Source organism: Dendrobates tinctorius, unplaced genomic scaffold (genome assembly GCF_039654945.1).
Source record: "Dendrobates tinctorius isolate UK_male_01 unplaced genomic scaffold, ASM3965494v1 ptg000138l, whole genome shotgun sequence".
NCBI classification, from domain to species: Eukaryota; Metazoa; Chordata; class Amphibia; order Anura; family Dendrobatidae; genus Dendrobates; species Dendrobates tinctorius.
In genome coordinates this window covers 24603875-24675963 of record NW_027361806.1, presented here as the reverse complement: position 1 = coordinate 24675963, position 72089 = coordinate 24603875, and the positions used below count along the sequence as shown (strand labels likewise).

Genomic DNA, 72089 nt, shown 5'->3' with positions numbered 1-72089 from the left:
CTGTCTCCAACGCCACTTCTGCAGTGTGCACCATGAACACCTCTGCCAAGCTGCCCCTAGCCCGTACGGCTCGTGTGAGAACCATCACCGCTGCTGTGTGCTGGGAATGCATCAAGCAACCGATTTACCAGAGTTGCTTGTTTATTAGCCAATATTAGGTCAAGGTTCTCCTGTGGCACAATGTTTTGTAATTTGCCTTTATAGCGTGGATCCAGGATGCTGGCCAACCAGTAGTCGTCATCGTTCATCATTTTGGCAATGCGGGGGTCCCTTTTTAGGATCTGCAAGGCATAATCTGACATGTGGGCCAATGTTCCTGGTGTCAATGATGCACTGCGAGTGCTGGTTGGAGGAGCACTTTCTGGCAAATCCACATCCCTCCAGTCACGCACAAACCCTGTACCAGACCTTGCCACGCCAACATTTTCACTTGCCCCACGAGATGCATCCTCCTCCCCTAAGTAATCATCCCCATCATCCTCCTCCTCCTCCTCCTCTTCTTCCTCCACCTCGTCCAGGAGAGGTCCCTGAGCAGACAATGGCTGAATGTCATCAAGGATTCCCTCCTCGTCAACATTGGCTGTAGAAGCCTGCTCCTTAAGGTGCGTCAAAGTTTGCATGAGCAGACGCATAAGTGGGATGCTCATGCTTAGGATGGCGTCGTCTGCGCTTACCAGCCGTGTGCATTCCTCAAAAAACACTGAAGGACTTTACAGAGGTCTTTCAGCTTCGACCACTGCACACCTGTCAACTCCATGTCTGCTCTCAAAGTGCCTGGCTGTGTATCCTCCCACAAATGCATTATGGCCTGCCTCTGCTCGCACAGCCGCTCCACCATGTGCAGGGTGGAGTTCCACCTTGTTGCAATGTCGATAATGAGGCGGTGGTTGGGAAGGTGGAGCAATCGCTGCAGCTTCTGCATACGAACGGAGTGTACAGGCGACCGGCGGATGTGCGCGCACAGTCTTCGCACCTTCTGGAGCAGGGCTGTTAACTCCGGATAATTTTTGAGGAAGCACTGCACCACCAGGTTCAAGGTGTGAGCCAAGCAAGGTATGTGGCTGCCACAAAATTACGGCCGTTATCACTAACTACCTTGCCTGCCTCAAGATGTACACTGCCCAGCCATGACTCAGTTTGTCGCTTCAAGTACTCGGCCAGCACCTCGGCGGTGTGTCTGTCGCCCAAACACATCATCTGCAACACAGCCTGCTGACTCTTTCCACTAGCTGCTCGATAGGGGGACACCTCGTGTGCAACAGTGGCAGCTGCAGATGGAGTGCTCGTACGACTGCGCTCTGTGGACGAGCTTTCGCTTCTGGAGGAGGAGGAGGGTCGAACGCCTACAGCCAACTGTTTCCTATACCGTGGGCTAGGCAGCACTGTCCCACCACCGCTGTCCCCTGTGGACCCTGCATCCACCACATTAACCCAGTGCGCAGTGATGGACACGTAATGGCCCTGGCCATGCCGACTGGACCATGCATCAGTTGTGAGGTGCACCTTTCCACTCACTGACTGCTTGAGTGCATGGACAATGCGGTCTTTCACATGATGGTGGAGGGCTGGGATGGCTTTGCGAGAGAAGAAGTGGCGACTGGGTAGGTCATAGCGTGGTACTGCATAGGCCATGAGTTCGCGGAAAGCTGCGCTTTCCACCAACCGATAGGGCATCATCTCAAACGAGATTAGTTTGGCAATGTGGGCGTTCAAACCCAGTGTACGCGGATGAGAGACTGAGTACTTTCTTGACCTACTCATAGTGTCTGGGAGGGTGAGCTGGACTTGAGAGCTGCATATGGTGGAAGTAGCGGTGGACAGGGCGGACTGAGAGAGGGTTGATGATGGTGATGGAGTTGGTGTTCTTTCTGATGGCCTAGATTCAGTATTTCGTTGATATAACAGTGGGATTCCCTGACTGCTTTGGCCTTGCAACGACACCTCAACATTTGCTGCTGTGCTAACCGGTGGGCTTACAGTGGGGGAAACAATGTAGCGTTGCTGACTACCTTCTTTGTGATCAGTTGCACATGTGGCACTTGAGGTTTGGTGTTGTGTCCACGCTTGCAAGTGCATGGTGGTTAAATGTCTAAGCATGCAACTGGTATTCAAATTTTTCAGATTTTTCCCTCGGCTAAAGGTCTTTGCGCACTTCTTACAGATAACCTTGGCCTGATCATGAGGATTTTGTTCAAAAAAGTGCCACACTGCACTCTTCCTACTTTGGCAGACATTTTGCGGCCTAGCACGCTGTGATCTTTTGACCTTCTGGACAAGCTGTCCAGCAACTCTTTTGATTTTTGGAACCTGTCTTTGGAGTGCTCCGGGCCTGCCAGATAACAGCTGTTGCGATGTCGATGTCTGCTGTGGATGCTCCTCATCTGAGCTATTGGAAGCAGCACCCTCTTCCCCCAATGGATGCCAATCTGGGTCAACAACTGGGTCATCCATCACCTCCTCTTCAATGTCATGTGCACCTTCCTCTGTGTCACCGTGTATGGTGGTATAGTGTGCGGGAAGGGGCACCTGAGTCTCATCAGGGTCAGAATCTGGCTCTGTACACTGCGAGGACAATGTAGTGCTCTGAGTGAATCTACCAGCAGAATCATCTATCAGCGGCTGTGCATCAGTGCACTCCATGTCAGATTCATCTTGGCCTGGGTAATTCACCATTTGACTTGATAATCCAGGCATGGTATGTGAAAACAGCTCCATGGAGTAATCAGTAGTATGGCCTGCGTCATCCTTCAATCTTGGTTGGGATGAAGGACACAAGGAAAGGTGTGGTTCATGAACATGAGCCTCCAATGACGACTCAGTGCTTTTACTTTTTACAACTGAAGAAGAGGAGGCGATAAAGCTGGAGGCTGAGTCAGCAATGTAAGACAAAACTTTTTCCTGATGCTCTGGCTTTAAAAGCGGTTTGCCAACTCCTAGAAAACTAAGCCTTCGAAGCCTTATGGAGCCAGACGATGACGCAGGCTCAACACCTCCTGCATTCGGTCCTATTTTGCTCTTGCCACTACCATCAGATCCACCACCAACACCATCATTACCAGCTGCCAACCCCCGCCCAATTCCACGGCCTCTTCCACCAGCCTTCCTCATTTTTTGTAGAAATGTAGACAAAATCCAACAAACTATATAGTAATGTAAAACAAGGTACAAGGTGTCTATAGGACAGGGGAGATTTTGAATTTCTGCACACACTTGTGGACACTGGACACTTATGGATTGTGTGAGGCCCACTGAATATCAGAGCGCTACGTCACAGCCTCGATGGCACAGGTGTGAAAAAAGTGACTACAGGATAAGGGAGATTTTGAATTTCTGCACACACTTGTGGACACTGGACACTTTTGGATTGTGTGAGGCCCACTGAATATCACAGCGCTATGTCACAGGCTCGATGGCACAGGTGTGAAAAAAGTGACTACAGGATCACAGAGCTTTTGAATTTCTGCACACACTTGTGGACACTGGACACTTATGGATTGTGTGAGGCCCATTGAATATCAGAGCGCTATGTCACAGGCTCGATGGCACAGGTGTGAAAAAAGTGACTACAGGATCACAGAGATCTTGAATTTCTGCACACACTTGTGGACACTGCACTTATGGATTGTGTGAGGCCCACTGAATATCACAGCGCTATGTCACAGGCTCGATGGCACAGGTGTGAAAAAAGTGACTACAGGATAAGGGAGATTTTGAATTTCTGCACACACTAGTGGACACTGGACACTTTTGGATTGTGTGAGGCCCACTGAATATCAGAGCGCTATGTCACAGGCAGAAATTGGCTAGTGTATCACAAACTACAAGGTGTATGTAGAATTGGGCAGAATAGGAATCTCCCTAGAGTGCAGGTCTGTAAGAACGGAACAAGTCCTCCACTTATCCTTCCACAGTGACACACAGATAGCTTCACTGTGGCCGTGATAACAGCCGTTACACGGTACTGAGAGGAGCGTGCACGTACACGGCTGTCCGGTGTACGTAAAATTGTCAAGCTCCGTGTTTTTTAAGTATACGGACTGACACACGCTGTCTCTCTATAGTTTTGAATGTGATCAAACAGCAAATATATTTAACTGTTTGGAAGCTAGACAAAACTAGTAGGTGCAGGTCTGTAAGAACGGAACATGTCCTCGACTTATTCTCACAGAGTCACACACAGATAGCTTCACTGTGGCCGTGATAACAGCCGTTACACGGTACTGTGTGAGGAGTGTGCACCGCTGTATGGTGTGAAAAAATGCATGCTCAGTACCTCAGCAGGACAAAAAAAAAATTGGGATTGCTTTTAAAAAAGCAGTTTGCAGAGCAGTGGGTAAACAGCAATGCAGCTGTCAGGAAGCCTTAGAAGGCAGCCTAACAACCAACACCGCTGATACACCACTATATAGCCTCCCCTTGCACTGCACACACAGTGACTGGTGTGTTGTACAGGCAAAATCGCTAGCAGCAGAAGCAGTTTTTTTTTCTTCTTCCCTGCCTAACGCTCTCCCTACAGAATCAGCAGCAGCAACCTCTCCCTATGCTAAGATCGGCAGAAGTAAGATGGCGGTCGGCGTGCACGCCCTTTTATACCCCCTGTGACGCCCACCAAAGCAAGCCAATCACTTGCATGCCCTTCTGAAAGATGGTGGTGACCCCTGCCTATGTCATCACGTTGCCCACAGTATCTGTGGATCCTGATTGGCTGAAAAAGATCGCAAAACAAACTTTTGAAACGCGACTTTGGCGCGTAAGTCGCCGACCTCGTGGCCGACCTCATCCTAGGGTCGGGTTTCGTTTCATGAAACCCGACATTGCCAAAAGTCGGCGACTTCTGAAATTTTTCGACCCGTTTCGCTCAACTCTAGTCACAAGCACTGGGTGACCACACAAATTTACAGCTTCAAATTAATGCACCCATGTGCATATGGCTCTATAATACTTAGCAGCAAGGACCGTCTGTGCCTCCATACATGCCTATGACTCCACTGTTTGTATAGCTACAAGCACTGCATATGCCTCCATACCGGTTCCACGCCTATGACCCGACCATTTGTATAGCTACAAGGACCGCATATGCCTCCATAGAGGCTCCATACCTATGATGCCACGGTATGCACAGCTGCAAGCACCCCTGTGTGCTTCCATACCGGCTCCATGCCTATGACGCACCATTTGCATAACTGTATCCTTACATATGCCTCCATACCGGCTCCATACCTATGACACCACCGTTTGCATCCTGCAGCACATCGCAAGCTGTTTCCTGTTAGGCTGTAATTTGCTTATAGTAAAGACCACAGTAACATCAGCACAGCACCCCAATGTTTCCCTCGGAAGGGTGACTTGTAGCAATTGTCACACCACTTTACAGTTAAGGAAACAATTATGGTTGGAAGCAGGTTGCGATAAAGTAATTCCACATTTTGCCACGATTGAATGTTGCCATGCAGCCCCGGAGTTACATAGCGATGACTGACATATTTATAAGACTATGATGTCTGTTTTTTTCTTTCTTTCTTTCCGCTATTACATTAGTTTACTGCAACAACATAACTGAAGTTTTTGTGTACAGGGCACAGACCCCACAATCATGTCTCCCTACATCCAGCCAGTGCACACATATAGTTTAAGCTGAAGAAAGTTTATAAAATAATATTAAATAGAATTAGATAATGGCGAGCCACAAAACATCCACAAATTGACTCAAAACTCGCACAATTTTGCTGTGAAAAATATCCAAGTTCAGCCGCAATTGCCGGTGTATTGATACACCCAGACAGCAGCGGCGTCTGAACACAAGCTCTCCATCTCCAGCCATGCTCCCACGCTCTACTCTGAGGCTAGCCAGGATTGCCGTAGTGTTTGGCTCCCGATGTCGGCCAGCTTCAGGCCCAACGCACTTCTAAAGAGGCAAATCTGCTTCATTATTCAACATTGAACAACGCTGGTCTGAAGAGCCCCTCGATCCGGGGAAACTGCCCTCATCAATTAGGAAGTCGGGAGGAACGGGAGCGGACCGCGACTGATCACTGAGAACGGGACAAACCACTTGGCTGTAACTAGAGCTGAGGGTAGGTTGGTCGGCACTCTGGTCACTACCTCATAGTGATGCCTCCCCTTCATTATGGTGTAGGATATAGTGGCCCAAAATTGCCTAAATATCGCAATCATCTAGTTCCTAAAAAGACAATGTCCATTAAAAAACTGGGTAAAATACATCCCTTGCCAAACATTTGGGTATTAATCATAGGATCAGTATTATAAGCTACAGTTACCCTGCCGCCAGTGCATCTACTTTAGTAGTTATGGTCGTGGCCACTGAGTCTAAGATCGCTCTTTTTACCTATTGGTCACCGATTGATACATTAAGGCTGTGTTCACACTATGCTTAGGCTTTGTTTCATCAGGTTTCTGCCCTAGTGGCTTATTCCTTCGTGCTATTTAGTCCTGTAGATAGTTACGTATTAAATTAAATATTAATTAAATAACAGATCTGCTGCGTCACGTGGTTGAAGCAATAACGTATAAATGGGGTCTTCTGTACAGAGGCTTACATCTTCCCCGAGACTCAGATATGCTAACAATTCTTTGACTGTACAACATGGTAGGATACGTCAGCGCCTTGATTATAAATCACATTTATCGCCATGGCCTCCTAAAAAATAGCTCTTGAGCGTTCCTATCATGACATCATCTATAATTGTGTCAATGTCATTAAGAATTGATGCCAATGTAAATTGCACATAGGAGGATTAGCCGAGCTCCCGCTGCTTCTTCTCTCCGAGCCCGTAATGGAGATATGAGAAAGATAGATAAAAAGAGTCGCAATTTGACACACACACGCGCCCTTACAGTGAGAGATAAATAATTGTAACACGAAATCCAAACTCATAAAATAACAAATATGTGCACAGAGCCTGGACGTAGCGAAAATTACAGCTGTATGACTATTGACTGATTGATGCAGTGCGCCTTCATCTTCGCCAAGTCAATAACTCATTCGAAAAACACCATCAAAGACAATCGCGATTTCAATGAGCATCACATAAAGTGTGAAATAGAATCAGACATTAAGCAGCTATTCAACTTTAACTCATTATTTAACTACGGGCAGAGGTAATGATGTATTCATAGTGGGAACATGCTACATATTCATTCCTGCTCCCCACTGAGTCACTGTGATCTGTTATATGACAGCCAGAACCCCTGGCGGTCAACCGTAGGTCCTGCATTAATCTAGAAGGACAGGTTTTCACGGCAAGAAGAAATGGGTTGAAGGATGAAAAGTTGTTTTTGAAGTTGAGTACATGCAGGTCTCACCCTTCCAGGATCAGGAATAAAGTTATTGTAACTTCCTTGAAGGGAGACTTGAATGTCTTACAAGACTTAACACAAAGGGGAAGACCAACAATGGGAAAGCCAACGGTGGCCAGAAGATGAGGCATTGAGAGAGGACAAAAGCAAAACACAAGGAAGAAATCAATGAGATCGAAAGCCAGGATAGAGAAGGCTATTTTTTTTATGTTTAATTATATTAATCTATTATTAAACCCTCCAATGGACCCAAAGCTCGAAGAGGCGCAAGACCAAGCGCCAACTTTGTCCACGCAACACAAGTTTGAGTTGCATTTGCAAAGCTAAATGTATTGTTATTTTGTTTCTTTTTCTTATCATCAACTACAAAAAACGTCTGACTGCTGAGCTTGCCAACAAGGGTTTTGCCACCAAGTATTAAGTCTTGTTTGCCAGAGGGATCAAATACTTATTTCTCACTACAAAATGCAAATAAATTTATATAATTTATACAATGTGATTTTCTGGATTGTATTTTTATTATTCTATCTCTCAATGTTAAAATGAACCGACCCTTAAAATTATAGACTGTTCATGTCTTTGTCAGTGGGTAAACCTACAAAATCAGCAAGGGATCAAATACTTATTTCCCCCCCCCCCCACTGTAAGTGAAAAAAATCATGTGAGGCTTCTTTACTGATAATTCAATAATTTTAGTAAAATTGAGGTAAATTTTATTGAATTTATTTGAAAACCCAAAAGTCAGATAACAGGTTTTGATGTCTATAATATCACATTGAAAGAAGGAAAACTCCTTCCAGACATTTCTAATATATGGTGCAGTTACTCACCATAATTTGAAAATTCTTTAAAGTAGCTCTCCTCCTCCTCCTCCCAACAAAGCTTTTATCCTCTTAAATATTGCAATCATCATATTATATAATACCGTGCACTTACAATTGCTCATTTTTCCTTTTTGCTCAGTTAATTTTTCTGTTTTTCATTAAGTCTATGACATCATGTCACGTGAATAATAACTGACAAGCTGAATTTTCCCTGTATAAGTCATGTCTCACTGCAAAAGTCAATGGCAGCGATTGGGGGCAGCTGGGTCAGGAGGTGAAGAGGGGAATGATTTCTGCAGGGATATGAGACTTCAGGCTTCTACATAGAGCAGAGAAAAGAGAAGAATTAGCTGGGTAGAAAGGCAAAATGAGCAATCGTAAGTACACAGTGCTGTACAATATGATGACTTCAATATATTAAGATAATAAAGACTTTTACGGGAGGAGGAGGAAGAGGAAGAAGAGAAGGAGGGGGAAGAGAAAGAAGTTGAAGAGGAGGAGGAAGATGAGGAGGAGGAAGAGGAAAAGGAGGAGGAGGAAGAGGAGGAGGAGGAGGAGAAAGAGGAAGAGAAGGAGGAAGATGAGGAGGAGGAGGAAGAGGAAGAGGTTGAAGAGGAGGAGTGCTTCTTTAAGTAAATTCTACAATTTCCAAACAATTTGTCAATAAGACACTTTCATACGCCTCCCATCTGGCGGGGAGGTGATGGGTTAGACTGACCACCACATTACACTTTTCAAACTCCAATTGTTTTCTGAAATTCTGTATTAAGCCCATTAACCCCATGACTAAACACACATATCCTGCTGATCAAGCATTGCCCAACAATTCTGAAGAAATTTACATAGTTTTCCCTTATTTGATTTGTAGTCCAAAAATTAAGCCAATTTAAAAACATCTACACAAAATGTAAAACGTTCTTGCTTTATATATATACAGTTAGGTCCATATATATTTGGACAGAGACAGCATTTTTCTCATTTTGGTTCTAGACATTACCACAATGAATTTTAAACAAAACAATTCAGATGCAGTTGAAGTTCAGACTTTCAGCTTTCATTTGAGGGTATCCACATTAACATTGGATGGATGGTTTAGGAGTTTCAGCTCCTTAACATGTGCCACCCTGTTTTTAAAGGGACCAAAAGTAATTGGACAATTGACTCCAAGGCTATTTCATGGACAGCTGTGGGCAATCCCTTCGTTATGTCATTCTCAATTAAGCAGATAAAAGGCCTGGAGTTGATTTGAGGTGTGGTGCTCGCATTTGGAAGGTTTTGCTGTGAAGGAAACAAGCGGTCAAAGGAGCTCTCCATGCAGGTGAAACAAGCCATCCTTAAACTGCAAAAACAGAAAAAACCCATCCGAGAAATTGCTACAACATTAGGAGTGGCAAAATCTACAGTTTGGTACATCCTGAGAAAGAAAGAAAGCACTGGTGAACTCATCAATGCAAAAAGACCTGAGCGCCCACGGAAGACAACAGTGGTGGATGATCGCAGAATAATCTCCATGGTGAAGAGAAACCCCTTCACAACAGCCAACCAAGTGACCAACACTCTCCAGGAGGTAGGCGTATCAATATCCAAATCTACCATAAAGAGAAGACTGCATGAAAGTAAATACAGAGGGTTCACTGCACGGTGCAAGCCACTCATAAGCATCAAGAATCAAAAGGCTAGACTGGACTCTGCTAAAAAACATCTAAAAAAGCCAGCACAGTTCTGGAAGAACATTCTTTGGACAGATGAAACCAAGATCAACCTCTACCAGAACAATGGAAAGAGAAAAGTATGGCGAAGGCGTGGTACAGCTCATGATCCAAAGCATACCACATCATCTGTAAAACACGGCGGAGGCAGTGTGATGGCTTGGGCGTGCATGGCTGCCAGTGGCACTGGGTCACTAGTGTTTATTGATGATGTGACACAGGACAGAAGCAGCCGAATGAATTCTGAGCTATTCAGAGCCATACTGTGTGCTCAGATCCAGCCAAATGCAGCCAAACTGATGGGTCGTCGTTTCCTACTACAGATGGACAATGACCCAAAACATAAAGCCAAAGCAACCCAGGAGTTTATTAAAGCAAAGAAGTGGAATATTCTTGAATGGCCAAGTCAGTCACCTGATCTCAACCCAATTGAGCATGCATTTCACTTGTTAAAGACTAAACTTCAGACTGAAAGGCCCACAAACAAACAGCAACTGAAAACCACGGCAGTGAAGGCCTGGCAGAGCATCAAAAAGGAGGAAACACAGCGTCTGGTGATGTCCATGAGTTCAAGACTTCAGGCAGTCATTGCCAACAAAGGGTTTTCTACCAAGTACTAGAAATGAACATTTTATTTACAATTATTTAATCTGTCCAATTACTTTTGGTCCCTTTGAAAACAGGGTGGCACATGGAGCTGAAACTCCTAAACCCTTCATCCAATTTTAATGTGGATACCCTCAAATGAAAGCTGAAAGTCTGAACTTCAACTGTATCTGAATTGTTTTGTTTAAAATTCATTGTGGTAATGTCTAGAACCAAAATTAGAAAAATGTTGTCTCTGTTCTGTCGCCTCAAAAAGACCTTTTTGAATCAGGGTTACCATCCAAGAACAATTGAAAACCAAATTACAAGAGCCACCAGATTGTCAAGGAATCACCTGCTACATTACAAAGCTAAAGAAGAAAATAACCGAGTGCCTCTAGTAGTCACCTACAACCCAAATCTGGAGGTGCTAAGGGGAGCTGCACGGAAATTACAACCTTTACTACAAAAAGATGCCCGATTAAAATCCATTTTTCCAGACCCCCCACTACTGTGTTTTAGGCAGCCCCCAAATTTAAGAAGCATCATTGTCAGAAGTTCCCTGTCCTCTCCAACAGCTGCAGGAACCTTTCCTTGCAACCAGAAAAAATGTAAAACCTGTCCATTTATAATGACCACGGACAAGATAAAGATCCCCAACTCACATCAGGACTACAAGATCCCAGGTACTTTCACCTGCATTACATCTAATGTGGTGTACTTAATTATTTGTACTAAATGTCCAACTGGGGGTCTGTATGTGGGGGAGACAGGGCAAAAGCTTAGAACAAGGATGAATGCTCATCGTCACACTATAAGAGAAAAAAGAATGGATCTACCTGTGGCAAAACATTTCTGTATCCCTGATCACAGCAGCATGGATATGAAATTACTGGTATTGAAAGGTAACTTCACATCTCAGAGAGAGAGACGAGTTTGGGAGTACAAATTTATGACGAACTTTGACACTCTCAGTGCTGGAATGAATGTGTCGCATGGATTTATGTCTTTTTACATCAATTAAGGAATTTCCTTTTAAAACCTTGCGGGGCAACACAGAACTAGACCCCAATCAGAGGACCATAAAACATCCAGACTCCTTATCTATGAACTGGTCCAATGTTTATATTTATGTTTCTCCCTCTCCCATATTGATAGTTCTGCTTCACGTCACTTGTCTTATCTATTGCATTTTTTCTAGGCTGTATTGTGCATAAATATGTGACTTCAGATTTTGTATTAGTCTAGCCTGATGAAGAGACCTGAGTAGTCTCGAAAGCTTGCAATGTATTACCATCTTTTCAGTTAGCCATTAAAAGGTATCAACTACTGAGGACTCTCAATCCTGAATATTTGTCTCTGTTCAAATATATATGGACCTAACTGTGTATATATATATATATATATATATATATATTCTCAATTCCACTTGTCCCCGACAATATATTCCCTGTCCAATTGTTCTAAAATCTAATTGACCCCGGCTATTAAGTGGACAGATTGTTCTCTTTTCGGGAGTTTTGTGAATCTCTCAGTGATATCACAGGAATGTGTCACAGAACGTGCTGTGAGCCGCGATGTACCGACTCTGCAGAGTTGCTGAAGATATGATTTGCTAGAAACTAAGTTACATTTAATGGTGCAACTGGGTCAAAAGGTGCCTGCTGCTCTGTAATTCCTTGTCCGAAACAATTAAACTCAGAAACTGCCTGTTTCAAAAAAAGTCCGACAGATCCTAATATTATCTGCAGAAGCCCAGCAGGATGTGCGGAATATATTAAAGTCTCATTCTCGCCTTTTCAGCTGTCCTTTTTATCCTACTTTTTAATCAGTTGATTTCTTTTTATATATGGCTGTTAATAAAATATAGACATGGCTTTTTAATCACGGTGATACTAATGTAGCCGGCTATTTAAGCACAACCCATGGAGTGGTAGGTGTTAATTAAGTAATCTGCCCTCTGTCAATCTCTCATACACTTAGGAGATACTCAGTAAATCTGAAATAAAAATCGCCTGATGACAACGAGAAATGATGAATTATTTCCAATAAAAGTAATATATTCTGGAGATTATTTAAAGCTTAGATTACAAGTGGCTTTTACCAAGTGGACACATGATGCATCGATCCAACCAGTGGGACCTCCTGATTGCTATGTCGATAGTTCACCACTGTAGGATGAATGGGGGTACAAGCCCCAAGACCCCCATCAATCAGCTGGCTATAAGGGCTGGGGAGTTCAACACGCACAGGGCATTAGTAGTTTCTCCTAAAAAAAGGGCCAGAAATAACAAGATAGGTAAATATCTATTATGCCAATGTGCAGAAAAAAAAATCAGAGCGAGTTCCTGCAATTTGCTAACACTGCAGCTCTATTACTTCAGATCTGTTGACCCTAAGAATCAGCACAAATTAGTCACAGGCTATTACTCAGAATACACATAGACATGAAAGTGAAGGCTCCTCATAGGGTACCAGATCATCGGTCACGAATGCCGGGGAAGGAGGAATGGGCCGCACAGGATCCGTGCTTACAGGGTTGTTCTAGTATGTGCAGAAACCATGTGTGCAGAGATTATGCGTGCGGAGATTATGTGTACGGAGATTATGCGTGCGGAGATTATGCGTGCGGAGATTATGCGTGCGGAGACCATGGGTGCATAGATTATGTGTACGGAGATTATGTGTACGGAGATTATGTGTGTGGAGATTATGCGTGCAGAGATTATGTGTATGGAGATTATGTGTACAGAGATTATGCGTGCAGAGATTATGTGTGCGGAGATTATGCGTACGGAGATTATGCGTGCGGAGATTATGTGTGCGGAAATTATGTGTGCGGAGATTATGTGTGCGGAGATTATGTGTACGGAGATTATGTGTACGGAGATTATGTGTGCGGAGATTATGTGTGCGGAGATTATGTGTGCGGAGATTATGTGTACGGAGATTATGTGTGCGGAGATTATGTGTGCGGAGATTATGTGTGCGGAGATTATGTGTGCGGAGATTATGTGTACGGAGATTATGTGTGCGGAGATTATGTGTGCGGAGATTATGTGTACGGAGATTATGTGTGCGGAGATTATGTGTACGGAGATTATGTGTACGGAGATTATGTGTACGGAGATTATGTGTGCGGAGATTATGTGTGCGGAGATTATGTGTACGGAGATTATGTGTGCGGAGATTAGGTGTACGGAGATTATGTGTACGGAGATTATGTGTACGGAGATTATGTGTGCGGAGATTATGTGTACGGAGATTATGTGTACGGAGATTATGTATGCGGAGATTATGTGTGCGGAGATTAGGTGTACGGAGATTATGTGTACGGAGATTATGTGTACGGAGATTATGTGTACGGAGATTATGTGTACGGAGATTATGTGTGCGGAGATTATGTGTACGGAGATTATGTGTACGGAGATTATGTATGCGGAGATTATGTGTGCGGAGATTATGTGTACGGAGATTATGTGTGCGGGGCCATGTGTGCGGAGACCATGTGCGCATAGATTATGTGTGCGGAGACCATTTATGCACTGATGATGTGTACAGACATTATGTGTGTACAAAATTCATGTATGTAGTGATTATGTGAACAGATGTTTTGTGGGAAATCATGAGTGCGGTGATTATGGGTACGGAGATTGTGTGCATAGATCTTGTATGCATTGATTATGTGTATGGAGATTTTGCTTGCAGAGATCATGAGTGCGGTGATTATATGCACAGAGATTAAATGTGCAGAGATCATGTATGCCATTATAATGAAGACTGTGTGAGTGGAGATGATGTATGTGAGAATCATGTAGGCGAGGATCATGTGTGCTGCGATTATGTATATGGACATTGTGTGTGCAGAGATCATGTGTGCGGTGATCATAAGAGTTGAGGAGAGTCAGTTCACCCACTTGGAGGATCCAGAGGTACGGAACAGTAGGTGGTACAACAGAGGCCAAAGTTTAAGAAAGGTAAATCCAGCTTCCAGGAATGTTCATTTTTAAAATCCAAAATAATTTCATTTATAAAAAATAAATTTAAAATATTGCAGCTACATAACTCAATCTAAAAGCAAACGAGCTTCAGACGCAACCGACTATAGTCATGGCAGTTGCGCTGTATGTTGTCATTGATGTGCGGTGGTCTCCACATTACTGCGAGGGACCCTGTGATAGGAAGAATCTGCTTGAATTAGACGAAGGACCAGAACAAGTGAGAAGATACTCAGAGGAACTGAGGAGACCCAAGGAGAAGGGAGTATACTAGTTTATAACTCATTACTGCAAAATGGTGAGACCCCCAAAAATTCATTAGGGCACCTCAAAGTGGTTCCCTAATCTGTGCTCATTACATCTGCCACCTTCTCCAGACATAGGGTTACTTTTTTTTCTTATTAAGACTTCTTCATGCTTTTTTCTGTAACATGATTGTATTTTAGCATGCACACCGCGCCACAAATGCCGGACCCCCACAGAGTCAACAGATGGCATTATTTCACGTTTTGGGGTTTTACCATCTCAGCATCAATGATAAAACGTGGCCCTAATATGAACCAGCCTGACATTACACCTCCCCGCCTACCAGAAAGTCAGCAACGTGATCGATGACAAGAGACCGAATCCAACAACCTGATGTCACTTTGTATCATAGCAGGATCGCGATACAAAAGCCACAAAGCGTTATCTAGATCTCACGGCGTCACCGCGCCTACTGCGCGCTCTGTACTGGGAGTTAGTGATTACATTAAAAATGAAACAGTGTTTTCTTTAAATGTGCTTAACTTAAATTATTGTAAATTTGGACAATTATTTTGATGAAATAATCATGCACGCGGCTTATTCCGGTTCCATTAAAGGCAAAAAAAGAAGACATTAAAAAACTATTAAAGACACAACGTTAAAACAACATAAAGCAGGAAAACAACAATATGATTTGAGAGCGTTAATAATGGGAATGTGATGTACTTACACATTGCATTATGTTCTATACTATGCCGCTTCTTAGAGAAATTTCTGCTGGCGCTGAGCACAAAGCTGCCTGCATGTAACATATTGGACACTTTTCTGTCTCCTGTTTTTATTTATGGATTTATTCCTTCATAACTTAGTCATAAGACCATTGACTTTGATGAAGATTTCACAGGCTGTAAAGAAGGTCTAACTTTAGGGAGAACCTATGGTTCACGAGACAGATGTGGCTCTTTTGTTGGCTGCATCTGGCTCTCAAACAAATCTTCAATAGAGATGGGCGAACCCGAACAGTAAAGTTCGGCGTCCGTACCAAACACCCACTGTTTGGACACAGACTTCACCAGTAAGTCTGTGTTACTGTTCGGATTCGGCTGTCCAAACATTGGGTGTTTGTCACGCTGTCATGTGCATGACAGCGCGGCAAGCAACGCTTCTGATCAGCGGTGAACTCATCCCCGCCGGTCAGAGAGCCGCAGTTCCCACGCTGTCAGAAGACAGCGTGAGCGCTCAGCTGCGATCGGAGGTACAAAGTTTACTTCCGGTCACTGGTGTCAGCTGATAGGACTACGACTCCCATCATCTGACATCTGCAACCACTAATAACAGCAAGGAATTTGGTGGAATTAGGCATTTGGTGAGTATAACTGTGTTTGTTATTTTTAAATAAAAATGGAAAACTGTGTTTAGTCTTATTTCTAATAAAGGGCTTTATTCTGGCTGTGTCTTTATTTACAATACAGCTATAGGATTAGTAATGGAGAGGTATCTTATAGAAGCCTCTCCATTGCTAATTGATGGGCTTGATTTCACCTGACAATACAAAGGTGACATCAACCCCACAAATATTATTAACCCCACTTGCCACCCCTACAGGGCAAGTGGGAAGAGCCAGGCAAAGCACCAGAATTGGCACATCAATTTTTAGGGCTGCTATTTTTAAGCTGTGGAGCCAATATCCATGACCCCTTACCAGCCTGAGAATACCAACCCCTAGCTGTCTGCTTTAGCAAGGCTGGTTGTCAAAAATGGGGGGGACCCCACACCTTTCTGATTATTTATTTAAATAATTTTAAAAAAATAGCATGGGGACCCCTCTATTCTTGATAACCAGTCTTGTTGAAGCTGACAGCTGAGGGTTGCAGCCCCCAGCTGTGAGTTTTGCCTAACTGGTTCTCAAAAATAGAGGGGGACAGGGGGACCCACACTGGCTTTTTAAAAAAAACTATTTATTTACAGTGCAGGATCGGCTACTCCCATCAGACACTCATGCTCTCACTGTTATTAGTGGCTGCAGGTGTCAGATGATGGGATCAGTAGTCCCATCAGCTGACACCAGGGACCGGAGGTAAACTTTATGCCTCCGATCACAGATGATCACTCATGCTGTCGTTTGACAGGGTGGGAACCACGGCTCTCTGATCGGCAGGGATGATTTCACTGTCGATCAGAAGCGGTGTTTGACGCGCTGTCATGCACATGGCAAACACTGGATGTTCAGGACCCTCATTCAAGTGAATAGGGTCCAGGTTTGAGTCCGGGTACTGTTCTGGTACCCAAACCCGAACTTTTTGTAATTGTTTGGCCGAACCCGCCGGACACGAACATCCAGGTGTCCCCTCATCTGTAATCTTTAACAAAAAAATAATGAAGGAAAGTAGAGGGCTATCCGTCACCATTTATATGGTACCATTACTGCCTCTAAGGGCAGGAAACGTTTGTATTTTCTTATTTTTCCTCCCTTTTGATATGAGGATAGGGTTGTGATTTCATATTCTTGCTATTTTCTGCCTCCGGATTATGTCGGGGATATTTACACATTTGAGCTGTTACATCCTATTTCTTTACATTTTAATAAATCTTATTATGACACAATTTCTTTTCATCTTATTTTATTTTTGTTTTCAAGTTCCGAAGAAGAAGCGATGAAAGAGCAAGAAAAGTCAACAGGCGAGCTCTTCAGATGTGCGGCCGGTGGAGTGTGTTCTGTATGGAGCTGCTTCGCTATCAGCGGGACTTGTCATGTTTCACCACCTAATGATCTTCTCACAGGCCAACCCCACAATTCTCAAAACAGAGGCACAAGACGAAAGGACATTGGCTCCCAATAGTAGAACCACGGGGCCCCTCGCTTCTTGATAAGTTGGTTGTGACTGCTGCTCGTCAGCAGGGGGCGCCTCGCTGTATAATGCGGTTTGGTGTGTCAAATATTGAAATGATCCATTGTGATCCACACGTGCTAAATATTAATGGGGCATTGTGTGAGCCGGCTCATCAGCCTTACAGACAGTAATTCCATGTTTTACTTCTGGATCTTTCAGAAAACTTTCAAGAACTTTCTAACTAATTTAGCAAATGAGGATCACAGGAGACTTCTCTATCCTTGTATACAGCCCTAGAGACCAAGTCTGCGCTCTGATACAATTATTATTAATCAGCGCTGACACAGATTTCTGCTCCACAAACTGCAAATTTACATTCTAACCACTTTATGTTTTGGACCATAAACTGTCACTGTCTTTTATGTAAATCAATGTTTTACATACCTCTAATGTTTGCTAGTAGGTGTTTTATCTCATCCCAGTGCTGGAATTCATAGATACACTTCCCAGTACTGCTGTATAGTGTTCTACATACCTCTATTGCGTTCTATTAAATGTTTTAGCTCACTCTAGTGCAGGATTCATAGATACATTTCTCAGTACTGATGTATAGTGTTCTCCATGCTTCTACTGCTTTCTAGTAAATATTTTTTATCTTATTCCAGTGCCGGATTCATAGATACACTTCTCAGTACTGCTGTATAGTGTTCTTCATACCTCTATTGCTTTCAAGTAAGTGTTTTATCTCACTTTAGTGCTGGATTCACAGCTAAACTGCTCAGTACAACTGTAAAATGTCCTCAGTGCAGCTTCTTCTTCTGTACATGTGCTTCATAGAGACAGCAGGAATCCCTAATGTCTGCATACTGTGTAAGGAGACATTGAATCAGCTCGTTTCTACCCACTAGGTCAGAGGCAACTGAAAAATAGAGTCTGCAGAAGGGAAATGTGGTGAAAAGGGCAGAATTCAAGTCATATCATGAGAATGACAGTGTTATTCCTTATGCACACACACAGATACGGCAATTGATTCTTGGAAGGCACTTGAAAAGGCGGAAATGTTTAAGGTCCAATCTATTTTTTTAGTTTACTCTTTCCAGTGTCTTATTTCAAGAGCCATACATTTCTTCCATCAATACATCCGTATAAGGCTAGTTTCACACTTGCTTTTTTTTGCAGCGCGTTTTTCCCGCAAAAAAACGCATTGAAAAAACGCATACATAAGCATACAACTGCTGCGTTTTTTTCAAGCATTTTTATGAGCATGCATGAAAAAAACGCAGCGTTTTTATGCGTTTGTATGCGTTTTTAGTGCGTTTTTACCGCGTTTGCGTTTTTTTCCAACATTTTTAGGTGGCCCCTCACACTACCCAAACCATGACTTTACTAACCCTAACCCTGACCCTAACCCTAACCCTAACCCTGACCCTAACCCTAACCCTAACCCTGACCCTAACCCTTAACCAAATCATACTTAACCCTAACCCAAACCCTAAACCCTAACTAACCCTAACCCTAACCCTGACCCTAACCCTAACCCTGACCCTAACCCTAACCCTAACCCTGACCCTAACCCTAACCCTAACCCTGACCCTAACCCTTAACAAAACCATACTTAACCCTGACCCTGACCCTAACCCTAACCCTAACCCTAACCCTGACCCTAACCCTAACCCTAACCCTGACCCTAACCCTAACCCTAACCCTAACCCTGACCCTAAACCTTAACAAAACCATACTTAACCCTAATCCTGACCCTAACCCTGACCCTAATCCTTAACAAAACCATACTTAACCCTAACCCTGACCCTAACCCTAACCCTGACCCTAACCCTAACCCTAACCCTGACCCTAACCCTAACCCTAACTCTAACCCTGACCCTAACCCTTAACAAAACCATACTTAACCCTAATCCTGACCCTAACCCTGACCCTAACCCTTAACAAAACCATACTTAACCCTAACCCTGACCCTAACCCTAACCCTGACCCCAACCCTAACCCTAACCCTGACCCTAACCCTAACCCTAACCCTAACCCTGACCCTAACCCTTAACAAAACCATACTTAACCCTAATCCTGACCCTAACCCTGACCCTAACCCTTAACCAAACCATACTTAACCCTAACCCTGACCCAAACCCCAACCCTAACCCTGACCCTGACCCTAACCCTAACCCTAAACCCCCTTAACTAACCCTAACTCTAACCCAAACCCCTAAATTCCATGGTTTAAAAAAAAAAACGCATATGCAAAAAAACGCATACATGAGCATGCCAGTGCGCACATATGCGCATCCATAGGCTATAATGGCCATTTTTAGCGCAAAACGTGCGCATATGTGCGCATGCGCTTTTTTGCAGGGCCAAAAAATGCAACATGCTGCATCTGGAAAATACCAACGCACACCCCAAAAAAACGCAGCGCATGAAAATCGCATACATGCGCTAACCAGCACGCAGGTATGCGCACCCATGTTAAATATAGGGGAAAAAACGCATGCGCAGGTATGCGTTTTTTTCCAGCGCTAAAAAACACAAATGTGAAACCAGCCTAAGCGCACCATTTTGGGGTACATAAATTATATCAATGAACCTTTATGACTTTTTGAATATTTTATCTTTTTTTTTATACTTTTCTTATCTACTCCTTGTCATGAAGTAATAACAACATGTTCATTTAATTCATAAGTTACTTTGTTACTTGACATCCCAACGAAGTACAGTGACTTTCATTTTTAAGTCCTTTTGCACATTAAAAACATATTTGATGGAAAAAAAAGTGACTTGTATGTTCTTACATTCTGAAGGCCATAACGTTAGTTTTTTTTCCGTAAAAGTAGCTGTTTTTTTGGTTGTGATTATTTTTAATAATAATTTATTAAACTCGATCAACACATATTTCTCTGGAGGGAACTTAAATCAGTGATCATTTGATCGCTTCTCCAATGCTTTGAAATGCAGCCTGACTTCATTCTCTGCCCACCCAGGCTGACTGACAAGTGCAGCTTGTACTGAGCAGAATGAGATCTCAGCAGAGATGAGGAGAATCAACACACCCCTGAGGAAGGGATCCTGCTCCATGCAATGCATTCTGCTCTGCCTCATCGTCAACACCGGGCCTGCAGGATCTCAACGTTGGAATATCCCCTCCTCCCACCCAGGGCGCACAGCGTTGCTCCACTTCTGCCGCCAACGGTTTCCATGCCTCCTGTGACCCCTTTTCCCGGCTTCCGACCCTAGGTAAGATATCTTAAATTCGGACTATAAAAATCTTTTTTCCAATTTTCCACCCAAAAATTTGTGGTGCGTCTTATTGTCCAAAAGATATGGTGGCTCAAATATGGAAACTCTAGACTTGATTTTGGTACAAATTTGTGGTCAATCCTCAGCAAAACTTGCACCAATTGGGTTTTGTTACGGATTTGGAATATGGGAGAAATATGGATCAAATCCACAGCCAACCTGCAACAAGAATCTGAAGGCACAAGCATTTATTAAAATTCATGCACATTGCTGCTAAAATTGGAAATTTGAAAGGAGACTCTACAGCTAGGATTGGAGAAATAAATTCCCAGTACCCTGCAACGATGACGATGTGTTTGGCATAATAATTAGAAGGGACATCAGTGATGCTGGGAGGAGTTTAGACACCGGCTTGGCTGGTGGACCGGGGTCTTCAGAAACTTTTTTTCAGTTCTCTATAGCGCCCCCACAGGTGAAACAAAGTTCTACTAAGTCCTATTTATCAATGACTGGGAATTCACTGCACAGTTTTCTTGGGTCCTAAAGACAAAATATATTTTTTTATCCTTTCTGGTTCAGAATTGAGGGTCCTGAAATAGCGATCTCCCACTATTAACTCAGAATTCCATGAAACAGTAGTTATAATACACTAAAGGAACAGAAAAGCGCAATAGGGTCTTATCCAGGTTATTATTGAAGTAATAAAAGAAATAAACTCACCTATTATAGGAGAGATCGGGCATCTATGATCAGTGTCAGCTGCTGCACGTCCATTGGTCAGACAAGTAACCGCTGCTATATCAATTCTTACGGAATTAATTTTTGGACTTTCTGTGCACTGCTCGACAAAATAAACGATTCCAATTATGATTGAAGATTTATTTCCAACGCGTTTCGAAGTGAACACCAGTTCTTCCTCAGGGGATGACAAATATCAATGATATTTGTTTATTTTGTGGAGCAGCGCACAGAAAGTCCAAAAATTAATTCCGTAAGAATTGATGAAACAGTAGTTGCAATTCTTCTAAACCAGATAAGTAAAGCCAAGCTTAGGTTTTTGGTCAGTTTTGCATCTCTGTAAATACTGTAAATATAATTTCCAACCTTAATGTAGATCCCCTGGACGGAGGTGCATCTGCTTGACGTATAAAGCCACATTGACAACTTTGTGTATTTTGATAAGCAACTTCCAGTGGAGAATTGCCTCCAACTTGAAGCTCCTCGCAGCCTCCAGAACCGACATAATCTCCTGTTATCGTGCGCAGATAAGAAGATCCTTTAGCGTTTTAACCATTTTCCATGTTTGATTTTTGTGTTTACTACTTAAATGAAGTGCCAGGACACCGCTGAGTGTACAGCTGGTATACAACCATCGCAACGGGGATATTTAATCCAACTGTTTAATGCAACTAGTAAATTGCTTAATAAGAAGATTGTAAAACATTTATTAAGTGCTTCCTGTCAAATCAATAATTCATTATATTTTTCTCAGGGACGTGCTTTACGCTTTTTGTTTGGAGAGCCAAGGTCACCTTTCATTGTTTGGGGTGCACGTGTATGATGGATGTAATGGGAGGATAACGGTGTCGGCAGCACGTGGAGCAGAAGCCGTCATCCTTTTATTTCGTGGTAGTTTTTTTTTTTGTTGTCATTTAATTGAATAAATAACAAATGTCAAACGAGACAAATGAACCGTTAATTAAGTGACTTGGGTCTCACTCTTGTATCATGCTTTGCTTACACAACGTACCTTTCGCCTTACAGTAATTTAGGTATTTTAATTGATGCTGAGAAAATTGCAACTGAATCAAATCAGTGGAGAACATGATACATACAATTACCCCTCTCATGACAAGTATCTTCTCCGCTTTCCTTTCCTATTGCTGTAATTGCTGCTGAAACAAAAGAATTTTGCATACTTGCTCTTCATATTCATGCATGCTAATTAAGGCGACAATTCTAAAAACAATACAGGGAAAACTTGCTTTCTGCTATGGCCACGTTCCAGGAATGGATTCTCTAAACTCCAATCCATTAGGTGCCGAAAAGCTTTGGTTTCACCCTCATTCCAGAAGAGAGATGCGGACCTTGAGGGCTGGAAGTATCCAAGGGGGCCGTTCTAAATAGTCATGGCTCGGTAGTATCACAGGTGATACAATAATAGCAGGAAAGAAGCCAAGAGTTGTCATCAGGGGAGCGGTCAACTGGTGGGCAAGATGGGAGCATAGCCAGTAGCAGAGCTGAGGGTGAGAACCAGGAGTAGAAGGCGTTTTTCCCTCCCCTTCTTCCAAGAGCCATAACTTTTATATTTTTTCATCAATTGGTTGTTGCAGGAAAACTTGCACTTTTGAATGACACCAGTCGTTCTACCGCTTACCGTACTGAAAAACAGGGAAAAAAAATTGCAATCTTACAATTGTTTTTTGGGATTTTTATTTATCATTTTCACTATATGATAAGAGTGACTCGGCAATATGATTCTCCAGGTCATACGCGTAAGCAGATACCAAACACGTAGAGGGTTTTGGTAAATTCTTAGAAACATTTTTTAGTTTTTGTCGCCATTTTCCGAGGCGGTAACATTTTCATTTTTTGAGATATGGGGCAGGGCGGGGGCTTATTTTTGCGCCCTGAGCTGATGTTTTTACTGATACTATTTTGAGATAGATGTGATGCTTTGTTTGCCATTACTGCATTTTATTGTAATGTTGCGGCGGCCAAAAAAATGAAATCTTTTAATTTTGACTTTATTTGTTTGCTACATCATTTACTGGTCGGAATAATTTATTTTGATAGATCGGACATTTGTGAATGTAGCAATACCAAATACGTGTATTTTTTTCTTTTTTTAATAATCTTACTTTTGGTGGGGCAACATTGTTGCGTTTTTTCAAAAAAATTTAAAATGTTTTTAAAAACTTTTTTTTTCACTTTTTACTGGACTTAATAGTCCCCTTAGAGAACTTGACTCTGCGATCATCTGATTTCCTGACATTGTAGCAGAACAATTTATACCGTGCAGGGATTTACTCGCTTTCAGGCAGCTGGTAGCATTCACACAGGCACATAGTTTATGGGTCACACAGGGAGGTTTATTGAAGTGCATAAACTTTCAGCAGAACGGAAAACAAACAGCCTTTCACCGGCATAAAGGAACAAAATAAACAGTCCATATACAGGTACACGCGGGTCACCCATTCAGATAGATGTCCAGCTGTCTCTTAAACTCTGTCAGAGAGACCAGCACCAAGAGGTCTCTGCACCTCTCCTCCTAGACACAGACCACAGTCTCTCACCCATGTGTCAATACTAGCACTTTACATGGCTCAGTTTAGTTTGGTCTTCTGCAGCTCCCAGCAGAATCTACACCCTGCTCAGTCCCCAGCACACTGCGCACCAAGTGAACCTACTTCCTGCTTCTAGTATAAAACTGTGCAGGTGTCTCTAATCATCCCCTGCAGAGTTGTGATGTAACCCTGTCCTACCTTGCTTTGCTACAACCGATGCATTTATACCTTCACATATTAAAATTCAAGGGTACTGGTAATGGATTACAATAATTTAATTGTCAGATTTTTCCCCTTAGGCTGGGGTCACACTAACCGACGCAAAATACGGTCAGTATTTTACATGCGTAATACGGATGAATGGCCCCTAAACAGTGCTCCGTATGTCATCCGTAATCAAGGTGTGGTCGCGTATTTTGCGCATGTCAGCATCCGTATGGCGAGATTTTCTCGCAGGCTTGCAAAATGGACATATAATGGAGCCCTATGACAGGGTTTCTAACAGAGACCAAAGAATAGATATAGACACATAGAATGCATATATATATATAGATATATGTGTGTGTGTGTGTGTGTATATATATATATGTATTCTATGTGTCTATATCTATTCTTTCATTTCTTTATTAAAACTGTCAGTGTGAGTTTACTGTATAGCGCACTGAATTGTCGGCTTTGCTAAAAGACACCGGGTGCGTATTTCTCGCAAGTCACATGTGTGATCCGTGTGTAATCCGTATTTTTTGCACACCCATAGACTTGCATTGGCGTACTACGGGCGTAGTACGCTGACAATCGCAGCATGCTGCGATTGGCACGGACGATGAGAAATATACGGCTGGTGCGAGGGACCCCATAGAGAATCATTGGTCCGTGTGTAATGCGTGCTTTTAGCGCCTCTCACTCGGCCGTATTCCTCGTCAGTGTGACCCCGGCCTTAGGCTGGGGTCACACACAACGAGATACGGCCGAGTCTCGCAGGTTAAAACCAAGCTCTGGCGTCGGCACTCCGTAACAGAGCATGCAGCCGCACAGCAATACATGGAGCTGCATGCTCCGCTCCGGAGTGCCGGTGCCAGAGCTTGGTTTTAACCTGCGAGACTCGGCCGTATCTCGCTGTAGTGTGACTCCGGCCTTAGGCCGGAGTCACACATGCGAGAAATTCGCACGAGTCTCAATACTCGGCACTGCCGCCGGCACTCGGGATCGGAGTGTTCGGCTGCATGTATTTCTATGCAGCTGAGCGCTCCGGTCTGAACCACTGGCGGCAGTGCCGAGTATTGAGATGTGAGACACGTGTGAGTTTCTCGCAAGTATGACCTCGGCCTTAGTCCTGGATGCAGTGATGGTGTGACTTGCAGCCATTCTCTGACCTCAGTGGTCTCCTGACATTTGCCTTGGCATCAGTGATGAGACCAGTTATTAGCTGCAGCAAAGAGGCTTCACTGAAGTGGCAAGGGCTTTAAATGGTAAGAAAATTCTTGCTTTTCTTAATTACGAGCCCATCTTGTACATCCAGCCCCAGGGGTAAAAGATAAAATTCAAAAACTTTACTGAATGTATATTTAAAAATACTCTTGGAAGTAACGGCAAGGCCAATGTGTGTTGAGCAATGCTGTACTTAGTCATGACAAGTGGCAGCATTGCTCAAAACACGTTACTTCCAAGTCTATGTATAATTATACATTTCATAAAGTTTTTGCACCCCTAATGCTGGATGTGCAGAATTTAGGTTTAGACCGGGGTCACACTAGAGAGGAATACGGACGAGTGAGAGGCGTTAAAAGCACGCATTACACACGGACCAATGATTATCTATGGGGCAGCTCCCATCAGCCGCATAATTCTCATCTGTATTCTACAGTCCGTGCCAATCGCAGCATGCTGGGACTGTCAGCGTACTACGCCCGTAGTACGCCAATGCAAGTCTATGGGTGTGTGGGGAGGAGGACCCCCATATAGTGATTGGGCCGGAACCAAGGGGACCGCCATCAGAGTTATTGAAGGAATCACATCAGGAGGATTACAAAGGGAGACATGTGACTGAGGTTGTCAGGGCAACAGGGGGCGGGGCTAGGGTAAAAGGAGCAGGGGACGTGCTGAAGTGGCAGTAGGGGAAGAGATGGAGTGAAGGCAAGATGCAGGGTGACTTGCAGGGGCACCGAGAGGAGCCTGAGAGGAAAAAGCAACCGATTGACCGACAAGAGAGACGTGAGAGACTGTGCCCAGAGACTGCTCCCCGCTCCCGTTCTGAGAGATTTACCCCTGCTTACCCCCGCCTTGAAGGGAGAGGAACGATACCTCCGGTTGTGGCCGCGAGTACTGGTAACCAGGCCTCAGAGACCTGGGCCCTTCCCCCCTGCCTTCCCCCATCACGCCGACCCGGCCATCATCGGCCTCAAGATACGCCACATTGTCACAGGCGGGATAAAAGGCTCGCTACCCTGGCTTAGGAAGAAACTCCTTGATAAAGGACGGCTACAGGCCTTTCTGGGGATCTGCGTCATCACCGTGCGCCACCTCCAACATTCACTTCAGGGCCCGTTGAGCCCCAACAGCACTGCTTTCTTCAGGGCCTGTTGCGCCCCAGCGGCAGCGTTTTCTTCAGGGCCTGTTGCGCCCCAGCGGCAGCGTTTTCTTCAGGGCCTGTTGCGCCCCAGCGGCAGCGGTTTCTTCAGGGCCTGTTACGCCCCAGCGGCAGCGTTACCTTCAGGGCCTGTAGCGCCCCAACGTCCCCATTTCCTTCAGGGCCTGTTGCGACCCAGCGGCAGTGTTTCCCTCAGGGCCTGTTACGCCCCCGCGGCAGCAATACCTTCAGGGCCTGTTGCGCCCCAACGTCCCCGTTTCCTTCAGGGCCTGTTGCACCCCAACGTCCTCGTTTTCTTCAGGGCTTGTTGCGCCCCAACGGTATTATTTTCTTCAGGGCCTGTTGCCCCCACCGACGTCACTTTCCTCAGGACAGCTGCCTCAGCGATCTCAACGCGGCCACGCTCCTGAACCCCGCAGTCCCTGGAAGGCTAAGTGAAACTATATTTGTTTAAGTTTGTTGAGTCCCTGCGTGGACTGTTGGTGTTATTTCTTTACCCTTGTTTTGTTCAGCCTAGCCCATCGGCTAGAGTTATAAAAACGTGATTTCAAAAACCACCATTCGTCTAGAGTCTCGTCACTGCATCCTGCGAACCTGTCCGACCCTACACTTGGCGTAGTCGGCAGGATGCAGTCTCCGAGCATAGACGGTGGTGGCGCAGGTCAGGGGGAGGCTGTAGAATCTGTAAATAATGAGGGCCCCTGTACTAGCATTTCATTGGGGGCCATGCTGAACAACCTGCCTAGATTTTCCGGCTCCAATACTAGCTGGACAGAGTGAATGCGGGGGCTCTTTCGGATGCACCCAATGACCCCTGACCTGGAAGCTGAAGTGGCACTCATGGCCCTAGACAGGGAGGTGCGGAGGTCAGTGATGTTGAAACCTCCGGGGCACCGCAACACTTTTGAAAAGGTGTTGCAGATAGTGGAACAGACCCACGGAGATCCCACTGATGTGGGAGAGTTAAGGACCCGTCTGTTTAGTCGGATGTAGGCAGAGGGGGAGACGATTACTCAGTATATGAATGTGCTCCAAGAATTGCATACGGCTATTGAAAGAAAAGACGGGGTAGGGGTAGGACCTGTTGACATTACCCTACGTGACCTACTGGTGACTGGATTGCGAGATCCACTGATAAAACAGGCATTACGGGAACAGATCAGAATGAATCCCCAAATAGATTTTTCAGAAGTGGGAAGTCAGGCACGGGTTCGGGAGCAAGAGCAGGGGATGGCGGTCCCCGTGGGTAAAGTCTAAGGTGTGGAGGCCTCCTCGAACACAGTTGAGGAACCCCAGTGGGTGGAGGAGATGAAGCGAGAATTGAAAAATATTAATAGCGAGTTGGCTGAAGTAAAGAGAAGAACTGAACCAGAAAATGGACGACCCAGTGTTAATCCCGGTCCCTGGGGGTCACGTTCTCCGCGGGGTGGTCAAATTATACCGGCCCGGTGTTATGAGTGTGGAGAACCAGGCCACTTCGCCCGAGAGTGTCCGCGGTGTGGGAGATACCCACCCCGGCGGCCATTAAACTAAAGGGCTCCGGGCTGGGGGGACGCCGCTCGGAGCCGAAAACCACAACTAGGGGTGGTGGAAGTCCCGAAGATTTGATAGCAAATTGTCCGGTAGTTTGGGCAGAAGTAGAGGGCCGGGCCGTCCAGTGTCTGGTGGACACGGGGTCACAAGTAACCACTATGCCCGCAGCGTACTTTCAACGAAACTTTCCAGAGGCAGCAAGGCCTCAGTGGGGACCCATGATTAGACTAGTAGCTGCTAACCAACTGCCGGTCCCGGTTGCCGGGGTAGTGTGGGTGCAGATGACGTTGTGCGGTAAACCCCTCGGCCGCAGAGGGGTGGTGCTGATTCAAGGAGAAGCTGATCAATGACACACCATCACCCTAGGCATGAATATTTTAAAAGAGTTTGGTAACCTGTTGCTTAATGATCCCACACAAAGGACACTGAAGCAGTGGGGTTCTCGCACAGCTCAGGGACAGGTATTCCAGCAGCTGGTGCGAGGTGCGCAGGTGCATCGGGACTGCCAGGAGGGTGAGGCTCTGGGTAAGGTCATCGCGTCAGCAGCACCCCTGCTTGTGCTGCCTCCTGGACAGACAGTGGTGGCCCTGCCAATTCGGGCCCCGATACCTTTGGAGGGCGTAGAGGTGCAGGTGGAGCCGTGTCCCTCAGAGCACTTATCTCCTGGCATACTGGTGGCCCTTTCCCTGGCTACGGTGCGAAAAGGAACCGTCCTGGTCCGCTGCGTTAACCTTGAAGACCGAGATACCATTCTGAAAGCCCGGACTGTACTGGCCAAACTAGTAAAACCTTTAGAAGAAGTGCTGCCCGCTCCTGCGGTTCAATTACGAGTACACCCCGAGGATCCTTGGGAGGTAACAATACGAACCTTGCAGGCCCACGAAGTCTCGACACAAGAGAAGGGCCGAATTATTTTGGAGCAGATGCGGGCCGAGCTTTCTGGATTAACTGCGGCCCAACTTTCACAAGTCAAAGCATTACTGGGACAGTACCATGAAGTATTTGCTAGTCATGAGGATGACTTTGGGTGTACCACCGCCATCACTCATGAGATCACCACAGCAGGAGCGGCCCCTATCCGAGAACGATATCGACAGATCCCGCCACAACTCTATCAAGAGGTGAAAACTTTGCTGGCTCAGATGCTGCAAAAAGGGGTGATACGGGAAAGTCAAAGCCCTTGGGCGGCCCCCATCGTGTTGGTCCGGAAGAAAGATGGTACACTACGATTCTGTGTGGATTATCGTAAATTGAATGCTTGCACTATTAAAGACTCATACCCACTGCCCCGCATTGCAGAATCTCTGTCTGCATTGGGCAAAGCAACATATTTTTCGACCCTGGACTTGGCCAGTGGGTACTGGCAGGTGCCCATGTCAGAAGAGGACAGAGCTAAGACGGCGTTCATAATGCCCATGGGACTGTTTGAGTTTAATCGAATGCCATTCGGGCTGGCCAACGCCCCCGGGACATTTCAGTGATTGATGGAGCGATGTCTAGGGGATCTCAATTTTGAGGCCACGTTGATCTACCTGGACGACATCATTGTCTATGCCGCCTCCTTGGTGGACCACCTGAAGCGGTTGGGACAGGTACTCAGCCGGCTGCAAAAGTACGGGTTGAAGGTGAAGCCTCAGAAATGCCACCTATTTCGCTCTCAGATTGAGTATCTGGGTCATGTCGTTTCGGCAGAGGGTGTGAGGCCATCCCGGGAGAAGATTGCTGCTATCCAGGAATGGCCTACCCCCGAGACGGTGAAAGACATGCGGGCTTTTCTGGGGTTAGCTGGATATTACCGTTGTTTCGTAAAGAATTTTGCATGTCGAGCTCGAGCCCTGCATGACCTGCTAAAGGGGGCTCCCGCTGGGGCCAATGGGCGAAAAATCCAGTGGCAACACCCTCAGGAAGAGGCCTTCCGAGATCTCAAGGCTGCACTCTCGGATGCCCCAGTGTTGGCTTATGCGGATTTCTCTCAGCCGTTCATCCTGCACACTGACAGGAGTCTTCACGGGCTAGGGGCTGTGTTGTCACAGGTTCAGGATGGCCGGGAGAGGGTGATCGCATATGGAAGCCGTTCACTCCATGACTCCGAGCGTAACCCTGACAATTACAGCTCTTTTAAGCTCGAACTCCTCGCAGTGGTGTGGGCTATGACGGAGAGATTCGCAGAGTACCTAGCGGGCTCCGAGGTGGTAGTGCGAACTGACAACAACCCACTGGCTCATTTGGAAAACGCCAAGTTGGGGGCTTTGGAGCAGCGATGGGTGGCCCGAATGGCGAAATACAATTACAAGATTATTTACAAAAGAGGGGCCGAGAATGTTCATGCAGATGCTCTCTCTAGGATTCGACATACAACTCCCGGACAGAATCGAGACGAAGAATTAGAAGGAGAGGAAATACCGTTTGCTCTTACCGCTGCCGTGCTCACCAATGTTGATGCAAAAGTATCTTCCCCAGAGGCCCACAGGGGCATCCTGGAACAATCTCGTGATAAGTGGATACAACAGCAACAAGAAGATGAAGAAGTTGGACTTCTCCGGACATGGGTCGCCGCTGGTCAATTACCCACTGATACTCAACGACAAGCTTTGACCCAAGACCTGTCGCTGATGCTGCGACAATGGGAGAGACTGATTATCCGAAAGGGACTACTTTACCGTAAAATCACTTCGCAAACAACCTCAACCACTGTTTGGCAGGTGGTTACACCTGGAGCACAACTACACGAACTGGCTCGAGAGGCTCACGAAAAAGGGGCCCACTTTGGAGTCAAAAAGACTTTGCAATGGTTACAACAGAAAGTTTATCACCCACGCTTGTCGGCTGTTGTGGACGAAGTCTGCCATACCTGCCGCTTATGTGAATTGGCCAAACCGCCTGCTCAGAGGGCCGCAACACAGACGATTGTGACTTCAGAACCCTTTGAGCTCCTGACGGTGGATTATCTGCACATTGGTCCTGCATTCCAGGGATACGAACACTGCCTCGTCATGGTGGATCATTTTACTAAGTTCGCTGTGGTAACCCCTACTCGAGACCAGACCGGGGAGTCAACCGCCTCCGCAATTTGCAGAAACTTTATACAAGTGTACGGCTGTCCTCAACGTATACATTCCGATCAGGGAGCATGTTTTTTGGGGAAAGTTATGGAGGAACTACATCATCTTTATGGGATTGATAAATCCCGGACCACACCGTATCACCCGCAAGGAAATGGGGCTTGTGAGCGATTTAATCGGACATTGATTCAAATGCTACGCACTCTGGAGAGTGACAAGAAAGCTCGTTGGCCCAAATATGTTTCTGAATTAGTGTGGGTTTATAATAATCGGGTACATCGAGTAACGGGCTATACTCCTTATTTCCTGCTGTTCGGACGAGAGGGTAAAGGGATCACGGAGGTAGAGTTGGACCCCGAAGAGCCTCGGCCCTGGACCAGAGTGTCGTCTTGGGTCCGAAATCATCGCCACAGGTTGCAAACTCTTCACCGAATTGTACATACCAAACTTCAAGACTGGGAACACCCAGGGAAAAATACAACCTCCCCTCCTCATCTCCAAAGCGGGGACCGTGTGCTTGTACTAGATCAACGCCCCCAGAATAAACTGGAGTCACGTTGGGAAGAGAATCCTTATCGGGTACTATGCCGTATCCATCCAGAAGGACCTGTGTACGAAATACGGCCCGAGCAGGATGAAACACTGCCCACCCGCATTGTGCATCGTAATATGTTACGCCCGTGTATTTCCACTGACCCGAAGCAACTGGAACCTGTCCCGAAGACATCCGAACCGGAGTCCATATGCTGGGACTCGGATGACGAGGATTTCCCTCCAGTTCCCAAAGGCCCTTCACCCAATAATGAGCCCGTTGACACAATTAACCCACCGGCATCATGCAGTCCACCGACGTCCACCACCCCAGAAGATTCCACCCCAGTCGAACTTAGACGCTCCGAGCGGTCAACAGCCGGCAAACCCCCCGAACGGTATGAACAAGACCAGTTTGTATGGCAACGAATATTGACACCTTTACAGGCCAATCTCAATAGACTAACTCCCTCGCCCGAGGACTGGTGAGCTTACAGGGTGGGGGAATGTGGGGAGGAGGACCCCCATATAGTGATTGGGCCGGAACCAAGGGGACCGCCATCAGAGTTATTGAAGGAATCACATCAGGAGGATTACAAAGGGAGACATGCGACTGAGGTTGTCAGGGCAACAGGGGGCGGGGCTAGGGTAAAAGGAGCAGGGGACGTGCTGAAGTGGCAGTTGGGGAAGAGAGGGAGTGAAGGCAAGATGCAGGGTGACTTGCAGGGGCACCGAGAGGAGCCTGAGAGGAAAAAGCAACCGATTGACCGACAAGAGAGACGTGAGAGACTGTGCCCAGAGACTGCTCCCCGCTCCCGTTCTGAGAGATTTACCCCCGCTTACCCCCGCCTTGAAGGGAGAGGAACGATACCTCCGGTTGTGGCCGTGAGTACTGGTAACCAGGCCTCAGAGACCTGGTCCCTTCCCCCCTGCCTTCCCCCATCACGCCGACCCGGCCATCATCGGCCTCAAAATATGCCACATTGTCACAGGCGGGATAAAAGGCTCGCTACCCTGGATTAGGAAGAGACTCCTTGATAAAGATCGGCTACAGGCCTTTCTGGGGAACTGCGTCATCACCGCGCGCCACCTCCAACATTCACTTCAGGGCCCGTTGAGCCACAACGGCACTGCTTTCTTCAGGGCCTGTTGCGCCCCAGGGGCAGCGTTTTCTTCAGGGCCTGTTGCGCCCCAGCGGCAGCGGATTCTTTAGGGCCTGTTACGCCCCAGCGGCAGCGTTACCTTCAGGGCCTGTAGCCACCATTCATCTAGTGTCTCATCACTGCATCCTGTGAACCTGTCCGACCCTACAGGTGCGCTAAAAACACGCATTACACACGGACCTCACATGTGACTTGCGAGAAATACGCACCCGTTGTCTTTTAGAAAAGCTGGCAATTCATTGCGCGATACAGTAAACTCACACTGACAGTTTTAATAAAGAAACGAAAGAATAGATATAGACACATAGAATACATATATATATATATACATACATGTTATTGAGACACATATATATATATTTCACAGAGTTCTTCATAGCAGAATAGCCGCTAATTCAATTGCCGGCTTTTGTCAAATCATTCCCCAACCCGACATGAAATGACACATGGTTTACATACAGTAAACCATTTCATTTCATGTTTTTTTTTTTGTATGTCTTTCATTAGTAATTAGATGAGGGTTGATGTTTAAAATTTGGGAGGTGTAGGTTTTAATTTAAAGGGTTAATTCGTTGTTAAAAAATGTGTGGGCTCCTGCATTGACAAATTACCGCGGGAGCCCACACATTTTTTTTACAACAAATTAACCCCTTAAATTAACACCTACACCTCCCAAATTTTACACATCAACCCTCATCTAATTTCTAATGAAAGACATACAAAAAAAAACATGAAATGAAATGGTTTACTGTATGTAAACCATGTGTCATTTCATGTCGGGTTGGGGAATGATTTGACAAAAGCCGGCAATTGAATTAGCAGCTATTCTGCTATGTCAGAACTCTGTGAATATATATATATATATATATATATATGTATACTATGTGTCTATATCTATTCTTTCGTTTGTGTTATAAAACCTGTCATAGGGCTCCATTATATGTCCATTTTACAAGCCGGCGAGAAAATCTCAGCATACGGATGGTATACGGATTACATACGGATGCTTACATGCGCAAAATACGCGACCACACCTTGCTTACGGATGACATACGGAGCACTGTTTAGGGGTCATTCATCCGTATTACGCCTGTAAACTACGGACTGTATTTTGCGTCGGTTAGTGTGACCCCGGCCTTAAGTAACTCCTAGTCCCAACTCTCTAAATTATTTTTAATGACCTTTTCTACTATATTTTAGATAAGCTTTAACCTTTTTTTTTACCATTTTAAATACTTCACTAGTAGCAGAAATAGTTGTAAACTAGATTATAGACTATTTTCCGTGCTGTTCCCGTGTATCTTTCCATGATCACATTACCTTGTTTCACCGCTTCCACTCGTCATCCGCTGCTACGTTTGTATCTCTGTTTGTTCCATCAGATCCTGGACGAGGTCCGTCACATAATCTCCTCTGCTCTCTATCAGTTAAGCTGTTTTTTTTTTTATCCATTTTGGTTTTGGAAGCTTCAATAGTCACTTACTAAAATGAAACAAATGGAAAAACATTTTTTTGCACTTGCCATTTGTTCGAGCCAAAATAAGAAATCATTAATCATGAGATCCGACTTCGCCGTCTTACGCGATTGCTAAATACACTTTGATTTTCATTCGAGCGGCTTCTTCTTTCTTTCGGCTGCAGCTGAAGGCAAAAATTAGAAACTGGAAAACGGCCAATATCAAAATGTAAAAATGAAGTGAGTGGCTTTTCTGTGGAAATACCGGGTATTGTTAGGGAAAAATAAATATTTTTTATGGCTCATTCAGGGTTTGTCATTTTTTACCGCTTTCATGCGAATTGTAACCGGATATTTCTGCTCTGTGTGGACCATGGTGCGGGAAAACACTTGAGGTTGTGCAAACTGAGACAAAGTGGAAGACAACACAGCACAACATCGTGCAGATGTTACCGGGACGTAATTTATGGAGTGCGGCGATACGAACGCTGCAGATATCACTGCGCTCGGTGCTGGGAAAGCATTTTAAGAACTTCAAATAAAACTGCGTTCTGTTTAGATGTTTGTAATCCTAAACACTTGAGATCATTGTCTTCAGGAAAAAAAAAGCGAAGCAATGCAGATATTGTTAAAGGGGATTTCAGGGAGTAGGAGATTGATGTCCTGTCTCCAGGGTCGATCATCAGCATCAGTGCGGTGAGATCCCAACTTCTGACACCTCCACCCATTACCTGAATATGGAACAGCTCCGGAGCTTGTGAAGCGGCCATGCTTGATACTGCAGGCTCTCTCCTTAACGGCTGCATAGAGCAGAGCAGGGAGAGTAGAATCCAACATCATTCTCACATTGATGAATAATCCTTAAAGTTCCAGAATCTCCCTTTAGGGTAAGTTCACACTGGGCTTTTTTTTCAGTGTATTTTCCTTGGTTTTTCTTGTGTTTTTTTATGCATTTTTGTGTGTTTTTTGGTGTGGTTTTGGCATTCTAGATTAGTCTTTTGTGCATGCTGATAAAGTTTAATGTTGAAAAATAGTCCTGTTCCATAGAATCAGGCTTTGGCACAAAAAAGCAGCAAAACCTGCTATCTGCGTTTTTTTCTGCGTTTTTTCACTACCCATTGAAATCAATGGGTGAAAAACTGAAAAAACGCTGAAAGAAGTGACAAGCTCCATTGTGCAAAAAACATGCAAAGCACAAAATACTGATGACAAAAAACAATATGTGTGCAGGAGATTTCTGAAATCTCATAGACTATGCTGGTATTGGAAAAACTAGCTGAAAATTTGCATAAAAAACGCAGCAAAAATGCCCAGTGTGAACATACCCTTAAGGCTGTGTTCATGGATTGCGCACTAGAGATGAGAGAATCAATTCAATGCAAATGGAATTCAAGTTGGATTTGTAACCATGATACTTAATGAAAATTGCTGGAATTCTCTGCTTCTATTACTATATTCCAGAAGATTTCATCAGGCAGAGAATGAATACGTGACCTCAGGCACCGCGGGGTGGGATTCTTCTTACCGCTATCAGATCGCATGGTATAGCGCAGCTAATCAGGAGGTAGCCTGTATAAAAGCTAAGACAGATAATGCAGCAGAGATGTTGGGGTGAATCTGGATAGTGAGCGAACTTCACAGATCACAGCTCAGCAATAAAGAGAAAGGAATACAAAGTTATAAAACACTGAATAAACTGTACGGCAAGTGTGTGACAGCCCAGCAGTGAAGACGCTTAGTATGTGATATATGTTGAGCTTAATTGTACATTACTACATCTATGTTTGCAGAGTGTGAAGAGGATTGGATGCGGACCTAGGAGACCTCAGAGTGTTACACACAGCTTTTCAGTGTAATTGGAGACTTTCAATTTGTGGTGAATTGAATTAACTGGAAAAATTTGACAAAACTTTTGTAAAGCTGTTTTCTTGTACCGGTTAGGCCGGGATCACACACAGCGAGATACGGCTGAGTCTCGCAGGTTAAAACCAAGCTCTGGCACCGGCACTCCGGAGCGGAGCGTGCAGCCGCACAGCAATACATGGAGCTGCATGCTGGGCTCCGGAGTGCCGGTGCCAGAGCTTGATTTTAACCTGCGAGACTCGGCCGTGTCTCGCTGTAGTGTGACTCCGGCCTTACTGATGTCTTGAGGCAGAACTTACCCAGGTCTAATGATGTGCATCTCGCTGTGTGCTTAGTAATAATAATGAACATTTTATTTCTGTAGCACAAACACATTCTGCAGCACTTTACACCTGTGCTGGGACTTGTACAGACAATAAACACATCACAAAGTAAGATATAGGGTCAGGCACAACAGGTAGAATGCGCTGTCACGGACGGTCCATCTATAGGGGTTATGATACAAAACTGCATGATTCGGTCATCAGCCAGTATCTGTCTAAGTACAGAAGCTAAGTGCTATTGGGTGCATGGAGGACCTGGAGACAGATGAGTAGAAAGAGCCATATTCTGAGTAAAGTTTAGAAACAGAGGAGAGTTAGGTTCTTGAGTTGAGGTGATAGACATGCCTAAAGAGATGTGTTTTTAAAGCATGCTTACAAATGTGAGGGCTAGGAATTAGTCAGACTCTCCAGGGTAGTGTATTCCAGAACACTGGTGCAGCATGGGAGAAGTCTTGGAGACGGAAGTGCGAGGTTTGGATTATTGAGGATGTTAGTCTTAGACTAGTTTCAGCTCTGGTAGGTTGTTAGACAGAGATGAGAAGGAGATGTATGGTGGTGCTGTAAGGAGATGGACAAAAGGGAAGATTTTCACAGTTAATGTATAACAGGATGTCAGCAAGTCAGTGCAGCCATCTTCTGGCCAAAGATTGTAGGACAGGAACAAGTGGAAGGGATTACATCAGCAGGAACTGCATAATGAAGCATCTTCTTCACGAGGGGTAGAGATTGAAGGAGACACCAGGTCAGGTAACAGCTGTGGAGCATTGAATAATTCTAAAAGTAAAAGGCCCAGAAGGGCAGTTATGAAAGTAGTTGGCACCTGAACCTGTAGCAGGACAGATGCGTGCTGCTGCCACAAAGTTGGCTTTTGGCCATCATTTTGAGTGACCAGACCAAAGTCAAGAACCGAGTGACCAGACCCAAGATAAGAATTGAGTGACCAGACCCTATTGAAGAATCGAGTTACTATACCCAAGTGAAGAATCGAGTAACCAGAATCGGGTGCGAGTGAACAGAGCTGGGTAGCCGGAACCGCAGATGAGAGACCAGAGCTATTTATTTATTTAAGAGATCTGAATTGAGGCAGCAGAGCCAGAGCTGTGAGAGACGACCAGGGCTGAGACTTCCTGTGTAGACGTACGGTACACAGGGGACCGCAGCCGTTCTTCAAGAATGAAGGTGGTCAATGTAACAGGTGTGCAAAATGACTCATCAATAAGGGACTTATGGCCTAATGGCATGGTGTCATAGGCCTCCATAACGACCTGTATTGCAGCTTGAATTGCCTAGAGAGTGACAAAGAAATGGTGGTAACGGGCTGGATAGTGATGGCGGCGCTCATCCTGTTATGGTGTTAGTATCATGACATCCTAGATTACAATATTTCTATTATTTGTGATGATAGAACAAGAGTATGTGATTATAATTGTGCTGATATTATGTATAGCCGAAATACTGTTTTCTACAGTACAACAACTTATGGTCCATCAACTGTTTGCTCTACCCTTTATATTGGGCTATAGGCACCACTTAATGTTGCGTTAATTAAATAAATATTTCTTGGTTAAGTGACGACTTTGTCGTTATTCTCTGCTCTGTAGCAACTGTATACCTCTTTACAGTGCAGCACTTTTGAGAGTACAGATAGGGTGGGAGACATAGATGAGGAGGAGATGTAGGACGGTGCAGCACTGTGAAGAGGATGGTTAGGTGGTAGACAGAGATGAGGAAGAGATGTTGGGCAATGCAGCACTGTGGAAAGAACAGGTAGGGGGGAAGACAGTGGTGAGGAGGAGATGTAGGGTGGTGCAGCACTGTGGACGGGTAGGGTGGTAGACAGATGAGGAGGAGATGTAGGGTGGTGCAGCACTGTGGACGGGTAGGGTGGTAGACAGATGAGGAGGAGATGTAGGGTGGTGCAGCACTGTGAAGAGGACGGGTAGGGTGGTAGACAGATGAGGAGGAGATGTAGGGTGGTGCAGCACTGTGGAGAGGACGGGTAGGGTGGTAGACAGATGAGGAGGAGATGTAGGGTGGTGCAGCACTGTGGAAAGGATGAGTAAGTAATAGACAGAGATGAGGAGGAGATATATGGCAGTGCAGCACTGTGGAGGTGACAGGTAGGGAGTCCATGAGTTGCGTCTGATATTTCAGCATAATGCCATTGAAGAAAATGAGGATGAGCTGCAATACCACAACGACCTGTGAACAAGGGTAGCGCTGTTTGAGTGAGAAAACTTCCAGGTTTGTCTATTCTGTGACAATACCTTATTAATGTGATCCATCAGTTTTTAGGGGTTTTGCTATGAAGAAGAGCATAGCAGAATATCCAGATTTTACTCATGATAGTAAAATGCTAAAAAATAAAAGCAAAGGTAAATAAAACACATAATGTAGCGATAAGCAGCGGGCTTAGATTGACAAACTGAAGTCTCCACAAAGCCCATAGCCATGAAGAAGCTTTCACATTACAACCCAGTACACACCTAGCAAATACCAGGAGAACGTTGACTCATTCCCATCAGTGTGAAGCACAAGAGGCGGAATGAAAACCACTGATGTTATTTTCCTAGATGCAGAAAGAATAACTTATCAACCCGCCTGGAGAAAGAAAATAATTGGAGACTGTGTAGCCAACAAAACAGGAAAAAAATAGAAAATAAGGAACATGCCTGTAACCTAAAAGTTCTCCTTCTACAAAACCCAAAGAAATGCATAAAACACGTAACGAATGGTGTTAATGAACTTGTGAAGGACGACAACAGAAGAGCAGCCATCTAGGCCGGAGCAGGAAAGGAGGGGAAGAACAACTAAAGACAAAAAATATATCTATTAATGACAATAAATGAGGTGGAATTAATGATGTGATTTCCGCTTTCCCTTCACTCTGACTTTTGATGTCCTTCATAGAATTCAAGTTCTGTTTATTTGCAGAAAATGGACAATTGCGCTGTGAGCGACCGCCCGGCCATGCTCAATTTTCAACGATCTCATTAATTGTAGTGGGATTGCTGAGCTAAATTAAGTTTTAACTCATTAGTTATAACAGCTGTGTAAGCAATAGAATACATCCTGCAATCTGTAAACGGTACCTGTCAGGATGAAGCCAGTGATATGGCTGCAGACGTCTTGGAACAACAATAAAAATGGTACTTGTCTTGTAGGAATCTGACGTGCCAGCGTGGGAAGGACTCAGCTTTTGCTGAGCCCATCTTTCTTTTTAGAGTGGACCCTCTGGGCCTTGGCACCCACCCACCTAGGGCGAGCTGACCTAGTGAGAACCCACCCCCTGTACAGGGAGTGTCAGGGGCAAGACCAAGGGGGTGAGCCACCACGACTGCTGGGACCAGACGGCCGGCTCAGGGGACACTATTGAGTGTCTGGCAACAGAACGAGCAAGAAGCAAGACAAGACAAGACGTAGGTGCAAGGTATCTTCATTAGGATAACTTCAGAATCACATTCAGTGTAAAAACGTGAGAACAAGCAAAACGTGCAAAGTGCGTGCATGGGCACATCAAGGTCCATAGCATGGTACGTGCCAGGTGGCACGCCTAGGTACAGGTAAAGGCACAATGGCATCGGACTCCAGACAGCTGGCAACGATCGACATGATCAAGGCATCAGGCTGCGGACATCAGCTCCGGACATCAGGCCGCAGTCATCCATCTTACGATCTCTGGCAGCGATCGGCAGGTTCTGGGCATCCGGCAGGCAAACCAGGGTTCAGGCAAGGAGGCACGTCAGATATCCAGGCATGGTGCGTGGGTAGGGGACACGCCAGGGTTCAAGGCTAGGTGCAAGGCAAGGTGTGTGTGTAGGGGACACGCCAGGGTTCACAAAACGAGACAGGGTGCGTGTGTAGAGACACGCCAAGACACAAGACAGAGTGCGTGTGTAGAGACACGCCAAGGCACAAGGTCACAAGGCAGAGTCCTGCGCGTGCAGAGAGCCACGCCAGGGTCAGGCGAGGCAGAGTCCTGCGTATGCAGAGAGCCACGCCACGGTCAGGCGAGGCAGAGTCCTGCGCGTGCAGAGAGGCACGCCAGGGTCAGGGTTCCAGGACAGGGTTAGGGCCTGTGCGTGCAAGAGGGCACGACAGGGGACATGGCAAGGCCTGCGCATACTTTTACAGAAGCATGGGGAGGTAAGCCATGGGCAGGCGAGGGCCTGCGCGTGCTTTAGAGAGCACGCAGAGCACAGTGCGGAAACAGCGTGAAGTGCAAGGGAGCACAGAGGGCACGGCTGGGGCACTGGCTAGCTGATCGGGCTGCGGCACTGACAGACGGGCAAGACTCCAGCGAACCCGGCTGAGGCATGGCAGGCGGCACAGCTGTCACTGACCGACGAGCACGGCTGAGGCACAAGCAGGCGGACACGGCTAGGGCGGGCATGGCTGAGGCACAAACAGGAGGCTAGGAAGGCCAGGCGCATGCAAAGGGCACACGAAGAAACAGAGCAAGGGAAGACAAGACTAGAAACAAGACAGAGCTTAAGCAGTGTACGGAACCAGGGACGGAAGCATAGGCAGAAACACGGAATCAGGTCAGAGCAAGAACAGAGCTAGCAGCGGAGCGTAGGCCGAAGCCCAGAGTCGGGCCAAGGGAGAACCTTGGGACTAGCCTGCAAACGTGCAAGAGAGCACAATAGGAAAGAGTCTAGCAGCGGAGCGTTGGTGAAGCCCAGAGCTGGGCCAAGGCAGAGCCTTGGGACTAGACATGGAAAGGAGCATGAAAGGAAAGGAGGGATGGTGCGTGTGCCAGGGAGCACTACAGAGCACCATAGGAGAGAGCGAGGCAGAGCAAGCAAAGACAGACCATAGGGAGGAACAAGGCAGAGCAAGGCAAGGTACGAAACAAGGGTCAGGCGAGGCAGAGTCCTGCGCGTGCAGAGAGGCACGCCAGGGTCAGGCGAAGCAGAGTCCTGCGCGTGCAGAGAGGCACGCCAGGGTCAGGCAAGTCAGAGTCCTGCTGTCAGTATCTAGTCCTGGAATCTGTTTCTCTTGCCCTTAGACTTGCCCTTAGTTAACATGGATCTTGATGTTTCCACGTCGGCCATCTTGCTTCCTGCCAAAGCTGTATATAAAGCCAGCACCTGCTCTGATTCATTGCTTGTGTATTATGTATTGGACTTTGTGCCTCTGCAGTCCCAAGCCTGGACTTACTATCCCTGTTGGTCCTCTCTTAACGGCGGAGTCCTCTGCCAACCTGCATGCCTGGATCCCTGCCTGCTGACCGAGTGATTGCTGAACACTTGACTTCAGGAACCTCTGCCTGACTACACCTGCGGTGAAGTAAGAACTCCAGCCAGCTAGTGTGTTCCTCCGCTCTGCAAGAGTCTGTGTCTTGTGCCCGCATTGCTCAGTGACTTTGCATGCTGTGTCGCAGAGTATCAGCTCTGCTATCATATTGACTGAACATTTATCTGGACTTATATGCTATATTGCATTCAGATCATTAATACAATATTGCTTGCGCAACCCACTGTGTCTGTAGTCTCTTTGACCTAGCCACTGGTGTCCAGTTGTATCCACTAGTATCGTGACAGGATACACAAGCCTTAAAAATGGATGCCGCTGGGTCAGAGACGTTAGAAGCGCGTGTTAAGAAGCTAAATAATATCACTGCCACTGTACACGCTGAAGTGCAGACATGGAAGAGCAGAATAGAAGGCCTAGAGGGGCAGACTAAATATGATATACAAGTACTCATTCAGACCCTTCAGGAATTGCGTGGCCGAGTTGCGGCTCTGGAGGCACAATCTCAGGCTTCTGTTCCTACCATCCCCAAACTACCGCCATTTAGGTTTGGTGGCGACCGAGACAAGTACCGTGGGTTTCTGAACCAGTGTCGTTTATACTTTGCTGCACATGTCACACAGTTTCCTACAGACCGATCCAAAGTATTGACTATCATCATGTTGCTGACTAATAAGGCCCTTGCCTGGGCAAACCCTCTGATAGAATCACAGGATGCATGTCTGAATGACTTCAATATGTTTATCGCCGCCATGGGGCAGATGTTTGACGATCCGAACCGTGGCCTTACAGCTGAGACGGCCCTGCTGAATTTGCGTCAAGGTAAACGCCCAGTGACTGAGTATGCTATGGATTTTAGAAGGTGGGCTCAGGACACCACCTGGAATAGTGCAGCGAAGTACTCTATATTTAAGAAGGGGTTGTCCAGTTCCATCAAGGACGAGCTTGCACATGCGGAGGCTCCCACTGCTCTAGGTGATTTCATCAATCACTGTATTCGCCTAGACGCTCGCATCTCCGAACGAAAACTAGAAAGGTGGTCTGAGATGAACGGCAGCAATAAATCGCTTCTTCCTTTCCTTCCTAAGGAGATTCCGGACCCAAGTCCTCAGGAGTCCACACCTGAGCCGATGCAGGTAAATTCCCTACGAAGTCGAGTAAGTGACGAACGGAAGGAATTTCGCTTCAAGGAGAATTTATGTTTTTACTGTGGGAAGTCAGGACATTTTATTATCAACTGCCCCAATCGTTCTCGCAGAACAACCGCAGCCGTGATAGAACGCGACTTCTCTGAATCATACTCCATGACTTCCGAATCAGGGCCACCCGAAATTGCAGCAACCGCTCCTGATTATGACTTTTCAGATATGAACTCTGTTACATCCGAAACGATACTACCCATTAATGCTGTTATTCTATCTTCTGCAGTTTCATACCCTTGCAATAAGAAAAAAGATTCACATTGTTACCTTCCTATCAAGATCTGGATTGACTCCCGTTGGGTGAACAGTTCCGCCATGATAGACTCTGGGGCTAGCGGTAACTTCATGGACACTTCTTTTGCTAGGGAATATGGAATCCGATCACAGAGAAGAGTGTCTTCAATTCTGATGGAGACTGTGGATGGGTCCCCTTTGACCTCGGGGCCCGTAGACCAGCAGACTGAACCACTGAAGGTCCTCATGGGAGATAATCACCAGGAGAAATTGCCCTTCCTTCTGATTTCCTCTCCACATTTCCCTATTATCTTGGGTTTACCCTGGTTGCAGGCTCAAAATCCCATCATTGACTGGGAGACTAAGAGATTGCGCTTCCCAGCTAAAGAGGTAACTTCTGAGAAATCGACTGTTCCATCTCCGGCCAACCCATCATCGGACCTAGAGTTACCGGCAGTTTATAAAGAATTTTCGGACGTGTGCGATAAAAAGAATGCAGATAAATTACCACCACACCGCTTTTATGACTGCCCAATCGAGCTTCTGCCTGCTGCTACCATTCCTTTTGGTAATATTTATCCATTGTCCGGTCCTGAGCTCAAGACTCTCAAAGAATATATCGACGAGAACCTGTCTAAGGGGTTTATACGCCCCTCATCCTCTCCAGCCGGTGCACCCATCTTTTTCGTTAAAAAGAAGGATGGATCCCTCAGACCCTGTGTTGATTACCGGGAAATTAACAAGGTAACCATCAAGAACCGCTACCCCCTGCCATTAATTCCGGAGCTTCTCGAGAGAGTTCGTCAGGCCAAGGTCTTTTCAAAATTGGACCTACGCGGGGCATACAATCTAGTCCGTATAAGACCTGGAGATGAATGGAAAACAGCATTTAGGTCTCGATATGGACACTTTGAGTATTTGGTCATGCCATTTGGACTTTGCAATGCCCCAGCAACGTTACAACATCTCGTAAATGATATTTTCAGAGACATTCTTGATATTTTTGTCGTAATCTATTTGGATGACATTCTGATTTTTTCTAGCTCCATGGAGGAACATCAGCAACATGTCAAGACTGTCTTGCAGCGGTTGAGGGAACACCAGCTGTACATCAAGCTGGGGAAATGCGAATTTCACAAGTCGGAGATTCAATTCTTAGGTTATGTAATTTCTCCACAGGGTCTGAGTATGGATAACAGCAAAATCAAGGCAATTCAGGAGTGGCCAATCCCCAAGAACGTCAAGGAGGTCCAACGTTTCATCGGGTTTGCTAACTTCTACAGACGTTTCATCAAGAACTTCTCTGACATCGTCTCGCCCATCACCCGGTTGACACAGAAGAAGACAGCATTTATTTGGTCCCTTCAAGCCCAAGAAGCATTCTCTCGGCTCAAGACCAAGTTCACGTCAGCACCAGTACTGATCCACCCTGACCCGGAACTCGCCTTCATTATTGAAGTGGATGCCTCAAACTGTGCCACCGGGGCTATACTGTCCCAAAGAACAGGTGAGAAGAATTTACTTCATCCTTGTGCTTTTCTTTCCAAGCGACTGTCTCCTGCCGAAAAGAACTACGATGTAGGAAATAAAGAATTACTGGCTATCATCGCCGCCTTCAAGGAGTGGAGACATCTTCTGCAAGGAGCCTCACAGCCGATCGTGGTCCTCACGGATCACCGCAACCTTGAGTTCATCAGGTCAGCAAGATGCCTGACCCCACGGCAGGCTCGCTGGAGTCTTTTCCTTAATCAATTCAATTTTACAATCTCTTATAGACCAGGTTCTCGCAATGGAAAAGCAGATGCTCTATCCCGGATGTTCTCCACTGACGCTGTTCCAGATGCTCCACCTAAGACCATACTTTCTGATTGCAATTTTGTAGGAGTCATTCAGAATCAAGATTTGCTGCAGGTCATCAAAGAAACTTACAACTCTGATCTTTTCCTGTCTCAGCCATCTGATGAGGTAAGCCTTCTTTTTAGGAATGGAGTTTGGACCCGGGAACGGCGCCTCTACATTCCTGAAGCCGTGAGGTTAAGAGTGTTGAGATTGGTTCATGATTCCAAGGTTGCAGGGCACAGAGGAATTCAGAAGACTCAAGAATTCTTATCTCGCTTCTTCTGGTGGCCAGGTTTTCGGAAGGATGTCCAGAAGTACGTTTCATCTTGTGAGGTATGTGCCAAATTCAAGGTTCCACGTGCCTCCCCTACTGGTCTGTTACAGCCTTTGCCGGTGCCGTCTCGCCCGTGGGGATCCATTTCTATGGACTTTATTGTAGAACTGCCCCTTTCTGAGGGAAAGAGTACGATTTTGGTGGTGGTCGATCGCCTGACCAAGGCGGCCCATTTCATCCCTTGTTCCGGTTTACCCTCTGCGAAGGACACTGCTGACCTAATTATCCAGAACATCTTTCGCCTGCACGGGGTTCCGGATGAAGTTGTTTCTGACCGTGGAGTTCAATTTACTTCAAAGTTTTGGCGAAGCTTTTGTTCAGCATTAGGCATAGAAGTTAACTTATCTTCTGCTTTCCACCCACAGTCCAACGGGCAGACAGAACGTACCAACCAAACACTAGAGCAATACCTTCGCTGCTATGTTTGCCATTTGCAAGATGATTGGGTAAGGCTACTCCCCTTGGCCGAATTCTCTTATAACAACTCCCAGAGTGCCTCCACCAAACAGTCTCCATTCTACGCTAACCTGGGATATCACCCTAGCATTCTTCCCAGATTACCGGTAGATACATCTTTACCAGCAGTTGCCGACAGGATCTCTTCACTTCAACAGAACCTTGAACTTCTGAAAGAGACTTTGGGTTCCGCACAAGAGAGGTACAAGAATGCAGCTGACAGATTTCGCAAACCAACACCAACATTTAAGGTAGGAGATTTAGTCTGGTTATCTACGAAGAATTTAAAGATGAAGATCCCTTCCCCTAAGTTGGGACAGAAGTACATTGGTCCTTATAGGATCAGTGGTCTGGTAGGTGCTGTTGCATGTCGCTTAAAACTCCCAAGAACACTGAAGATACATCCTGTCTTTCATACTTCCCTACTAAAGACTGTAGTACCAAATCCTTTTCCAGGACGTTCATCTCCTCCTCCCGATCCCGTTCTTGTGGATGGTCAAGAGCAGTTCATCGTTGAGAGGATTCTGGATTCAAGAATCTACAGAAATCGACTGCAGTATTTGATTAAATGGCAAGGCTATTCCTCAGAGGAGAATTCCTGGGAACCCGTGGATAATATTAACGCCTCCCGACTGATTGAGCAGTTCCATCAAAGGTACCCTGGCAAGCCTGGTTTAGGGTCGTCCGGAGGCCGTTCTTGAGGTGGGAGTAATGTCAGTATCTAGTCCTGGAATCTGTTTCTCTTGCCCTTAGACTTGCCCTTAGTTAACATGGATCTTGATGTTTCCACGTCGGCCATCTTGCTTCCTGCCAAAGCTGTATATAAAGCCAGCACCTGCTCTGATTCATTGCTTGTGTATTATGTATTGGACTTTGTGCCTCTGCAGTCCCAAGCCTGGACTTACTATCCCTGTTGGTCCTCTCTTAACGGCGGAGTCCTCTGCCAACCTGCACGTCTGGATCCCTGCCTGCTGACCGAGTGATTGTTGAACACTTGACTTCAGGAACCTCTGCCTGACTACACCTGCGGTGAAGTAAGAACTCCAGCCAGCTAGTGTGTTCCTCCGCTCTGCAAGAGTCTGTGTCTTGTGCCCGCATTGCTCAGTGACTTTGCATGCTGTGTCGCAGAGTATCAGCTCTGCTATCATATTGACTGAACATTTATCTGGACTTATATGCTATATTGCATTCAGATCATTAATACAATATTGCTTGCGCAACCCACTGTGTCTATAGTCTCTTTGACCTAGCCACTGGTGTCCAGTTGTATCCACTAGTATCGTGACACCTGCGCGTGCAGAGAGGCACGCCAGGGTCAGGGTTCCAGGACAGGGTTAGGGCCTGTGCATGCAAGAGGGCATGACAGGGGACATGGCAAGGCCTGCGCGTACTTTTACAGAAGCACGGGGAGGTAAGCCATGGGCATGCGAAGGCCTGCGCGTGCTTTAGAGAGCACGCAGAGCACAGCGCGGAAACAGCTTGAAGTGCAAGGGAGCACAGAGGGCATGGCTGGGGCACTGGCTAGCTGATCGGGCTGCGGCACTGACAAACGGGCAAGACTCCAGCGAACCCGGCTGAGGCATGGCAGGTGACACAGCTGTCACTGACTGACGAGCACGGCTGAGGCACAAGCAGGCGGGCACGGCTAGGGCGGGCATGGCTGAGGCACAAACAGGAGGCTAGGAAGGCCAGGCGCATGCAAAGGGCACACGAAGAAACAGAGCAAGGGAAGACAAGACGAGAAACAAGACAGAGCTTAGGCAGTGTACGGAACCAGGGACGGAAGCATAGGCAGGAACACGGAATCAGGTCAGAGCAAGAACAGAGCTAGCAGCGGAGCGTAGGCCAAAGCCCAGAGCCGGGCCAAGGGAGAACCTTGGGACTATCCTGGAAACGTGCAAGAGAGCACAATAGGAAAGAGTCTAGCAGCGGAGCATAGGCGAAGCCCAGAGCCGGGCCAAGGCAGAGCCTTGGGACTAGACATGGAAAGGAGCACGAAAGGAAATAAAGGAGGGATGGTGCATGTGCCAGGGAGCACTACAGAGCACCATAGGAGAGAGCGAGGCAGAGCAAGCAAAGACTGAGACCATAGGGAGAAACAAGGCAGAGCAAGGCAAGGTACGAAACAAGGCATAGCAAAAACAGGCAAGACAGAGAATAACAGAAGGACTACAAGTCCAAGCAGGACAAGGATGAACATGGCACAACGGACAAACATAAGACAAGGCACGGGACTGGAGATGGAGTACGAGCACGGAGCGTGTGCAGAGACGCACGACAGAGCAGAGTGCAAGGGCACAGAATAGAGGGAGCACCCCACAGACCAAGCAGCCATGCAGGGACACCACACAATACTCAGGCCCTGAGCAAAGGAAGGGGCGGTCTAATATAGGGCATAGCACCTCCTCTTCCGGGTCAGGACCAGGGGAGAACTTCCTAGTTCAGATGCTCCAGGATCACAGAGCGCAGTCACATGATCAGGGTTTCAGACATGATGAGATGATCACAGAACCAGACAGTGCAGGATCTTAGGAAACGTCACATGATCAAGGTTTCAGACATGACGAGATGATTGCAGAACTAGACAGTGCAGGATCCTAGGAAAGGTCACATGATCAGAGTTTCAGACTTGACGAGATGATTGCAGAACCAGACAGTGCAGGATCCTAGGAAAGACACATGATCAGGGTTTCAAACATAACGAGATGATTGCAGAACCAGACAGTGCAGGATCTAAGGAAACATCACATGATCAAAGTTTCTAGACATGATGAGAAGATCACAGAAGGCAAAGTAGAAACGCAGGCATCTTGCAGCTCAGCAGACATGAGGTGAGTGTGCACACTGCTCTAGGGAACAAGCAGGATAGCAGACATGAGATGTGCATGCACACCGCTCCAGGGTCATGAGGCAAAACAGACATGGCGGACATAACAGACATGGTGAGCATGACACAGCGCTGAGAAATCAAACATTTGATCCCACATGCAAATTAACCTAGAAGTGCATTAGGGCGTGTCCATGTACTCAGAGCATCAACAATGCACTTCCAGGCTACTTTTCATATGGGATCAAAGGTTTGATTTCTCTGAGCTCACACATCATATTATCTCAACTCAGGCATCACTTGTATTGCTGTACCTGGACCAATACGGCCATATTACTCCCGTAAAGAGTCGATTCTCCCAACATGTCTGTATTAGATTATGCTTTTCCTTAAGTTTATTTTATGTTTATTCTGTCATTTCCTATGTTATATTCCCCATGTTGATGGTGAATTTATTGGCATAGTCCAACACTGTGTCACTCGAGTGCTGATTAGAGACGTTTTCAAATTAAAATTTTCCGACTTTGCTGACTTTTTAAAAAAAGTTGTATTGCGGAGAATAAATTTGCACAAATCTCAATACTGGAAAGCTTCTAATTATTCAGTACATACATGGGAGAGAGAGAGAAAGAGAGAGGACCCCACTGATCATAAGAGCTTACACTCTACAGGAGAGAGAGGACCCCACTGACCATAAGAGCTTACACTCTACAGGAGAGAAAGGACCCCACTGACCATAAGAGCTTACACTATACAGGAGAGAGAGAGTACCCCACTGACCATAAGAGCTTACACTATACAGGAGAGAGAGAGGACCCCACTGATCATAAGAGCCTACACTTTATAGGAGAGAGAGAGGACCCCACTGACCATAAGAGCTTATACTCTACAGGAGAGAGAGAGGACCCCACTGACCATAAGAGCTTACACTCTACAGGAGAGAGAGAGAGAGAGAGAGGACGACACTGACCATAAGAGCTTACACTCTACAGGAGAGAGAGGACCCCACTCACCATAAGAGCTTACACTCTACAGGAAAGAGAGGACCCCATTGACCATAAGAGCTTACACTTTACAGGAGAGAGAGGACCCCACTGACCATAAGAGCTTACACGCTACAGTAGAGAGAGAGGACTTCACTGACCATAAGAGCTTACACTCTACAGGAGAGAGAGAGGACCCCACTGATCATAATAGCTTACACTCTAAAGTAGAGAGAGAGGACCCCACTGACCATAAGAGCTTACACTCTACAGGAGAGAGAGGACCCCACTGACCATAAGAGCTTACACTCTACAGGAGAGCGAGGACCCCACTGACCATAAGAGCTTACACTCTACAGGAGAGATAGGAACCCACTGACCATAAGAGCTTGCACTCTACAGGAGAGAGAGGACCCCACTGATCATAAGAGCTAACACTCTACAGGAGAGAGAGGACCCCACTGACCATAAGAGCTTACACTCTACAGGAGAGATAGGAACCCACTGACCATAAGAGCTTGCACTCTACAGGAGAGGACCCCACTGACCATAAGAGCTTACACTCTACAGGAGAGAGAGGACCCCATTGACCATAAGAGCTTACACTCTACAGGAGAGAGAGGACCACACTGACCATAAGAGCTTACACTCTACAGGAGAGAGAGAGGACCTCACTGACCAAAAGAGCTTACACTCTACAGGAGAAATAGAGGACCCCACTGATCATAATAGGTTACACTCTACAGTAGAGAGAGAGGACCCCACTGACCATAAGAGCTTACACTCTACAGAAGAGAGAAAGGACCCCACTGACCATAAGAGCTTACACTCTACAGAAGAGAGAAAGGACCCCACTGACCATAAGAGCTTACACTCTACAGGAGAGAGAGGACCCCACTGACCATAAGAGCTTACACTCTACTGGAGAGAGAGAGAGGACCCCACTGATCATAAGAGCTTACACTCTACAGGAGAGAGAGAGGACCCCACTGATCATAAGAGCTTACACTCTACAGGAGAGAGAGAGGACCCCACTGATCATAAGAGCTTACACTGCAAGAGAGAGAGAGAGGACCCCACTGACCATAAGAGCTTACACGCTACAGGAGAGATTGGAACCCACTGACCATAAGAGCTTGCACTTTACAGGAGAGAGAGGACCCCACTGATCATAAGAGCTTACACTGCAAGAGAGAGAGAGAGGACCCTAATGACCATAAGAGCTTGCATTCTACAGGAGAGAGAGGACCCCACTGACCATAAGAGTTTACATTCTACAGGAGAGAGAGGACCCCACTGACCCTAAGAGTTTACACCCTACAGGAGAGATTGGAACCCACTGACCATAAGAGCTTGCACTTTACAGGAGAGAGAGGACCCCACTGATAATAAGAGCTTACACTTTACAGGAGAAAGAGAGAGGACCCCACTGACCATAAGAGCTTACACTCTACAGGAGAGAGAGGACCCCACTGACCATAAGAGCTTACACTCTACAGGAGAGAGAGAGGACCCCACTGAACATAAGAGCTTACACTCTACATGAGAGAGAGGACCCCACTGATCATAAGAGCTTACACTCTACAGGAGAGAGAGGACCCCACTGACCATAAGAGCTTACACTCTACAGGAGAGAGAGGACCCCATTGACCATAAGAGCTTACACTCTACAGGAGAGAGAGGACCACACTGACCATAAGAGCTTACACTCTACAGGAGAGAGAGGACCCCATTGACCATAAGAGCTTACACTCTACAGGAGAGAGAGGACCTCACTGACCAAAAGAGATTACACTCTACAGGAGAAATAGAGGACCCCACTGATCATAATAGGTTACACTCTACAGTAGAGAGAGAGGACCCCACTGACCATAAGAGCTTACACTCTACAGAAGAGAGAAAGGACCCCACTGACCATAAGAGCTTACACTCTACAGGAGAGAAAGGACCCCACTGACCATAAGAGCTTACACTATACAGGAGAGAGAGAGTACCCCACTGACCATAAGAGCTTACACTATACAGGAGAGAGAGAGGACCCCACTGATCATAAGAGTCTACACTCTATAGGAGAGAGAGAGAGAGAGAGAGGACGACACTGACCATAAGAGCTTACACTCTACAGGAGAGAGAGGACCCCACTCACCATAAGAGCTTACACTCTACAGGAAAGAGAGGACCCCATTGACCATAAGAGCTTACACTCTACAGGAGAGAGAGGACCCCACTGACCATAAGAGCTTACACGCAACAGTAAAGAGAGAGGACTTCACTGACCATAAGAGCTTACACTCTACAGGAGAAAGAGAGGACCCCATTGATCATAATAGCTTACACTCTAAAGTAGAGAGAGAGGACCCCACTGACCATAAGAGCTTACACTCTACAGGAGAGAGAGGACCCCACTGACCATAAGAGCTTACACTCTACAGGAGAGCAAGGACCCCACTGACCATAAGAGCTTACACTCTACAGGAGAGATAGGAACCCACTGACCATAAGAGCTTGCACTCTACAGGAGAGAGAGGACCCCACTGATCATAAGAGCTAACACTCTACAGGAGAGAGAGGACCCCACTGACCATAAGAGCTTACACTCTACAGGAGAGATAGGAACCCACTGACCATAAGAGCTTGCACTCTACAGGAGAGGACCCCACTGACCATAAGAGCTTACACTCTACAGGAGAGAGGACCCCACTGATCATAAGAGCTTACACTCTACAGGAAAGAGAGATGACCCCACTGACCATAAGGGCTTATACTCTACAGGAGAGAGGACCCCACTGATCATAAGAGCTTTCACTCTACAGGAAAGAGAGATGACCCCACTGATCATAAGAGCTTACACTCTACAGGAGAGAGAGGATCCCATTGACCATAAGAGCTTACACTCTACAGGAGAGAGAGGACCACACTGACCATAAGAGCTTACACTCTACAGGAGAGAGAGAGGACCTCACTGACCAAAAGAGCTTACACTCTACAGGAGAAATAGAGGACCCCAATGATCATAATAGGTTACACTCTACAGTAGAGAGAGAGGACCCCACTGACCATAAGAGCTTACACTCTACAGAAGAGAGAAAGGACCCCACTGACCATAAGAGCTTACACTCTACAGGAGAGAGGACCCCACTGACCATAATAGCTTACACTCTACAGGAGAGAGAGAGAGGACCCCACTGATCATAAGAGCTTACACTCTACAGGAGAGAGAGGACCCCACTGATCATAAGAGCTTACACTCTACAGGAGAGAGAGAGGACCCCACTGATCATAAGAGCTTATACTGCAAGAGAGAGAGAGAGGACCCCACTGACCATGAGAGCTTACACTCTACAGGAGAGAGAGAGGACCCCACTGACCATAAGAGTTTACACGCTACAGGAGAGATTGGAACCCACTGACCATAAGAGCTTGCACTTTACAGGAGAGAGAGGACCCCACTGATCATAAGAGCTTACACTGCAAGAGAGAGAGAGAGGATCCTAATGACCATAAGAGCTTGCACTCTACAGGAGAGAGAGGACCCCACTGACCATAAGAGTTTACACTCTACAGGAGAGAGAGGACCCCACTGATCATAAGAGTTTACACGCTACAGGAGAGATTGGAACCCACTGACCATAAGAGCTTGCACTTTACAGGAGAGAGAGGACCCCACTGATAATAAGAGCTTACACTTTACAGGAGAAAGAGAGAGGACCCCACTGACCATAAGAGCTTACACTCTACAGGAGAAAGAGAGAGGAACCCACTGATCATAAGAGCTTACACTCTACAGGAGAGAGAGGACCCCACTGACCATAAGAGCTTACACTCTAGGAGAGAGAGAGGACCCCACTGAACATAAGAGCTTACACTCTACAGGAGAGAGAGGACCCCACTGATCATAAGAGCTTACACTCTACAGGAGAGAGAGGACCCCACTGACCATAAGAGCTTACACTCTACAGGAGAGAGAGGACCCCATTGACCATAAGAGCTTACACTCTACAGGAGAGACAGGACCACACTGACCATAAGAGCTTACACTCTACAGGAGAGATAGGACCCCATTGACCATAAGAGCTTACACTCTACAGGAGAGAGAGGACCTCACTGACCAAAAGAGCTTACACTCTACAGGAGAAATAGAGGACCCCACTGATCATAATAGGTTACACTCTACAGTAGAGAGAGAGGACCCCACTGACCATAATAGCTTACACTCTACAGAAGAGAGAAAGGACCCCACTGACCATAAGAGCTTACACTCTACAGGAGAGAGAGGACCCCACTGACCATAAGAGCTTACACTCTACAGGAGAGAGAGAGAGGACCCCACTGATCATAAGAGCTTACACTCTACAGGAGAGAGAGAGGACCCCACTGATCATAAGAGCTTACACTCTACAGGAGAGAGAGAGGACCCCACTGATCATAAGAGCTTACACTGCAAGAGAGAGAGAGAGGACCCCACTGACCATAAGAGTTTACACGCTACAGGAGAGATTGGAACCCACTGACCATAAGAGCTTGCACTTTACAGGAGAGAGAGGACCCCACTGATCATAAGAGCTTACACTGCAAGAGAGAGAGAGAGGACCCTAATAACCATAAGAGCTTGCACTCTACAGGAGAGAGAGGACCCCACTGACCATAAGAGTTTACACGCTACAGGAGAGATTGGAACCCACTGACCATAAGAGCTTGCACTTTACAGGAGAGAGAGAGAGGACCCCACTGATAATAAGAGCTTACACTCTACAGGAGAAAGAGAGAGGAACCCACTGATCATAAGAGCTTACACTCTACAGGAGAGAGAGAGGACCCCACTGAACATAAGAGCTTACACTCTACAGGAGAGAGAGGACCCCACTGATCATAAGAGCTTACACTCTACAGGAGAGAGAGGACCCCACTGACCATAAGAGCTTACACTCTACAGGAGAGAGAGGACCCCACTGATTATAAAAGCTTACACTCTACAGGAGAGAGAGGACCCCACTGATCATAAGAGCTTACACTCTACAGGAAAGAGAGGACCACACTGACCATAAGAGCTTACACTCTACAGGAGAAAGAGGACCCCACTGATCATAAGAGCTTATTCTCTACAGGACAGAGAGAGGACCCCACTGATCATAAGAGCTTACACTCTACTGGAAATAGAGGACCCCACTGATCATAAGAGCTTACACTATACAGGAGAGAGAGGACCCCACTGATCATAAGAGCTTACACTCTACAGGAGAGAGAGGACCCCACTAATCATAAGAGCTTACACTCTACAGGAGAGAGAGGACCCCACTGATCATAAGAGCTTACACTCTACAGGAGAGAGAGGACCCCACTGATCATAAGAGCTTACACTCTACAGGAAATAGAGGACCCCACTGACCATAAGAGCTTACACTATACAGGAGAGAGAGGACCCCACTGATCATAAGAGCTTACACTCTACAGGAGAGAGAGGACCCCACTGACCATAAGAGCTTACATCCTACAGCAGAGAGAGGACCCCACTGATCATAAGAACTTACACTCTACAGGAGAGAGAGGACCCCACTGACCATAAGAGCTTACACTCTACAGGAGAGAGAGGACCCCACTGACCATAAGAGCTTACACTCTACAAGAGAGAGAATACCCTATTGACCATAAGAGCTTACACTCTACAGGAGAGAGAGGACCCCACTGAACATAAGAGCTTACACTCTACAGGAGAGAGCCAGGACCACACTGACCGTAAGAGCTTACACTCTACAGGAGAGAGAGGACCCCACTGACCATAAGATTTTACACTCTACAGGAGAGAAAGGACCCCACTGACCATAAGAGCTTACACTCTACAGGAGAGAGAGGACCCCACTGACCATAAGAGCTTACACTCTACAGGAGAGAGAGGTCCCCACTGACCATAAGAGCTTACACTCTACAGGAGAGAGAGAGGACCCCACTGACCATAAGAGCTTACACTCTACAGGAGAGAGAGAGAGGACCCCACTGACCATAAGAGCTTACACTCTACAGGAGAGAGAGAACCCCACTGACCATAAGAGCTTACACTCTACAGGAGAGAGAGTGGACCCCACTGACCATAAGAGCTTACACTCTACAGGAGAGAGAGAGGACCCCACTGACCATAAGAGCTTACACTCTACAGGAGAGAGAGAGAGGACCCCACTGACCATAAGAGCTTACACTCTACAGGAGAGAGAGGTCCCCACTGACCATAAGAGCTTACACTCTACAGGAGAGAGAGAGGACCCCACTGACCATAAGAGCTTACACTCTACAGGAGAGAGAGAGAGGACCCCACTGACCATAAGAGCTTACACTCTACAGGAGAGAGAGAACCCCACTGACCATAAGAGCTTACACTCTACAGGAGAGAGAGTGGACCCCACTGACTATAAGAGCTTACAGGAGAGAGAGACTTACCTAGTGATTCTTGGCATGGAGAACAACTCTGTTGTACAGTCTGTGCTCCTCTATGTACCACTGATCTGTGATGGTTCCGGTACTGACCAGCACTGTGCAAGAGATGATAATTCGCTTTATGTCATAGTTTCAGGGCATTATGTGTAGTCTGTGTGGTGATGCAAAATCATGGTAGCTGCCTTCTGATGCTTTAGCAGTGTAGAAAATGACAGAGGTCATTTTTTTTTTCTTCCACCAGTGCATCAAATCACAAAATGTTTGAATTCACTGGTTTGAGTGTTTGGTACCAATGCTATATACTTGGTTTGGGGGATTATTTAAGCATCTCCACTTGTTCTTGTCTGTCGTGTTCCTGAATCTTGTTGTGTTGTCATGATCTTTCTTTTAACAAGAAGAGGTTTTCTTTTTGTAACCATCGACACCAGCCATACTTGTTCTTTTTTACTGTCATGATTTTGAATATGAAAATTGTACATGATATCTTAGGCCTTTAGGGTCTGAGCTGTAGCTCTTCGGTTATTTGCAATCTTTTTGAGCATTAATGGTGAGAACATTGGATGAATTTGCTGGGATGTCCACTTCTGGTACCATTGTCAGCTGTTTTGAATGTTTTCCACTTGTAAGTAATTCTTGTTTTTGTAAAATTATGGACTCTAAAATATTTAGAATTAGCTTTAAATTGTAACTCTTCCAAGACGGATGGCAGCAACAATTGCATTGCTTTAATCCTTCCTGATTCTTTATTACTTGTCACATACATGAGTGTTCTAGACCAGCAAATTATCAAAACTTCTGGCTTTATAAAGGTGATCATGTCCTGTTGAAAAATTAAACAAGGGCATTTCATTGGCAGCTACTTACCCTTTTCATTCCTATGAAAGCAGTAAGGGTGTACTTAATTTTTCACACATTAATATTGCATTTGGCCTTGTTTATGGTAGATAAATAACTACATTATGCAATTTTTATTTATTTTTTTTCTTCTGACTTTGGATTTACCTAACATTAAACCTTTTTTAGGTAAAATTTATTTTTATTTACATGTTGAAATGTATTGAAAGAGGGTGCACTAAATTTTTCTCATAACTGCATATATATATACAGTACCTAATTAATTACCTAAATTCAAAATGAGCTTTGCTTAATGAATTGCTTGGAGCTGAAAGTTGTTCATGTTTGTTTTATTTACTCTTTTTATGTGGAGAAGATTTGATTCCTTGGAAATTATTTGTGCAAATATATATCTTGAGAGAAGAAGAATACAGGAACTCTAGTGCCCCTTTTTGGAAGTAGCAGTCCTAAAAGTCAATATTGACCCTTAAAAGGGTCTTGTCACATGACTTAGGATGAGAAGCCAAACCAGAAACTTAATTTCCAGTAACCTGTTTCGGGGTATTTGCCCCTCATCAGTGCAAAGCAGAAGAGCTGAAATGATATAAACTCAAGTTCTGTCTTAATTTGTAATTTCCGATTGAAGTATTTTAACTCACTTTTACAGTGGATGCACATAATAGCATCAGGACTCTGTGTACCCTACAGCTTTTCCGAAAAAAGGAAAATGGTCAGAAGGAGTTTTAAGCTTTTCCCCGGAGACATTATACAAATGAATTACTCCCAGTGAGAAGGAACTTCTGGGAAACAGTAAATACTTGGCCGCCTTCTGAATCATTGTCTTCGGCGCTGAGTATTCAGAGCATGACACAGAGCATTTGTAAGATACATTACAGACAGTGTCACACTTATTTAGGCTCATCGGTGAAGAATAAGACTTTTCTGTTGGGCATATAATGTAGAATAGATAAGGCTAACCGAATCAGAAAAAAAAAATACAAAGACCGTAAATTCATCCTGAACGATAATATCCAAATATTTCACAGAAAATTACATTTTGAAGACATTAACAAACCGAAGATTGAGGTCATTATTTGCTAAAAGTGTGCCATGTGCCATCGTAAATGCAATTTCCCAGAAATCAATACCTCTAAATAATAGCATAGCAGCAAAATTGGCAAATTGCAGTTACTTTACGGTTGGACCCAGACAGGATGGAGACTTCTGCTGGATGATGGCGGAGCGGACAGTGCAGCATACGTATCAACATCACTGTTGGCAAACATTTTAGGATTGCCCCTTATGACTGTCCCATAGGACTGCCCCTGGATTGCCCCTGAGGATTGTCCCTGGATTGCCCCTTAGGACTGCCACTGGTTGCCCCTGAGGATTGTCCCTGGATTGCCCCTTAGGACTGCCTCTGAATTGCCCCTGAGGATTGCCCCTTAGGACTACCCTTGGATTGCCCCTGGATTGGCCTTTAGGATTTCCCCTTAGGATTGCTCCTGGATTGCCCCTTAGGACTGCCTCTGAATTACCCCTTAGGACTGCCCCTGGATTTCCCCTTAGGACTGCCCCTGGATTGCCCAAGGCTGGACAATAAATCATGCACTTTAACATCAGACACATGACCGAATTTGATTAAATTTAATTCAAATTCATCCATGATCATGGACGGGATTCTTTGTTGTAAGAGCAGTGACATTACGAAATTCACCACCACATCTTGTTGGGATTTTGGCAATTTTACCTATGTAATTTTTTAACACAATTTCAGAGATTTATTCTTATTCTTCTTTCTAACCTCATCAACTGTTTAACTAGATTTAGAATTGGCCATGATAAATTGAAAAGTTGTAACATTCTTTGAAATTATTTTAATGCAAATGAGACAAAAACACTTAATAATAGATAGGACAAAGAGGAAACTCTGCTTTGGGTAATTATTTGAGGGACCTACTAGCAAAAAAGTCGATCAGAGGGTCCTGTCCTCAGAAATCAGCTGTAATCAGTAGGAAAGTGGGAAATTCTCCTGCAGCAGCACCACAGGGGAAATGAGGAATTGCATATTTTTAAAAAATTAGCGCAACTGTGTGATGAATGTGAAATGCATTTTTGCACAACAAAAGTAAAAACTTTTTTTTTTTTTTAAATGAAAATCCCTTTAAAATTCGATGAGGAACGACTTCTTGTGACAGGGTCCTGCTGGGAAAAAGAACCCACATCAGGGGTACGAGTAGTGTTGAGCATTCCGATACTGCAAATATCGGGTATCAGCCGATATTCGCTGTATCGGAATTCCGATACCGAGTACCGATATTTTTACAATATCGAATACCGGAATCGGAAGTTCCCATAATGCAATGAGCCAGTTTTGTGGCTGTGATTGGCTGCTGAAATGATGTCATCATGATGCGCGGTCTGTGCGGGCCTGCCGAGGGTCTGTGCGGGCCTGCCGGGGGGCTGTACGGGCCTGCCGGGGGTCTGTACGGGCCTGCCGGGGGTCTGTGCGGGCTGCCGGGGGTCTGTGCGGGCCTGCCGGGGGTTGTGTGTGTGTGCAGGCATCGTCTGATGGGACTACAAGTCCCATCGGGCTATGCCTGCTACAGTGACAGTGATTGATACATTAGCCAATGATGGGACAGTAGTAGTCCCATCATCCGACTAATGTGTTGAATGTAAAAAAAAGCCATACATACATACTACATATATACTACATTCATACAACATACTGTACATACATACTACATACTACATACATACTACATATATACTACATTCATACAACATACATGCATACTACATACTACATACATACTACATATATACTACATTCATACAACATACATACTACATATATACTACATTCATACAACATACATACATACTACATACTACATACATACTACATATATACTACATTCATACAACATACATACATACTACATACTACATACATACTACATATATACTACATTCATACAACATACATACAGTGGGGCAAAAAAGTATTTAGTCAGTCAGCAATAGTGCAAGTTCCACCACTTAAAAAGATGAGAGGCGTCTGTAATTTACATCATAGGTAGACCTCAACTATGGGAAACAAACTGAGAAAAAAAAATCCAGAAAATCACATTGTCTGTTTTTTTTTCATTTTATTTGCATATTATGGTGGAAAATAAGTATTTGGTCAGAAACAAAATTTAATCTCAATACTTTGTGATATATCCTTTGTTGGCAATGACAGAGGTCAAACGTTTTCTGTAAGTCTTCACAAGGTTGCCACACACTGTTGTTGGTATGTTGGCCCATTCCTCCATGCAGATCTCCTCTAGAGCAGTGATGTTTTTGGCTTTTCGCTTGGCAACACGGACTTTCAACTCCCTCCAAAGGTTTTCTATAGGGTTGAGATCTGGAGACTGGCTAGGCCACTCCAGGACCTTGAAATGCTTCTTACGAAGCCACTCCTTCGTTGCCCTGGCGGTGTGCTTTGGATCATTGTCATGTTGAAAGACCCAGCCACGTTTCATCTTCAATGCCCTTGCTGATGGAAGGAGGTTTGCACTCAAAATCTCACGATACATGGCCCCATTCATTCTTTCATGTACCCGGATCAGTTGTCCTGGCCCCTTTGCAGAGAAACAGCCCCAAAGCATGATGTTTCCACCACTATGCTTTACAGTAGGTATGGTGTTTGATGGATGCAACTCAGTATTCTTTTTCCTCCAAACACGACAAGTTGTGTTTCTACCAAACAGTTCCAGTTTGGTTTCATCAGACCATAGGACATTCTCCCAAAACTCCTCTGGATCATCCAAATGCTCTCTAGCAAACTTCAGATGGGCCCGGACATGTACAGGCTTAAGCAGTGGGACACGTCTGGCACTGCAGGATCTGAGTCCATGGTGGCGTAGTGTGTTACTTATGGTAGGCCTTGTTACATTGGTCCCAGCTCTCTGCAGTTCATTCACTAGGTCCCCCCGCGTGGTTCTGGGATTTTTGCTCACCGTTCTTGTGATCATTCTGACCCCACGGGGTGGGATTTTGCGTGGAGCACTAGATCGAGGGAGATTATCAGTGGTCTTGTATGTCTTCCATTTTCTAATTATTGCTCCCACAGTTGATTTCTTCACTCCAAGCTGGTTGGCTATTGCAGATTCAGTCTTCCCAGCCTGGTGCAGGGCTACAATTTTGTTTCTGGTGTCCTTTGACAGCTCTTTGGTCTTCACCATAGTGGAGTTTGGAGTCAGACTGTTTGAGGGTGTGCACAGGTGTCTTTTTATACTGATAACAAGTTTAAACAGGTGCCATTACTACAGGTAATGAGTGGAGGAAAGAGGAGACTCTTAAAGAAGAAGTTACAGGTCTGTGAGAGCCAGAAATCTTGATTGCTTGTTTCTGACCAAATACTTATTTTCCACCATAATATGCAAATAAAATGAAAAAAAAAACAGACAATGTGATTTTCTGGATTTTTTTTTCGCAGTTTGACTCCCATAGTTGAGGTCTACCTATGATGTAAATTACAGACGCCTCTCATCTTTTTAAGTGGTGGAACTTGCACTATTGCTGACTGACTAAATACTTTTTTGCCCCACTGTACATACTACATACATACTACATATATACTACATTCATACAACATACATACATACATACTACATATATACTACATTCATACAACATACATACATACTACATACATACTACATACAGTGGGGAAAAAAAGTATTTAGTCAGTCAGCAATAGTGCAAGTTACACCACTTAAAAAGATGAGAGGTGTCTGTAATTTACATCATAGGTAGACCTCAACTATGGGAGACAAACTGAGAAAAAAAAATCCAGAAAATCACATTGTCTGGTTTTTTTTCATTTTATTTGCATATTATGGTGGAAAATAAGTATTTGGTCAGAAACAAGCAATCAAGATTTCTGGCTCTCACAGACCTGTAACTTCTTCTTTAAGAGTCTCCTCTTTCTTCCACTCATTACCTGTAGTAATGGCACCTGTTTAAACTTGTTATCAGTATAAAAAGACACCTGTGCACACCCTCAAACAGTCTGACTCCAAACTCCACTATGGTGAAGACCAAAGAGCTGTCAAAGGACACCAGAAACAAAATTGTAGCCCTGCACCAGGCTGGGAAGACTGAATCTCCAATAGCCAACCAGCTTGGAGTGAAGAAATCAACTGTGGGAGCAATAATTAGAAAATGGAAGACATACAAGACCACTGATAATCTCCCTCGATCTGGTGCTCCACGCAAAATCCCACCCCGTGGGGTCAGAATGATCACAAGAACGGTTTGCAAAAATCCCAGAACCACGCGGGGGGACCTAGTGAATGAACTGCAGAGAGCTGGGACCAATGTAACAAGGCCTACCATAAGTAACACACTACGCCACCATGGACTCAGATCCTGCAGTGCCAGACGTGTCCCACTGCTTAAGCCTGTACATGTCCGGGCCCGTCTGAAGTTTGCTAGAGAGCATTTGGATGATCCAGAGGAGTTTTGGGAGAATGTTCTATGGTCTGATGAAACCAAACTGGAACTGTTTGGTAGAAACACAACTTGTCGTGTTTGGAGGAAAAAGAATACTGAGTTGCATCCATCAAACACCATACCTACTGTAAAGCATGGTGGTGGAAACATCATGCTTTGGGGCTGTTTCTCTGCAAAGGGGCCAGGACGACTGATCCGGGTACATGAAAGAATGAATGGGGCCATGTATCGTGAGATTTTGAGTGCAAACCTCCTTCCATCAGCAAGGGCATTGAAGATGAAACGTGGCTGGGTCTTTCAACATGACAATGATCCAAAGCACACCGCCAGGGCAATGAAGGAGTGGCTTCGTAAGAAGCATTTCAAGGTCCTGGAGTGGCCTAGCCAGTCTCCAGATCTCAACCCTATAGAAAACCTTTGGAGGGAGTTGAAAGTCCGTGTTGCCAAGCGAAAAGCCAAAAACATCACTGCTCTAGAGGAGATCTGCATGGAGGAATGGGCCAACATACCAACAACAGTGTGTGGCAACCTTGTGAAGACTTACAGAAAACGTTTGACCTCTGTCATTGCCAACAAAGGATATATCACAAAGTATTGAGATGAAATTTTGTTTCTGACCAAATACTTATTTTCCACCATAATATGCAAATAAAATGAAACAAAAACAGACAATGTGATTTTCTGGATTTTTTTTTCTCAGTTTGTCTCCCATAGTTGAGGTCTACCTATGATGTAAATTACAGACGCCTCTCATCTTTTTAAGTGGTGGAACTTGCACTATTGCTGACTGACTAAATACTTTTTTTCCCCACTGTATATACTACATTCATACAACATACATACATACATACTACATATATACTACATATATACTACATTCATACAACATACATACATACTGTCATGATCCCAGTGCAGGTTTTTGAGCTGCACGTCAGGGGTTAATGTCTGGAGCTCGGTGCAAGTTTTGACCTGCACACCTGGGGTTAATGATTGTGGCCTTTTTATGGCTCTGGAAGAGCTTCTTTAACCACTGGGAAGCTCCAATCCCTGTCAGTTATACTTTTGCCTTTGGCCTAGTGTGCTGACCCCTGTGTGCCTGTTTGTTGCTATAGTTTGTTTAAATGGTTCTGACCCGGCTCTGTTTCCCGTTGTGAGTTTGCCTGTTGATTTTGTACTGCGTTATTATCTCTGTGTATGACTCATTGCCTGTGACCTGACTACTCTCTGCTCGCCCCTCTTGTACCTTTGCAGCTATCTCTGTGTGTGACTCATTGGCTACGTCTTGACTATTCTCCCTGTCTATGCCCCCTGGTAACTTTGTCTCGCAGTTACCCTGCTAGGAGTTATCTTGAAGCTCCAAGCTCTGTGGAATTTAGGCCACGCCCCTAGCAGTCACGTGCTTCAGGTCCTGCGGCTCTGAGGTATGCATCTACTCGGCTGCTGCCCGCTCCACAGGTATCTTTGAGCACTGTTCGCTTTACTCAGGACACGCGCACTGGCTCAGTGAGCAAGTTCAGTGCGGTGTTCCTGACACATACATAGTACATACTACATACATACTACATACATACTACATATATACTACATTCATACAACATACATACATACATACTACATACATACTACATACAATACATTCATACATTCATACAATACATACATATAGACATACAGTACATATAACATAGAGTACATACTCACCATCACTTGTCACTTTGATCCCCGAAACCAGTGTCATCTCACTGTAAAAAATATTAAAATAGCAAAAAACCGATATACTCCCTGATCCGCAGAAATCCACGAGTGTCCCACGATGATCTCCTGCAGTGCATCACTCAGAGGTTACTATAGTTCACTGGTCTCACTTTATGGCAAAAGCTGCATGGGAACTTTCTCACACAGCAATGCCAAAAGTGAGACTAGGGACTATTTTTTTACAGTGGCGGAGGAATACAGTGCGGAAGGATACCTACCTACCGTCATTGTATTCCTGGGGCCCCTAGAGAGCGGTGGCATCAGCTGATGCTGCTGTTCTCCATGGGAGATTGTCGTGGGACACTTGTGGATTTCTGCGGATCAGGGAGTATATCGGTTGTTTGTTATTTTAATATTTTTTACAGATGACACTGGCTTCGGGGATCAAAGTGACATGTTATATGTACTGTATGTCTATATGTATGTATTGTATGAATGTATTGTATGTAGTATGTATGTTGTATGTCTGTAGCATGTTTTATGTATGTTGTATGTATGTAGTATGTACTATGTATGTATGTATTTTGTAAGAATGTAGTATATGTGTAGTATGTATGTAGTATATATGTATGTTGTATGAATGCAGTATATATGTAGTATGTATGTAGTATGTATGTATGTTGTATGAATGTAGTATATATGAAGTATGTATGTAGTATGTATGTATGTTGTATGAATGTAGAATATATCAAGTATGTATGTAGTATGTATGTATGTATGTTGTATGAATGCAGTATATATGTAGTATGTATGTAGTATGTATGTATGTATGTAGTATGTATGTATGTTGTATGAATGTAGTATATATGAAGTATGTATGTAGTATGTATGTATGTTGTATGAATGTAGTATATATCAAGTATGTATGTAGTATGTACTATGTATGTATGTATTTTGTAAGAATGTAGTATATGTGTAGTATGTATGTAGTATGTATGTATGTTGTATGAATGTAGTATATATCAAGTATGTATGTAGTATGTTGTATGAATGTAGTATATATGAAGTATGTATGTAGCATGTATGTTGTATGAATGTAGTATATATGTAGTATGTATGTTTTTTTTTTACATTCAACACATTAGCCGGATGATGGGACTACTGCTGTCCCATCATTGGCTAATGTGTCAATCACTGTCATTGTAGCAGGCATAGCCCGATGGGACTTGTAGTCCCATTGGACGATGCCTGCACACACACACAACCCCCGGCAGCCCCGCACAGACCCCCGGCAGCCCCGCACAGACCCCCGGCAGCCCGCATAGACCCCCGGCAGGCCCACACAGACCCCCGGCAGGCCCGCACAGACCCCCGGCAGGCCCGCACAGACCCCCGAGAGGCCCGTACAGACCCCGCCCGCACACACAGACACGCACAGTTTCCCCCCCACGCACCACCCAAACTCTTCCCCCCTCCCGAACTGGATGTGCAAGTCAAGAAAGGGGTTTTTTTTAATTCCGGTATTTCTGTCCCATTAACTTGCATGGGTTTCCGGTATCGGAATCGGCGATACCCGATACTTTTTGGGTATCGGTCCGATCCAATCCGATCCGATATTTCCCAATATCGGAAAGTATCGCTCCACACTAGGTGCGAGATAAATGAGGAGGGCTATTAACGGGCAGAGCTCCCCATCAGAATCACCAATAAAATGCCTTTTTTAAGACTTCCATTATCGCATACTCTGGTGTATGGGTGTATACAGCTCTTTAAAAGGAGTTGTCATTTTTTTTGGGGACAATTTTTTTGTTTTTCCACATTAATGCATACTTTCGTGGCTACAAACAATTACAATGGAGTATCATTAAACAATGTTGCACTGCTGGCTTTTATGGGGTCCTTTTTTTCTCTGCACAGTCAACTTTGATATGTTCTGTGGTCATAAATTACCAGAAAAAAGACACATAAAAAAGTTAGAAACTCTCCCAGAATGTGCTCACTGACAGATTCTCAGATAACTCATTTTGCGATATGTAGTTTAACACAGAAACTGTAAAAGGCAAATAGTGTAACATTTTTCATGAAAACCTATAGCAAATATTAATTTTTAGCCCCAAATATATATATATGTAATTTACAAAAGAGAAATCCCAACAGGTGGATAACCCCTTTAACCATTTTATAATTGTCAGTATTAAATTACCACTGCTTTGAGACCCCTGGAACATTAGTTTTCACCCCAACACAATGACATTAGACATTAGAGAACAAACCACAAAGAAAAACTATTAAAATGAACACATACATTTTATATTGTAGTGAGCTGGTCACATGGTATGGCTCACAGACAATCAGAAAATCCACAAACAATCATGTGATGCTGTTGGAATTTGTGCAGGCTGCATGATTATTTTCAGAGCTTCTAATTGGCTGACGCTGATCACGTGGTGCACCATGTGACTCCACAAAACCAGGAACTGCTTTACTTTCCTTCTAGCCCCGCCCTATTGACACTTTGAAGCTTATTTTAATTTCTAATTGTACTTACCGATATAAAAATTATGGGGCAACAAACTGATGCTGAGGTATCATAAAGGTGGACAGTTCTTCATTCCTTCACCACTCTTCTACTGACCCTGGTATGGTAGATACTACACCGCTGGTGCCAACTTCCCGGTGGGACGCTCTACCATGCACAACCAAGGTCACAAGTAGAATGTATCGCTCATAGAGGTGCAATAATGTAGGAGGAGGCATGTAGGATGCTGGAAAGAGTGCCCCACTTTAAAAAAAAAAAAAGGGCCCCTATTTCTCACGGGGTCCCTAGGTGTCAGCCTGGTGAGCCTTATAAAGAATATGCTGCAATGTAATAGAACACATCCTACAGAATGAGAGACAATTGTTGAAGACCTCTCTTTACACTGATGAAGAGATGCAGATCCTGAAGTAGGGACCCCCTTCTATTGGCTTATAATATGTGTATATGTCTTGAAAAACAGGTTTTCTTAGGCCTCTTTCACACTTCAGTCTTTTGGCATCAGTCAGAATCCATCAAAGTGTGAAAAAATGGATCCAGTGAAGATTGGCAAGAAACTGATGCACTGCATCCGTCTTTTTGACGGAGCCGTTAAAATCCGTTGAAGCTGCAGCTTTTGAAATTTAAAGGAATCGGATTCGAGAGAGAGAGAGAGTCAAAATAAAGATAGGGAAAATCTTCCGGGCATGCTCAGTTTCAAAAGACGGAATCCGTCACTGGATTCCATTTTTGACGGACAGCGACGGATCCTGCGCCCATAGGCTTCCATTATAGCCAACGACGGATGGCGCAGGATCCATCACGATCCGTCTTTTCAACACAGACAAAAAAAAAGTTACAAAGTCCGTCTACTCCAGACGACGGACGCTGAAATTCCGACGGATCCGTCAAATGACGGATGAAACGGACGGCCATCCGTCGCAATCCATCGCTAATGCAAGTCTATGAGATAAAAGCGGATTCTGCCAAAAAAAGTGGATCCGTTTTTTTCTAAAAACAGCGGATTTCGACTGATGTCAAAAGACTGAGGTGTGAAAGAGGCCTAAGCTGGACAACCCCTTTAAGAAAGAAAATATTCTGGTTTCTGTTCTCTAATGTCAGACTGTAACACTAAAACCATGCTAATTCCATTAATGAGATCCAAACTCGGCACCAGCTGTAATGTTCTGAGCAGACCCTCAGCGTCTTGCTCGGTCCCCGTCCCCAATCTCTCCCCGCAGAATGGAAATAAAATATAAAATATTGCGCTTCTTATAAACATCCCAGATTTTATACATGGCTGAAATAAAGATGCAAATCACCAAACAATAAATTCAAAGCTTTGTTACAAACACCCTGAAGAAAACCTGAACAAATCATAACTGTCAGAGCGATGGATGATGAAAGTTTTTGGCACGGAAAGAGATACAAATCATTTCAGTGTTCTGAACATTCCTCCGTCTTTCCTAGTTGCAGGCACATCATCAACCTTAATGATGGGAGCCATCCACAAAAATAATTCCTAAGCCTCAGGAATACACACCTACCTGACACCATTAGAAAGTCTTCGGCAAACAACATCAATCTCCTTGTGAGTGTGATTTACAGTCTATCCGTCACCACAGTGGGAGACGATTCTTCGGCGCATCCATCGTTCTCAGGATCTCGCTCCACTTTGCTCTCCAGCCATAAAAAATGTTGAATAATTTATTTAATTCAAGTGCAAAATGTACTAAGGTGATGAAAAGCAGCAAGAAACCTTCCATCCACCTGGGGCTGAGACTTAAGGTGCTCAAGATATTGGACGAAAGTTGGCCAATGCCACAAAGACCGAATGATTGACAAAAGTATAAGATGTATCCCAAGTCAAAGAAAGATGGGCCGTATTGGATGATTTTTATCCTTCTGCTATCTAAAGTGTATGGCCTCCATAACAGTAATGGTCTCCTTAAAGGGGTTCTCTAGAAATTTGAACAATATGCTGCAGACAGCTTTAACATTTTTTCTAATAAAATAAAGATGAATCCGTATGTTCAGTGTGGTATTTTTTTAACATTATTTGTGCCTCCCAATTCTCAAGACAAAGCCTTTCTGGTTTTCAGGCAAGTATAAAGTTTTGAGTTTTGTCTTGATTTCCCATGTTGCATAGTGTGCGCTCTACTGAAAGGTTTTCTTGCTTCATACGTTATTGATCCGACCATAACCCAAGAGCTGCCCGTGTAGGGGATGTCTGTATGTCAACATGCATGATGGCGCCAAAATCCAGCCTGGAAGGAACAAACGACGAATGCACAGCACATCATATACAGCGATACCGGAAGCAAGGAAGCAGAATAACGTGGTCGCGGGACCCTCCTTAGAAGCAGCGGATTCGGAAAAATATTAAATAAAAGTTAATTGCTTATTTTGGATAGATCATACGAAGAGAGCGATCACTGAAGAAGGACATCGTGGTGGGAAGAATAGAAGTAACAAGGTGAAGAGGAAGACCAGCAACACGGTGGCTGGATACTATCAAAGGTGTAGAAGACCCTGGTGGACCTATCTAGGCTGCATAAGATCGACCTTCCTACAGATGGTTCATCCATCATGCCACCATAGACTGAGCTGAAGGCTCCTAAATAAAAAATAAAAGTAAATACCCATAAAAAGAAAATCCTGAAAATCTCTTTTCTTCCTTTTGTTCCTCAGCCCTGTATCTCAATACCAAGGTCAGTGGCTTTCTGTCACTCCTGCCTAGCATGTGATAATGGGGGCATATGTCCCACCAGCCTCCCACATTTACAATCTTGCCAACTCAATAAAAAACAATTTAAAGCTCCATCTGATGAGATAACGACAATTAATTAGGAGATAACGGAATGTTTCAAATGTTTATTTTTTTTGTGGAAATCTCATAAAGTAACCCAACGTTCTCTCTTCATAAAGAAAAGTGAAGGAGGACGCTTACTTTTACGTGTGTCTAACGGTAGGATCTATATTGGTATCTTGCTGCTCACAGCCAAATAGTTCACAAAGAAAAGGTGTATTTGTGAAAAGCTAAAGTTAACGAGACTGCAGCAAAAACCATAATTTCGTTTTATTCCACAATCCCGTCCTGATCTACAGATGTGTTCACTACAATTTTGATATCGATTTTGCTATTAATTTCCCCAAAAATGTGGATTCTAGCAGATCTGAATATTTTGGGAACCAATTTGGTATAACCAGCAAAATAGTGATTTACAGGTGCTAATAAAGGGCGCGGTGCATGTCATGTGCCCCGGGTGACCGAGTGAGAAGACCGACCTTGAAGGAGAAGAAGGCTGAGAAGGAGCGATTGGTGGACCTGGCTGCAGTGGTAGGACACATATCGGGAGGGCCAATATATTATTATTATTTATTTTTAGAGCACCATTGATTCCATGGTGCTGTACATGAGAATGGGTTAAATACAGGATACAATTACAAAACACAGTGATCACACTTACAATGACAGACGGTAGAGAAAGGAGAGGGCCCTGATGCCACAGGCTTTCAGTCTACAGAATAATACTTAAGGAGACAGTAGGGTAGGGAGTTACGGCAGCTTCGGTGGTGGCGAGATGGCGGTGGGGTCATTGCAGGATGTAAGCCTTCCTGAAGAGGTGAAAGTACCAGTGATAGGTTGAAGAGATGGGTTAGGGCTGGTACAAGTGTGGTGGCAAGGTTGGAGAGGAGGTGGGATGGCATGGAGTCAAGTGCACAAGTGATGAAGTGGGATTTGAAGAGGAAATGAGAAAGTTCTTTGGTGATAGTTGGGAGGAAGGTATGTTGAGGACAGCGGCCTGTTATATGTAGGGGTTGTGGTGGTTTTGCACTGAAGACTTGTCTTGCTTGATCAATCTTATTTTTTAAATCTACAGCAAAGTCTTCTGCAGAGATGAGGGAGGTCGGAGGGGATGGTGGTGGTGGTGGGTGGAGAAGGAAGATAAAGGTGCTGTTTTCTTCCAGCGCTGCGCCGCAACCCTGGACACTTGCTGAAGTTTTTAGTGAGGTTGTTGTGCCAGGGTTGTCTATCGATTCGTCGCACTCTGTTATGCCCAAGAGGGGCCATCAAGTTAATAGCTGACGCCAGCCTGGTGTTGTAGAAAACGGTGGCAATGTCTGTGTCGCGTAGTGAAGATATGGAGGACAGCAGTAGCATAGAGTCAGAGAGTGTGTGAATGTCTACGTGTGCAAGGTTTCTGTGGGGGTGAAACAGTTGCTGGACATGGGGGCAGATGATGAGGACAGGAATGAGAAAGTGAGTAGATGACGGTCAGATAGGGGGAGAGGTGGTTTGTGAGGTTAGATCGGGAGCAGAGTCGGGTGAAGATGAGGTCTAATGTTTGTCCGTCTGTGTGGATGGATGCGGAGGTCTCCTGGGTAAGCAAAGGATGAAGCAAGTTTGGAGGCTACAGGCTGGTGGGTGTCAGTGGGGATGTGGAAGTCACCCATGATGATGGTGGGAATGTCAGCAAAGAGAAAGTGAAAAGCCAGGTGGAGAAGTGATCAATAAAGGCAGTGGCCGGGTCAATGGGTCAAATGATGCTCACTTGGAAGTTGGAAGGAGAGTAGATACGGACAGAATGAACTTCAAAAGATGGGAGGACAAGGCAGGGTAGCGGTGAGATTGGGTTGAAGTTGCAGTTGTTAGAAAGAAGGAGAACCACTCCGCCACCATGTCTATTACAAGGCGAGCAGTGTGGGTGAAGTGAAGGCCATCATAACACAGAGAAGTGGGTGAGGCTGTGCCGGACAGCGTCAGCCATGTTTCAATGAGGCACAGGAAGGATAGGTTACGAAAGGTAAAGAGGTCGTGGATGTTGTGGATATTATTGCAGATGGAACGGGCGTTCCAAAGTTCACCAGAAAAAGAGGGTGGGGTCACAGGAACAGGTTTTAAGTTGCTGAGGTTGCGATATTTTCCAGCAGGTGGTGGGAGATAGGAGGGAGAGCTAATGGGAAGTTTCAACTGTTGGGAGATATATTGCCAGCAGTGAGGTGAAGCAGAGAAATGGAGAGGAGATGGGAGAAGGAGAGAGTCTGACTGGTTTTGCGATTTAGTAGGAAGGATGTGAGGTTGAGGAGCAGGTCAGCAGAGGAGGTAAGAGGGAAGGTGAGATAACCATTTGTTTGGAGAGTGCTGGAGTTTGGGGACAGAGAAGGAGAGTAAAGGGGGTTTTACACATAGTGATATCGCTAGCAATATCGCTAAAACGTCATTGATTTTGTGACGCAGCAGCGATATTGCTAGCGATATCGCTATGTGTGATACTTACCTCCGACCGGCTCCCCCGCTGTCCATCGCTGATCGCGCGAGATCGGGCGGCTCCATTTCTCATCGTCCGCTTCCTGCTGGGCTTCCTGCTGTGTGAGACGAGCGACGCGTGGAAGCGGGTGGGAGGACGTCAGGATC

General features: G+C 45.3%; 1 long non-coding RNA gene across 1 annotated transcript; it reads right to left on the bottom strand.

Annotated features, from left to right (window-relative positions):
• Positions 1 to 22519: 22519 nt before the first annotated feature.
• Positions 22520 to 35065, bottom strand: LOC141048896 (uncharacterized). The gene is made up of 3 exons (XR_012220180.1): positions 34501 to 35065; positions 34240 to 34401; positions 22520 to 23137 (listed from the first exon to the last, which is right to left on the bottom strand). It is a non-coding gene; the product is annotated as an uncharacterized lncRNA (long non-coding RNA).
• Between the last annotated feature and the right edge of the window lie 37024 nt (positions 35066 to 72089).